At 46.5% G+C, this 59255-nt stretch overlaps 2 protein-coding genes across 7 annotated transcripts in view; both read right to left on the bottom strand.

Moving 5' to 3' along the window:
• LOC139159744 (major histocompatibility complex class I-related gene protein-like) overlaps nt 1-3023 on the bottom strand; it is an 11352-nt gene extending 8329 nt beyond the window's left edge. Inside the window, exons 1-2 of one of the 2 annotated variants that reach the window (XR_011557840.1) lie at nt 2896-2997; nt 597-872 (exon numbers count right to left, since the gene is read on the bottom strand). Coding sequence is in view for 1 of the 2 variants with exons in the window: in XM_070737117.1 (XP_070593218.1) it covers nt 597-872; nt 2896-2965 (346 nt within the window). In the remaining variant the exon portion in view is untranslated. Of the gene's footprint in view, nt 1-596; nt 873-2895 lie in introns of both variants that reach the window. The other variant, XM_070737117.1, reaches the window with a different exon arrangement.
• Nucleotides 3024-11731: 8708 nt separating this feature from the next.
• LOC139159724 (class I histocompatibility antigen, F10 alpha chain-like) lies at nt 11732-46665 on the bottom strand. 5 transcript variants are annotated; one of them, XR_011557825.1, is made up of 9 exons: nt 46556-46665; nt 35139-35414; nt 24992-25267; nt 16366-16647; nt 15526-15627; nt 14976-15008; nt 13670-13703; nt 13114-13264; nt 11732-12406 (listed from the first exon to the last, which is right to left on the bottom strand). XR_011557825.1 is itself a non-coding variant. In XM_070737080.1 (8 exons), exons 1-7 carry the CDS (start codon nt 46623-46625, stop codon nt 13684-13686), a joined length of 1059 nt encoding a protein of 352 aa, XP_070593181.1. In that variant the 5' UTR covers nt 46626-46665; the 3' UTR covers nt 11732-12406; nt 13670-13683. The 5 variants fall into 5 exon arrangements, 2 of the variants coding, with proteins under 2 accessions (XP_070593181.1, XP_070593179.1); XR_011557824.1 differs by having other exon boundaries at nt 12319-12406; nt 12976-13264; XR_011557826.1 differs by having other exon boundaries at nt 12356-12406; nt 12972-13264.
• Nucleotides 46666-59255: the final 12590 nt, after the last annotated feature.

Genomic DNA, 59255 nt, shown 5'->3' with positions numbered 1-59255 from the left:
ACGAAGGCTCTGAGAGGACTCTGGAAGGGCCCCAAATGGAGGATCCTTTCTTCTCTGTCTTTCCCTCTCAGGATTGGGGGGATCCTGGCCCTGTGACCCCCCCAAGAGCCCCCACCCCATTTGGGTCTTCCTGGCCCCTCCTTCCAACTGGAGGATGTACAGAAGCTCCCGGGATTTGGGGGCTTGCCCCAGAATTTAATTAGGATCCACTGCCTTTTTTCGGAGGGGGGGGACCTGTGATTCCCTTCCTCCCCCACAGCAGGAGGACCCACCAAGGTGAGACCCTCCAACTTTCATGGGGGGAGGGGAGATTTCAGTCTCTTTTTATCTCATTTTATATTAATATCAACATTCAGAAAGGAAGATGGATAAATTTAAACTAGTTTTCATTACCTGCAATAGGTAGAAAATGTCAGAAAATGGAGACAAGGACAATCTTATATGGATTTTTTTAAAAGAAATAAACATATTAAAAAAGACTGTTTAAAAGGTGTGGAAAGAAGCCTTTCCCTTTGAAGGGACCTCCCCCTTTCTCCCCCTCTGGTTCCTGGGGACGGGAATATGGGGCCGCAGGAGCCACCTGACCCATCACTCACCTTCGCTCTGATTGTAGCGATTCCTCAGAGTCTCCAGGTGATGTCTGTATGCCTCCTCAGTGGCACGAAAATTCTGGGTCTCTCTCTCCCAATATTTTGGATCCTCCTTCTCCACCTTCTCCATCCAGGAGACTCGAGGCTCCCCTTTCCTCCTGTTGCTGTCATAGTAGCTGAAGAGTTGATCATCCACATAACCCACACCGACAAAGTGGGGCAGCCCCTGACTGGGCTCCGAGATGGAGGTGTAGAAATACTTCATGGAGTGGGAGGAGGCGCCTGGAAGGGACCCAGAGGGGCAGAGTTATGGGGCTTCAGTCAAGGACCCTGATGCTCTATGGGGCACGGAAGGCCCCATTCCCAGGTCTGGAAAGAAGGAAGAAGAGAAAATGAAGGGGAGATGTTGGGAGAGAGAAATAAAACAGGGTGGAAAGAGGGAGTGACCGAGAGGCAAAGGAGAATCTTCTGGAGGGTTGGGGGAGAGAGAGGGGAAAGGAAAGGGAAGCAGAGACAGAGAGAGAGCAGGACCCCCAAACTTTTTGTGCTCCCCTCCAATTGTTTCCCCCCTTCCAGCAAGGCCTCCCTCCACCCCCTCCCCCTTCTGCATTGCTCAGTCTCTGCCCCATGGAGGGTGCAGGGGCCCCACAGGAAGAAGGGGGGCTCCATCCCCATCTGGTCCCCCCAAGAGGAAAAATAACCAATTTTGACTTCACTGAGGCCCAACATGGATTGTGAATAGGTGCAGATTTGAGGGGGGGATTTTATAAAATAGGGGGAGGGAGGGGGGAATTGGGGTGAGACCAGAGGCCGTGGGATCCTTACAGGAAACCCAAACTCTTTGCCTATGAGTTATGGGGAGGCAAAGGGGGGAGCGAAGGGAGCATTTTCCCCCTCACCCCCCCCCCCGACTGGGAAATTCCCCCCTCCCGTCCCAGAGTTCAGGCATCCGAACTGGACTTGTCTTTGAACCAGGGACTCAGTGGGGCTCAACCCCACACCTTGACCCATGGAGGCCCAGTGGTTAGAATGCAGCTTTGCAGGCTCATTCTGCCCACAGCCAGGAGTTCAATCCTGACCTGCTCAGGGTCGATTGTTAGACTGACATATTCAATTGCTTCGAGTGGGATTGAAAGCTCTGTGAAGTGGAATACAGGTAGTCCTCCACTTCCAATGGATCGTTTAGTGACTGTTCACATCATCACTGAAAAAAGTAACTGATGGCCATTTTTCACACTTAATGACCAGTGCAGTGTCCTGGTCATGTGATCCCCTGTTGCAACCTTCTGAGAAGCAAACAATGGGGAAGCAGATTCACTTAAAAAACATGTTACTAGTTTAACAACAGCAAGTGATTTGCTTAACAAATGTGGGAAGGAAAGTCATAAATTGAGGCCAAACTCACACATTTCTCACCCATAAATTATGTGCTCAATTGTGGTCACAAGTTAAGGACTAGCCTCCTCCTTCCTGCTCCTCCCCACAATCCCAGGGGCTGCTCAGAGCTTTTGGGGATCCCCAGATCCACTTCCTGCTCTGGGGAGATTTCAGAATCCAAATGGATCAGACTGGACCCTCCGTGATCCAGAACCCGCTTCTTTCCCTTGTGGGACTGAGCAATGAGCAAGGCTGAAGTCTGCCTGAGAGGAGAAACATGTGGATGTAACTCAGGTTGAATCCTCCTCAAGTCAGAAATGACACATGTGACTGTAACACAGGTTTGCATAGGTTTGGCATCCTCACAATTGTGAATGTGCCTCCGGTCAGGAACGGCTGGTGAGTCTGGGCCTGTCTGTGTCCAAGCAAGCGGCTCATTTCATGGTCCCCACCCAGAGGTTCTTCTCTCCTTTTACCTCCAAGCAGCTTATTTAATAGTTACATTTCTCTCAACCTTTTAAAATGTCTCTGCCTGTCCCATTGTCCCATAGTCCCATAGGCGGAGGGATCGGGCGAAGGCAGCCAGGAAGTTCTTGATCTGATCTGATCACCTGCAAACGTCACTTTCCGACAACCTCCACTTTGGGGGAGGGAAAGAACTGCTCTCGGGGCGCCCAGATGGACTTGACTGACCTCTGGAGGGGCCACTTTGTCCTGTTCCCAGAGGGGTCTCCTGGGGGCGGGGGGGCAGAGGGAACGGAATCCCCTCGAGGCCTCAACTCCTTGGGACCGAATCTCAAAGTGGACAGAGGGGGGGGAGGAGCGGACCAGAAAGAGGACCGAATCAGGATTTTATTTCTGGGAATCAACTTTTTTATGGGAGGAAGAAAAAGGGTCCGGAACCCCCGAAGGCCCCAGAGGGACTCACCATCGCAGCTGTCCCGGAGGGCGACCGCCAGCAGCACCAGAAACCAGAAGGGCGCATTGCGCAGAGCCATCCTGCCCCGATCCTGAACCCCCGCTCCGCCCTCCGGTAAAGTCGCAGGCAAACAGACTCGCCCCGTGTGACCAGCAACGCCACAATCCAGGAAAAGGCGGCGATTGAGCAAGCTCAGCCAGTAGGAAAAATGTCTCCCCATGTCGTCATTGTTGCTAGGCAGACGTCCAGGCGCAACCGGCCAGAGATGAAAGTGAAAGTTCTATCTGGAAATCCCCTTCCAGGGGTTCCGCCTCTTGGGGGGAGGGGCTGGGAAAAGCAAGCGGATTCTCTGGGCCTGGGGGGGGAGGGGCGCAGTCGAGGGGGAGGGGAGACCCTCGCAGTGGGGGATCAGGTGGAGCTGCCAAAAAGCAACGCAGTCTTGGTGTCAACAGAGGAGCAACAACATCAAAAGAAGCAGAGAAAGAATCATCCTGGTTTATCCTGCATTAGTGAGGCTCCTCTTTGCCTGCTGGTCCAGTTCTGGTCTCCACGATCCAAAAAAGATGCTGAGACCCTGGAAAGAGTGCAGAGAGGAGCCACAAAGATGATGAAGGAAGGTTGAATGGGATGGAAAACCATTGAGAGAACTAGGGAGGCCCAGCCTATCCAACAGAAGAATTTGGGGAAGAGGGTGTATGTGTCATAATAACTGTCTCCCAGCACTTGAGGGTCTTCCCCAGAGAAGAAGGGATCGACCTCTTCTCCAAAGCACAAGGCAGCAGGACACGAAGCAATGGGTGGAAGAATGTGAAAGAGAGATCCAACCCAGAAGGAAGGAGAAATTTCCTAACAGTGAGAACAATTAATCAGTGGAGTAACTGACACCCAGGAATTGTGAGAGCTCCCTCACTGGAAGTTTTCCAAAACAGATGGGAGAACTGTTAGACTGGGATGGTATTAGGTCTCCTGCCTGGATCTGAGGGTTGGACTAGATGACCTCTGAGGTCCTTTCCAGTTCTATTGAATCTGTGTTTTACCTCAGACAGCCCAAATGATCTTCTCTCTGGCTAAAAATGCTCAAAGGCTTTTTTGTGGCATCTTCAAAGAGAAAATATGTCTTTCTATGGGAATATGTCAGAGGTATCAAATACAGTGTATAAATTCCCTGTTTCCTTTTATTTTCTAGTGTAATGAATCTTTTGGAAGCTTCAAACTCTTCTCTTTTCCCACAATAAATGAAGATGGCTGCTCTCTCCTTTACCGGTTCTTCTGGAGACTCCTTGGACAATAATAATAATTATTTATTTATTTATTTATTTCCCCTCTCCATGGATTCCCTCTTCCGATTACACTTATTATTGTGATTACCAAATTCACTTGATTTTACATTTCCTATGCAGTCACCTTTCCACAAAGCATGTACAGAGTGGAAACTAGGTCCTCTCTGTGGAGAAGAAGGGGGGAGTATAGCTTGATAGCTGGAGAATATAAAATATAGAACATAAAAGAATATAAATCTTTGAAAATCTTTCAAAAGGTGGGAGAGTCTCAACAAGGCGCTCAGAATTTCCGGAAACTCAGATGAGCTGGAGAATGGCGCCCCTGCTGGTTTGCAGCTTCTCCTCTCACTTAGAATGCTGGAGGGAGGGGCTGTGGGGGAAGAGGAAAAACCATCCCACTAGTCTCAAATAATGTTGATGCACTGAGCCAGTGGTGGCTAACCTTTTTTTTCCCTTGGGTGCTGAAAGAGCATGTGTGCACGCTATCACACATGCATGAGTGCCCACACCCATAATTCAATGCCTGGGGAGGGCAAAACCAGCTTCCCCCGCCCCCTGTTGCTGATGCTGTTTTGGCCTTTAAAGCTTTTGGTGGAATGAGATCTCCTCTTCCGGATTCCATCCATCTCCCCATCAGCTCTAGCAGAAGAGGTATGGTGTGGCTACGTTAAGGACTCCCATGTAGTGAGATCCAGGAGATGGGCCTTTTCTAGCCACCTTTGATATCCTCCCAGAAGTCCTTTAAAATATGGTTGTGTGGATGAGCTTGAGGATTTCAAGGAATTGGTGAACTTGCAATTGGACAACATTACAGTGTCAAATGATTCCTTCTAGTTGATTAGTAATAAAATGCTTTGTTCAAAATTGCACATTTAAAAAAATATTAAAATAAGATTTATATTTTAATACAGAAGATTCTCAAAATAAATATAAAAAGTAAACCAGAGTATTTTCTTTTAGGAGTACTGGAGAAAGAACTTGAAAAGACAAATATAACTTCATTGTTATTATTGACAGTAGTGAGAGTAGCCAGATTAAGGGCTTTAATCAAAGAAAATGATACATCCAACTTTATTTCCGCTTGGAAACCACTTCCGGATTTTGTGCTGAAGCTAGAAAAATATGATACATTGACTTTGAATTTTGCTGATCAGAAATATTTCTTGTTATAGAAATGGCTAAGGCATATTAAGTTTGCAAAAGTAAAAGATTGAGGCTGTAAGGTTATTATTTGTATTCCACATTGTTGAAAAGAACAGACAATATTATTCCTTGGGAGGTGATAGACAAGTGGCATTTGCTTTCGTGGCCAATAAGGGATATTATCTCCCAACCCACATTTATTTTTTTCAGCCAAGGAGGCACCAAGTGCTGCCATCTTCCTTCCACCTTCCAAAGACCACCACTGATGAAGAAGGGATGTACAGTAGTCCCTCACCTATCGCTGGTGTTACGTTCCAGACCTGGCCGTGATAGGTGAAATCCGCGATGGGGAATTTATCGACTGATAGTACTTATTTAAGTATTTATATTGTAATTGTTTGGTAAGTTTTCATTGTTTTAAGTGTTTATAAACCCTTCCCACACAGTATTTATTTTAGATACAGTATTTAAATACAGTATTTACAATTTTAGATTTTTTTTTTTTAAAAAAACCTGCCGATTGAGTTCGGCGGGCTGTTTAAATCTGCCGATCGACTTCCTCAGAAACTCGCGATAAAGTGAAGCCGCAGTAGGTGAAGCGCAGTATAGCGAGGGACTACTGTAGTTGATTTTAATACTACATTTTTCCTTTTTCTGAGTTTTCACTTTGGAGGCAACGTAAATAGAGAACAATGGGAACACGACAGGACTCAACATGCTGGATAGTTTTTCTCCTTCCTTGAGCAGAGGAGCTGCTGAAGCTGCACAATGTTTTTACAAAATGCTGAACACAGGCTGCAAATGCATGCATGACTTTGTGACACTCCTGGAGGCATTGAGGGACTGGCATTTTGTCAGCTTCAGATGGGGGGAGAGAACCATGGGCCACGTTGCCTTGGATCCCATTGGCAGTCAGCCATTTTAAGTCGACTGTAGGGAGCCTTCCGCCATTTTAGGGACTGCAGGCAGCATTTGTAACTCTGCACAGTCTGTCAAGGAGAGATTCTTTAGACAGGCCCTGCGGTTGCGTCCAAACTCAGGCACCCGGACTTTGGCCTGGAGCGGATAAGAAATTGGGCCCTGAATTTGAGAGATGCTTTTCCCTTCACAAAGGGGCTTCTTTGCCCACCTGAAAATTGGAGGCTCCACGAAATTCATAGAAATCCAATCAATCAATCAATCAATTCAGGCAAAGCAAAGAGGGCTGAGAGATAGAGAGCAGTCTGCTCAGAAAGTTGCTACCAGTTGTATTGTTTTTGTCCTGTCTGTTCAAGGCCTCTCCTCGGGCACATCACAACAACATTGCCTGTTAGACTGACAATGGGATCTAAGGCAACATGGCACATGGTTCTCTCCCCCCCCCATCTGAAGTTGTGGTGTGAAACAACTGAGGGTGTGTATTTTTGTGTGAAAGTAATGCAGTTAGAAGGGGATTTTTTTCTCTAACATTATTTACAAGGAGTATTATAGGTAGGAGTAGCTGTGGAAAAGCATGAGTAGTAACAGCATTGAGTGGGTGTGGGTGTATCTGTGTGTTGTGTAGGGAAATATGTTGTTAGCTTTTACAGAATAACAGCATTGGAAGAGACCGTGGAGGTCTTCTAGTCCAACCCTTTGCTCAGGCACGAAACCTTATGCCATTTATCTTGTGTCTCCAGTCCACCAAACTGGGTAAATAGTTAAAAGAACCTGCAACAGGAGCCCAAATTTTTAAAAAACAATATTCAAACAACAATAAAATCTAAGTATTGCCCATAAGATCATATGCTGCAACGTCCTGCCTGTCGGCGACTACTTCAGCTTCAACCACAACAACACAAGAGCACACAACAGATTCAAGCTGCATATTAACCGCTCCAAACTTGACTGTAAAAAATATGACTTTAGTAATCGGGTTGTCAAAGTGTGGAACTCATTACCGAACTCTGTAGTACCATCCCCTAACCTCCAACATTTTACCCTTAGACTGTCCACGGTTGACCTCTCCAGATTCCTAAGAGGTCAGTAAGGGGTGTCCATAAGCGCACTAGAGTGCCTTCCGCCCCCTGTCCTATAGTCTCTCTTATATCTCGTATTTCTTCTCTACTATATCCTCTATAACCTTCATTGTGTATTGGACAAAATAAATAAATAAAATAAAAATAAAATGCATTAAATGTGAAGCTTGAACAATACAGAACAACGATTCTAGATGGCATTTCACAACTGCCAAACCATATGGGCCACGTATTCCCTTTTCCAGATAAATGTGTATCTTGCTTAATGCTTGCAAATGTATCCCAGGTCTTCCAGAAGACACTTTCTGTTGTGTAGCTGCTGAGGAAGAAAGTTCTCCCATAAAAAAAGAAAACAACCTTGACTAAGGAGAGAAAAACACACTTCCAGCCTCTCTTCTTAAAAACTCAAAATCCCCCTTTAAAATGCTACTCATGAAGCCCAGAATCCCAGGCAGCCCCGACTGCACTTAAATTGAAGTCCTGTAATATCAGATTTATTTTCTGGTCACAGAGTCAGCAATGTCCCCAAGAACATCAACCAAAATAAAACCTTGCCTTCAAAGTGTGTGTGCATGTGTGTTTTTTAAAGAAGAGCACACAAAAGAGTTGTTTATTTGCCCTAAAGCAGTCATGGGTTTCACTTTACCATTGGTTCGGAGGTTCACTCGGACCGAGGGGAACCGGTACCAACCCACCACCGGTCCAAGGTCGAAGAGCCAGTTCAAGGTTTTCAGCAGGTCCAAGAGTGAAACTCAGACACTCATGAGGTAAACTCTGTTTCCAGCAAAGAGAAGGAAGCCAGGCCAATCTCTTACACAGGCTGCAGCCAACTGTCAAGTCACCAGAATGTTTACTCTGTTGCTAGGCAACGACAAATAGGACCTCTCTTCTGCCCTCCTCCTTAATCGAGCTTTAAGATGTTTGAGAAACTGTCACCTAGGAGTAAGGAGGAATTTGTAGAGGAAGGATGAGGTTAGGTGCTGACTTCCCCCATCTGTTAAATGGGTACAATCATCACTCTTAAATTATACTTAATAGTGACATGAGAAGTCTGAGAACATAGTGTCCTTCTAGTGATGCTTAGCAGTGCTGATTATGCCCATTTTACAGATGAGACATCAGAGAACATGACCTCATTCTAAGTTATTCTTAATATCTAGTATAATATTTATGCTTCCATCTAAAAAGAGAAAGCAATCAGAATTGTTCAGGCTGTAATTAACTTATTTACTATTGTAATTAATTTGCGATTAATTTAATCAATTTGCAATTATTAAACCCACTGATTTGGCAGCAAACTCCACTGAACTACGGAAGGCTTAGTCGGAAGGAGGCGTGCACAGGTATTGCCTTGCAAAGGACAATTAAGGAAAAAAAGCAGCAGCGGTTGGAAGGGGAAAAGCCGCAGGAAACACTCAGAGCGGATGCAAGACTCTTAGTCTCGAGCGCGGGGACTCGGCAACTCCTCCCACAGAGAACACGTGATGCCCTGATGGGAGCCAATGGGATCCGCCGACCGACAGTTGCCTTTTCTGAGAAATCAAGTGGTAAAAAAGAAGCGCCGTTCTCGCAGTGGCCACGGGAGGCGCTGCCGCACTAGTAAAGTTTCCCACAGACAGGGCGAGGGTGGAGCGAAGGTTGAGTGACGGTTTGGCTGCTGAAAGGGTCGTTTGAGGCAGATTTCTCTCCCTTGTTTAGAGGCCAACGGTTAAGTCTCGGAATTCCTCAGCCGGGGGCTGTGCTAGCAGGTTGGGCTGGGAGAGAGACGAACGGGATCACAGTCTCCCTTCCGATAGTTTCCATGCCTAAAGGAGCCCGCTGAAGGCCGGGGGACAAATGGCGGCCTCTCTCTCCCTCTGACGCCGCCCGCCTTCCTCCCTTCCCAGGCACTCGGCGCTTCCTTCGCAACAAGGGAGGAACCGACGTCTTGGCGGCCTTCACGTCTTCGCTCTCGGGTGGGACCAGACAGGAGTAACGGCTGACAGGACGCGAGGGGGGGGGAGGAGAACAGATGGGCCGGAGAACGGGCAGGGGAGGGGGAGGGCGGAGGGGAAGGAAGGAAGGAGAACTAGAGAGGAAAAGGAGTGGAGAGCAAAGGAGGGGAGGGGAAGAAGAGGAGGAGAGAATTGGGGAGAGAAAAGGAATGAGGAGGGGAGGGGAAGGAAGGAGAGGAGAACTAGGGAGGAAGAGGGGGAGAGGCAGAGTGGAGACAAGGAGAAGTGGAGAGGAGGAGGGAGAGTAGAGAGGAGGAGGGGATGGAGGGGAGATTATTTAAGGGACCATCTTCTGCCTCACACAGAGTATGAATGATAAATGAATGAATGTTTTTTTAATATTGAGGTTTTAAACTTTGTACTTGGTTTTATTGTTGTATGCTGTCTTGAGTCCGTCAGAAGAGGGTGGCTTATAAATCAAAATAAATAAATAAACAAACAAATAAATGGAGGAGAAGATAGGGAGAGGAGAAGTGGAGAGAAGGAAGACTAGAGTGGAGGAGGAGAGGAGCAGGGGAGGAGGGGAGAGAAGAGGGGAAGGGGAGGAGGAGTGAAGAAAGCAAAGGGGAGGAGGGGAGAGGAGAAAGAAAATGGGGGGAGGAGAGGAGTAAGAGAAGAAGGAAAATGGATGGAGAGGAGGAGAGATGCAGGGAGGGGAGAGGAGAAGAGAAGGGGTTGAAGGGAGAGGGGAGAAGGAAGAGGTATGGAGAGGAGAGAGATGCAGGGAGTGGGGGAGAGGAGAAGAGAAGGGGAGGGAGGGGAGAGGAAAAGAGGAGGAGGACTAGAGAGGAAGAAAGGAGGGGGAAGGAGTGGAGAGCAAAGGACTGGGAGAAGAGGGGGAAGGAGAGAGGGGAGGAAGAGGAGGAGGGAGGGGAGGGGAGGAACAGAGAGAAGAGGAGGAGGGAAGAGAAGGAAGAAGGGAAGTGGAGAGGAGGAGGAAAAGAGAAGAGGGGAGAGGAGGGCCTGGAAGAGGGGAGAGCATAGCTATTGCAACAGAAAATAAAAAATTACAATGGGTTTTTAGGTCTCAATTTGGAGAAGGGAGCTAATCTGGTAGGGCAGAGTGACCAAAAGTGTGGCCCCCACACAGCCCATGGACTCATCCCTTATGGGCCCTAGAGAGACGGGGTGAGTTTTAGGAGGGGGGAGGGTTACAGGCCTTTTTAGAAGGAGAAGAGGGCTTGTCCAACTGCTTCCTGTTTTGGGAAATAACAAAGGATTTTACCCTCCTTGTTGCTCAGAGACTTCAATTTCTCTGAGAATCTCCAGGGACGTTTAAGAGGTGTGGACTTCAGCTCCCAAAATTCCCCACTAACCATCCAGTCACCAGCAACTCAAACTCTCCGTTAAATGGAGAGAACTGAGGCAATATTGATTGCTGCGGAGGAAGAGAAGTTCTTTCTCTCTCTCTCTCTCTCTTGCATTACTTTTATCTATAGATGATGAGGATGCCACGACGGTCGTAGTGTGAAAAAACAGTCACAAATCACTTTTTTCACTTTTGAACGGTCACTAAGTGAACTGTTGTAAGTCGAGGACTTTCTGTACAAGAAGAAACCGCTTCAAAACAAGAATGTGTGGCTGCCTTCGACACTTGTGCCTGCCACTGCCTTCCTCTTGAATACAGGTAGTCCTCGACTTACGGCCACCATTGAGCCCAAAATTTTCAGGTAGTCCTCGATTTACAACAGTTCATTTAGTGACCATGAAAAGCTACAACAGCACTGGAAAAAAAAACACATGACAATTTTTCACAATTATGACCCTTTCAGCTTCCTCATGCTCAGGTGATTTACATTTGGGTGCTTGGCAACTGACTCATATTTATGACCTTTGCAGAGTCTAGCGGTCAAGGGGTCTCTTTTGCAACCTTCTGACCAGAAACGTCAAGGGGAAAACCAGATTTAACAACTGCATTGAACCACTTAACAACTGTGGCATGAATGCTCGTAAAATGGGGCAAAACTCACTTAACACATTTTTCATTTAGCAACCTAAAATTGTGGTCGTAAGTTGAGGACTATCTGTAATATGGGGGACATCTTTCCCATCAATCAGGGGTCTCCCCACTCTTGGGCCACTGCATCAGATGGGGCAGCTGAGGAGCCCAGAGAGGATCTCTCAGAAGCAGGAGAAGCTGCTAATAAAGTCAATTTATAATGTTCCTTCCATATTTTTCCCAATCTTCTAATTGGATCGTGCAGCCAAAATTTTTCATCCAGGCGAACATATTTTCTTTTCCTGTTTCCTCAATGTTATCATAATATAAATGTTAATTATACATTTTTGTTATGAATTTAATATCTGGTCCAATCAATAGTTTATCTATTAAATTATATTTCTTAGCTATACCAAATTTTACCAGGTCTGATTTATATCTACTTTGTATTTGATAATATGTTATTATTATTATCTCACAAAATAATTTATCTTTTTTTCAAAGAGATGAAAAACACCTTTAATTTTCTTTTGAAAGGTAACAGAAACAGATAAGCAATAGCTTCCACAGGGAAATTGTCTCTTTTATCCCTGGGTTAGAAAAAAAAATGTGTGTGTGTGGGGGGGTTATTTTACCATAAAAAAATTAAGGGAGAAATATTGAGGGTCTTTTTAAAAAGTTAGAAAAGGCCATATTTATAGTATAATATTGTGCAAATTTAAATGTAACATCCCCCACAAATTCCTTACAGTTAAAAAGTTTAAAATTTTGAATATAATGGTAAACAACAACAGAGCAGAAAAATATCCTTTAAAAGTCAAATTAGGCACTATAAAAAAGTTTAAAAGTCAACTAGTCATGACTCCGGCGATTGAAAAGGTTCAAGGTGCAGTTAAAACCCAGATGTGCTTAAAAAAGCCGAGCAGCAGAAGGCAAAGGATGGCAAGAGGTTAGACCTTCTGATCACTCAATAATAAAAATTGCAGCCATCCAGCCCCCTCTCTTCTCTGTCTGTGCATGATTGTCCAAAGATCATCTTGGGTCGTTCTAGCCTCTTCTTTAAACAACAGAGAGCAAAACCACCAAATAATCAACTTCGGGGCAAAATCAGCTGATCTCTGTTCAGCAACTGATGATGCGAGAAGTTCGTGTTCCATTTTTTAAACTCTGAAAATACATAAATGGCACTTACACACAAAAAAATAAGAGACAGAAAAAAAACCCTCCCCTTTCAATCCAAGCAACTCTGATGAAGGTTAACATCTCATCACTCTCCCTTAAAGTAAAACCAGCTACTCTTCATCCTGTTCCTCACCCCAATTCACTATGAACCCTTCTCTAAAACCTGTCAATCAGCAGAAGCCCGTTACTGATCAGAAATTACAACACAAGTCTAGAAGCTATATTAAAAATGCTACTACGAGCCATGCAAAGCAGTTTGGGCCACTCTAGGAGGTCAGGCCAGAACTCAGGACCTTCTGTGGTCATGGCTTGGTGGGCGTAGAAAGGGAAGGATACTGCAAAATCTCCATTCTCACCTGACTGAGACCAGCCAGGGATGGTATTTGCCGGTTCTCCAAACTACTCAAAATTTCTGCTACCGGTTCTCCAGAACCCTTCAGAACCTGCTGAATTTCACCCCTGGCCCATAACTCTGGAAGCAAGCAGAGGTCCTCCCAGAGTCTGAGAACTTCCAGGCAGGAGTAAAGCCAGTGGAAGGAGGTGCCCTTACTCACTGAGGGGAGCAGTGGAGTCCTCCCCAACCCTTTCTGGTCCGAAAACAGCCAAGTGGGGCGGGAGTCTTGCTAGGAGACTCGTTTTACACCAGGACCCAGCAGAGCTGGATTGAATTTCTGCATGGGAAATGGGGAAACCTGGGATGCTGTAGCTGGAGGGTCAGGATGGGCTGCTCTGTGGAAGACTTGCTGGATGTCTGGGACGGAAGGAGACTGCCTGTCCAGGTGGGCATGAAGATTGTATGAAGAGTGGACTGTGCTGAAGAACGAAGCTGGAAAACCAACTAGGCTAAATAAAGGTATTTAAAAGAAAAGGGAAATATAAATATAAATAGGAACTCTGGGGGTTTTGTTTGTTTGTTTGTCTCTCTTCCTGTCACTTGTGAACCGAACCAGATGGATATTTCTCCCAACACCCTGAGGACACTCAAATCTCCTCTTTGCAGGTCTCTGAGACTCCTGATCCCAGACAGTCTGAGCCTGAGAGGAGCCCCAGTCTGGCCTTGCAGAATAAGAATTTGGGGGCAGGCAGGCCTCTCCCCAGAGCCCATTTGAATCTCCCTCAAATTCCTCACTTTCTAACGTCTGAGTAGATTTCCCAAAGTATTTTCACCATTAGTTGTTCCTGGGACCTCAAAGCCCTGAACCTCCATTCCTTCCCCAACTCCATACAGCCCCCATTGGGGTGACTCACCTGCGAGGGGGCTGCTAAATGGCCTGGTTCCTCCCTGCATTGGAGAGAGAGACACAGAGTGAGAGGACAGAAAGGGAATGGACACAGGAACAGGAATGCTTTGTCCTGATCCTCTTCTCTCTCTTCACCATTAAACCTCTGCAGCCTCATGAATCTCTCAGAGGAGACCAGCCTGTTCATTTATTTCATGATTTCACTTCTATGACATCCATCTCTCCAATGTGACTCCAGGAAGCTTGCAATAAAATTCAACAAATGCCACATAAAATATTTTAAACATTACATTATGACCTAGATTCCTCCACCAGATCACATTGCCATTGCTCCGACAACAAGATCATATCTGCTGTGTGACCACTGTCTTCAGTTGGGCCCAAGATGATCTAGAAAAGGCCCATGTCCACCATGGTGAACATGAACCTCTGGACCACGTCCGAGACCAAACCCAGAGATGGCAGATTGAAGACTCCTAGGACCAGAATCCTGGGGCAACTCCATGCCAACCCTGAGATGGTCACCAGCACTCAGGCAGGGAAGTGGCCATGCATCAAGGAGGCTGGTATAGTATTAACAAGCCCAACTGATCTCTTGAGCCCCGATTCAGAAACAGGGAATCACAACCAGAAACCTGGGGATCAAGGCCCTTAAAGGCCAAAAGAGACTCTCAGAGGACCACTGCCATCCCACCTGCCCTTGGCCCTGGAGACCGGCTGGTGCCAAAACCTCAACCCAGCTGGACGCATCTCTGAGAGGAGAATCTCCCCACTTCCAGAATCAGCCAGGTCTCAGCTATGCCACCTGAAGAGTCTCTATTGGGGATCACGGCATTGCCAGTGGTTTTCCTATTTCCCACCAAGGAATGAAGGGCTCTTTCCCTCAAAGGGGCCCAGGCTCCACCATGCAGACTGTGGGCTGCCTTCCCTGCCTGGATGAAAGGGCCTGGAAATCCAACAGGGAGAGTTCCCCTTCTCCTCCCCAGGAACAAACCAGTGCAAGGAAAGTGGATTCTGCAAGTTCCTCCTACTTGGAAACCAGAGCAGATTCTCACTCAGATCAAACTTTTCACCCAGATGGATCTTCTCATCCTCTGGGGGGTTTCTTGTCCTGGATCTTCACTCCCAATATCAGCCTGACCCTTATGGAAAGGGGGCCTCCTTCCCCAGCTTAGTTCTTAGGAGGAAATAGCACAACTATGCAGCTTCATGAGTGGCTTTTGTGTTTAAACACACACACAATCCTCAAGTGATGGTGCCTATGAGGCTTGTTCTAAGTTGGAGATTACATGGAAGGAGGACAAATCACTCACTTGGGACTGCATTGTAGTCTTCTTGACGTCTGTCTGCAAGGAGAAAAATCAATTAAAGGTAAAAAAAATCCACCAGAGATCGTTCAATCTCTCCCTCAGTAAGAGGAAGAACCCCAGGAGATATTTCACAGTCACTTTGTCCCATCAATAAAGATAGAAAAAGCTTCAAAATACAAATGTATCTCCTGATTTTCCCCAAGAGAGACCTGCTGCCTCCGAGATGGAGGGAGGGGAATTGGGGGAAGCAGCTGGGAGGGGAGGGAGGTTCCCATGGAAATCCTTCTCTGCTGCTCTTTGGTCAAAGCCTTTGAGGAGGACAGAGGAACTGGGATGCCTCTTCCCAACTCAGAAGAACCTCAGACTGCCTGAATCTCAGACTCAGCTGAACCGAGACTGGAGTCCCAGCAAGAGGCTGAGATCTCAGATGCTCCCCAAGAGGGCTGGGACAACAGGACAGAAGGAGGCCCAGAAGGAGCTCCCCAAAGGGAAAGACTTGGGGGAATCTCCCCATATTACTTCCATCACCCCACCCTCACCAAAAAATACTTACTGAAAAACACCACAATCCCAGCAATCCCACCCACAACGAACAGAGCAGCCACAACACAGCCGATAATGATGAGCCAAAGGTTGGATTTTGAATCGGTGGGTTCTGAATTGGGAGAAAGAGCAATTAAATTTGATTATTTCCTGTACCATGGTGACAATCATCAATGAAAAAATTGGATTTCAATTTGAATTTTGAAACTTTGGAAATCCGGTGTATGTTTGGGACACTTCTGAGCATATGCAGAGTTCTTTGAGAGGGGGATTTTTTCCTTGGGTTTTATGCTGAGCCTCAGAAATTCACATATCGTATCATAAAACAATGTGCAACTTCTTTCTTAGAGCAGCAACACAGAGTGACCTTTTGACCTTTAAAGCCGGAAACCCTGTCAGTCTCTGATGGGAAAAAGCTCAAGCTTGGGAGCCTGTTTTCTGACTCCTGATGTCCATCAGTCCAGCCAAAATCTGCCTTCAGAAAAGGGGCTACCAGACTCCTGATTCTTCCACTTTAGGAATTGTAAACAAAAGCAAATCTATTTCTGGTGCTCAGCGTAATTGCTGCTTTTCTGCTGGGAGGAAGAACCAGGGGAGGCCTAAGAGAGGATCTAAGGGCATTTCATCAGGGTCGGCCAAATATTGTGATGGGATTCTGTAGTTTCCTTTCTATCCCCTGAAGTCAGTTCTAGGGTCTGGTCCCTGCAGCTTCACCAACCTCAAACACTGGAAAACCAATGTATTAAAGCTCAGGTATGTTCACATCTGGACACACCTGGAGCCAGATTTAGCTCCCACCCCCGACCAGGCTGCCAAAGAGCCCAGCCTTTCCCTCCCTGCAGCCTCTCACCCTTCAGCTCCAAGTCCAGAGGATCCTGCAGGCCGTCGTGCTCCACGTGGCACCAATAGCGGCCCCTCTCTTTGGGGTCGATCTGGATGCTGATCCAGTAGTGGTAGGTCCCATCCGTGTTGGGGGCCAGAAACCCATGGAAGGTGTCCTGCAGCCAGACCTCCCCGTCCCTCGTCCAGGAGGCATCGATCTCCCTGGGGTAGAAGCCGTGGACCCGGCAGACGTGCGTCTCCATCCCATCCTCCACCTCCGTCCTGCTGCTCATCGTCACCACTGGAGGCTCTGCGGAAACACCGGAATGGACTCTGAGCCCCTCCAGAGACTGAAAGGTGGGTGAGAAAATCAGGGGCAGGAAACTCTCCCCCTATTTCCCCCTCCACACCTGAAGCATCTCAAGGGGTTTTGGGAAATGCTTCGAATCTGGAAAACGCTCAACCACAAGAACTCCTGGTTTTGAGTCCTTCCCAGGGACTCAGCCTGAAAAACCTCCGGCAGCAAATTGAGGGTCCAAGGAAATTCCTCTCTGTCTGCTTTGAACTCTGGCTGATCTTGGGCTGCTCCCTTCAGGGGAGGGAGAGTGGAGATGGTCTCTTAGGTTCCCTCTCAAAACAGCCACAACACAGAAGATTCTCTCTACTTTCTGCATCCTCTTCTGCTCCCCTGAATCTGAGGCTGCTCCAGGCCTTTTTCCAAGGGACACAACCCCAATTTTAAGGGGAAGAGAGATCAAAGGGAATCTCACACTGATCAATTTGGAAAAGAGATTTTGCCTCTGAAAAAGGGGGGTGGGCAGAGAGAGATTGATGTCAATGGGAAGAGAGAGAAGGTCCTGTTGGCAATCAGTGGGGGGGGGATTCCCCCATTGATTCTAATCTCATGAAGCTAACCCTGGAGGGGACTTCCAGTTTGAGGTCACGTCGTGGCGGAGCGGTCTTCGAGGGCTCTCGAGATCGATCTCCGCCTTTCTGCTCTTAGGCCCGCCATTTGAGGCAGTTGCAGCCTGGAGGGACGAGCAACTTTTAGGGGAACTCTCCGTGTACCCGTTGCGGTAAGGCAACCCTTGGGGGGGAGCGGAGAAACGCCCAGGCCGGGGCTGAAGAGATCAGCCTGTGCCGATCCGAAGACTTGGCTGCCCGACATCCTGTAGGAAGCTAGAAGAGCAGCTAAAAATAGACCGAGTATCGAGGTATTGAGTATCGTTTTGGATGGTATGATGGTCGGCGAGATTGAGAAGGGCTTTTACTGAACGGTGGCGAGCGACGGTGGGTGTGTTTCCCTGCTGCGAAGGAAGGAACCAACTCGGTGACTCAGCAAAATCACAAGGCGGCGGCCATTACCGAGTGGGGAAGAGAGGTCGGGGGATCGCATTGAGAGCATCAGTGTCGACGGTGGAATTTGGCTTGAACTTTCCCCTGTACCCGGCTTTTTGTGTTGGAGAGGATAATATCTGTTTGGATCGGCAGCAGGAGCTAAGTGGGTTAAGTGAATGTGATGGTGGTTTGTGGAGGTTGGTGAAAGTTCGTGGAAGTTTTTGGAAGTTGTGAGAAGGAGTGATACTTGGCTATTTGGAGTCCCTCAGAACGAGCTTTGAAAACCGGAAGCCGGCGCTGATGCAAGGGTATATATAAGTGTGAATACAGTATTTGATTCGTTGAAAATAACTGAACAGCTTTTGGAACTATAAATATAAGAGGGTACAAATAGTCCAAGGTTTGGCATCCGTTTGTGTATAAACTCTTTTGACTCTCTCTGCCTCTGACTATATCATAAATCTTGAAGATCTTCTACCATACTCCTGACTATTAGTTACCTATATTGGATTTAATTCATCTCCTCTTACTATGATAATCTTAGACTCTCTGAATAATTGACTATTATTAAACCGCTGACTGATATTTGAATAAGGAAATAAATTAATATTGAAGACGGAAGAAAGAAGAAAGAAGATAGAAGGAGAAAAAGAAATTATTTAAAATTGTCCCAAAACACCTTGTCTCTAATATAACCATAAATTCTATAATCCTTTATCTAGTATACTTTAGCTCTTTACTTCAACCCTTTCTTACTCTCTCTTATATTTTAGTAATATTAAAAACTTAGTAATATTAGTAATATCATATAGTAATAATAATAGAGTATAAGATTTCAATATTTACATACCTACATACTTACATATTTATATATTTATATATATTTAGGAATATTGATATTAGATAAATTGGATTTAAGCTTTGAGCCTCATGTGTAAAGGTTTGTTTATTAACTAAATAATTAATTAAGAACATTAAGCCAAATATTAGAGTACTATTTAATTAAAAATATCAAAAGCATTTTTGGAAATAAATTATTGTTAAAGATTGATAAAGATTTTATAAATTTAAGTTAATTGACATTTGTATAATTTTGTATAAATTTTTGATGAATTGAATTGATATTGATTGATATTTGAATCAACTAATTAGCTTAAATCAACTGATTAATTAATTAACTAACGCAATTGTTTAGCTATTTTTATTAATTATATTGAATATATGTAGAAATTGATTAACTGACAAATTCGATTATCTGCCCAATTATTTGGTGGGCAAACTGATAGTAAAACTTGCAACACTGTGGGTACTAAGTTAACTTAAAATGTCAAGACCTTTAGCAAACGTTTCCCAATTTAAAGGTGGAAATAAATCTGCAACATCCCAACCTACAACCCCTCAGAGTTCTAAAGGGGCAGAAAGTGTGACAGCTATGGCTTCCCAGTCCTCAACAATTACACTTGCATCATTGCAAGAGTCACTGCAAGAGTTAATACTAAAAATGTAAGAATCCCTAGATCAAAATTGTGAAAAATTGGCTGAGAACATACAGAATGTAAGAGGGGAAATTCAAAAAGATATACAGAGAGTGGAGGACAGAGTAGGTAAGATGGACGGGAAAATTGAGCTTATTCAAGGCGCACTTTCTGAAAATGCACAAAAGATACAGGAGATAGAGCAGAAAAATGAAAAGTTGGAAGTTAAATTGCAGGAAACAGAAGAAAATACAAGGTCAGCCATCCAAAATATGGAAGAGGCCCTGTTAAATATGGAGCTTGAAAAAGCCTCTTTTTTCTTAAGATTTCAAAACATACCAGAAAGCAAGGAAGAAAACATAGCAGACACAATGGCAGAGATAATAGCGGGCGTAACGGGATCAACAGCTAGGAGGGTACTGAAGGAAATAGATGAGATATATTGTGTGTACACTGGATATGCCCACAGGAATAAATTACCTCGAGAAGTTCATGTAAGGTTTGTTAAAAAAAACGGCAAGGGATGAGATATACCATTTGGCCAAAGATGACCCGATAATACATAAAGGAAAGGAGGTAATAGTTCTAAAGCAAATCCCTAGGCGAATTAGAGAAAAGAGAAGGCAATATCAAACTCTAACATCTAAACTGCACCGACATAAAATTTCCTTTAGGTGGCTTATCCCTGAAGGTCTTCTAGTCACCCTTCTAGGGAAAAAACATAGGGTTAACACAACAGAAGAGGCTCAAAACTTTTTAGAACAAAATATTAAGACAATTGAATTACAAGAACTAGGGGGGAGAGGGAGAAAGGAGGCGGAGAGTAGAGAGGAGTCAATATCGGATGAGAACATACAAGAACCGGAGATCAGATATAAACGACCAATCAATGGCAAAGAAGGGGCAACTACAAGGTCTAGAGCAGGAGGTAGAGAGCGGAACTAAGAAAATAACTACAGACGAAGAACTATCACTAATATCCATAAACATCAATGGTATAAATGCTTCAAAGAAAAGGAATAAAATATGACATAAATTGACTAAAAGCAACCCAGATATAACCTGTCTCCAGGAAGTACACATCAAGAAAGATCAGCACTCAGTCTTAGAATGTCCAAAACTAGGGAAACTTTTCGCTTCCCTAGCACCAGTCAAGAAACGTGGAACTGTAATTTATGTCAAACCACGACTAAATCCCAAATTACTATACTCTGATGAAGAAGGAAGGATCTTGGCAATACAGATAAATAAAGGGAACACCCCCACAGTAATAATCTCAATATACGCTCCAAATAAAAAACAGGCTGAATTCTATGCTAAATACACCAAATCTTATTAGACATTGATTCAAAAAAATTTGTAATAGTTGGCGATTACAACTCAATAGCGAATAGAAAAAAAGATTACAAAAGCAGTAATAAGAAAAAAGCTAGAAAAACTCTTCCACATACTTTCAAACATATGGTAGAAGAATTTTTATTGAAAGATACGTGGAGATCCTTATACCCAAATAATAGATACTATACATACTTTTCATTCCCACATAAGTCGTGGTCGAGAATAGGCATGGCATGGGCCAGCCAAGAATTTACTCAAAATATCATAGAATCAGAGATCCTCCCTAACACCTGGGCAGACCACAATCCAATTTGGCTAAAATGGAGGAGCAAGAAAGATCTATTAGGAAAAGGTGGTCGTTAAACCAATCTATTATTAAGGAAAAGGAATATATACTAAAAATGGAAAAGGAATTAAAATATTTTCTAGAAATAAACGATAATGGCAAACAAATAAAGCCAATTTATGGGACACTACGAAGGCCTATATCAGAGGCTTATCGATAGCATATCTAGCGGGTAAGAATAAGCAAAAGAAAAGTGAAATACACAAGTTGACTCAAAAAATCACCACTTTAGAAGAAGAACTTCATAAAAACCCATCTGACCCCAAAACACTAAAAGAACTGAATTTGATAAAACACAAGGTGAATTTACACTATCAGGAGGAATTGGCACAAAAAATTAGAAGCCAAAAACAAAATTTCTTCGAAAATGCCAACAAGCCTGGGAGATGGCTAGCGTGGAAACTAGCCTCTCAACAAGCAGATAGATACATTGAAGGTTTAATTGATTCACAGGGGGAAAGACAAACGCAGGAATCAAAAAAAAAATTATAGCTGAACAATTCTATTCCAATCTATACGATCAAGAACAGGTGGAGGAAAGTACCGTAAAATCAATGACTACCTAGGACAAATAGAATTACCAAAAATTTCCGAAGATCAAAAAACAAAACTAAATGACAAAATTACGATAATTGAACTTAGGCAAATTCTTGGTAAACAAAAAAACAATAAATCTCCCGGACCGGATGGGATACCTTTTGAGTTATACAAGACTTTACAAGGATTATTAGAGACATATATGTTAGAACTATTTAATGATATCCTATCGGGCGGGAATATACCAGAGTCATGGAAGCACGCATACATTACTTTAATTCCTAAAAGTGAATCTGAAAAATCCCTAATCCAAAACTATAGGCCGATTACCCTCCTCAACACTGACTACAAAATTTTAGCGGCAATAATCTCTGAAAGATTAAAACCAATCTTAAATCAAATTATCCACACTGACCAAAGCGGTTTTCTCCCGTACAGACAAATCAAAAATAATACTAGAATGATACTGAATGTAACTGAATATTACGATGTACAGATTGGAAGACAAGCTGCATTGGTCTTTGTGGACGCGGAAAAAGCATTCGATAAAATTAATTGGAGATATTTCATACTGCAGCTACAAAAAATGAATTTTGGAGATCAATTAGTGAGTCTAATACAATATATTCGCAGCAAAAAGCTAAAATAATAATCAATAAAGAAATGACTGAGGAAATACAAATTAGAAAAGGTGTAAGGCAAGGGTGCCCGCTGGCACCATTGATTTTTATAACAGCATTAGAAGCATTACTGATTAAGATACGAAACAACCCGAAAATAAAAGGATTAAAAACTAAAAATGAGGAATTTAAGTTACAAGCTTATGCGGATGATATGGTGTTCATTCTGGAAGACCCACTGATATCGGGTAAACATTTATTAAAAGAGATAGATGACTTTGGAGCAGTGGCAGGGTTAAAAATAAATAAAACTAAAACTAAGATAATAGTTAAAAATATGACTTTAAGTCAAAGACTAGACTTAGAAAATGAACTGGAAATCCAAATTGCTCCAAAGGTAAGATATTTGGGGATAATTTTTACAGCCAAATGTAGTACCATATACAAAGACAATTATGAAAAATTTCTGCAAATGACAAAAACAAATTTGGATAAATGGGCCAATCTCCAACTTTCATTTCTTGGAAAAATCGCAGTGATAAAAATGAATATACTCCCTAAGATTCTCTTTCTCTATCAGACAATACCTATAAAATTACCCAGGAAATTTTTTGATTCACTAAAGAAGTTCACCCATCAATTTATCTGGAGCAAAAAAAAAAAAGCCAGGCTAAAATACAAACACCTACAGGACCACAGGAGCAGAGGAGGGATGGGAGTGCCGGACTGGAAGCTATATTATAAAGCTGCATCATTGAATTGGATAAGAGAATGGATCATCTTAAGGGATAAAAGAACACTAGCCCTAGAAGGCTATAACCTGGAATTTGGTTGGCACTCATATTTAATAGGGAAAAAAGGTAAATTACTTACACACTTCAAACAGCATTTTATGAGAAAAAGTCTAATAGAAGCATGGCAATCAGTGCAAAAGTCCCAATATTTGCAAACACCAAGATGGCTATCTCCGAACGAGGCCATAACATATCCCAAGACAATGATCCTAAAGAATAAGATAACATATGACCAATTATTAAATGAAAATGATACATTAATTTCTAAATTGGACCTCCAGGACAAAGGAATTAAATTGGACTGGATTCAATATTACCAAATTAGATCCAAATATAAAGAGGACAGGGAAAGGCAAGGATTCCAAAAAATTGGCACATTTGATAAAATTCTATTGGGCGCAGATGACAAACAAATTTCCAAAATTTACAAATATTTGCTCTACCAAGAACTTGCCGAGGAGGAAGTTAAAGGTAGCATGATAGCCTGGGGGCAAAACTTCGGGTATACGATAAACTTACCAGAATGGGAAAAAATTTGGGTAAATAATTATAAAATAACACTTTCAATTCCATACAAAGAGAATATATACAAGATGTTCTACAGATGGCATCTACCCCCAGCCCGTCTTTCCAAAATGTACCCAAAACTGTCCCCCATCTGTTGGAAGTGCCGGGAAAAACCAGGCACTTACTATCATATGTGGTGGACATGTTCAGTAGTCAGACAATTTTGGGGGAAAATACAAAATATGATTGAAGAAATTATAAAAAAGGAAATAAAAATAAGACCAGAACTCTTCTTATTAGGAATATTCAGACAACACTTCTCAAAACATGATAGACATCTAATATTACATATCACAACAGCGGCTAGAATTATGTATGCCCAATCATGGAAAGAGGAGCTCCCTCCCACAATCTACAGTGTGATGAATAAAATCTACCAGGTGGTAGAAATGACAAAGCTGACCTATGAGTTACAAGATAGGGACATGGAAGACTTCCATAAAAGCTGGGACAGGTGGTATATCTGGGTTGCCCAAAAAATAATAAATTAGAACTAAATTATAACTTATGTAAATTACAATTAGGATCCTCAATACTAAATTTAAAAGTAACAAACTTAATTACAATTTATACACATTAAGATACAATAGCACCATTATACCATTGAAGGATATATATATGAATGATAAAATGTTATGAAGAATGTATATATGCAATTGATGTATAATAAAGTAATAAAAGGACTAGACTTAAGCTGCACATTAAATGTACTACTCTTAGAGTAGTTTAAATGTAAATAACGATATCAAAATGTAATTGATAAAGCAGAGTGCTTTATTTTTCTCTTTCTTGATTTCACACCTTTTTTTTCTTTTACTCTTTTTCCTTCTTCTATTTCAATTGTGTGTACGTTGTGTTGTATTATATGTAACATACTTGTGTGATTTTATTGTAAATATTTAATAAACTTTCTAAAAAAAAAAAGAAGAAGAAGCTAACCCTGGAGGGATTAAGGACCCCAGGGGGAAAGGAGAGACCAAGGGGTGTTCTAGATGGTAAATTAATAAAAAGTTCTTGGGAGAGATTATAATGTGAGTCTTCCTGTGGGGGGAGGGGGTGTTCCTAAAGGTGGGGAGCGGGTTGCTGCTCCCTTTGATCCCCCCCCCCAGAAAGAGAATAATCAAACATCCATGGCCCTTTTGCCCAAGTGGGGACACTGATAATGTCTTCTTAATGATAGAAATGGAGCCCCCTAGTGGTGGGGGTGGGGGATGCACCATCAGGTGCAAGGCAGGGAGGGAGCCCCCTATGGGAGGTGGGGAGACGCAGAGTTAATGGGAGGAAATGAAGAGTGCCCACCACTCTCAACTACAGTTTGGCTACTGGGGGTTTCACTGAATGGCCCCAAATGGTTCCCTCATTGTGGGCAGTGAACTGGACACCCTTAAGTGCTTTTCCTGCCTGATCCACCCAGACACCTGCCAGGCAGAGGCTGCATTTCCTGGTCCATTGAATGGCTGCCTGGTTGTGAGAACCAATCAGGGCTTCCCATGTCCTGGAAAGAGGTTGAAAAGGGGGGGGGGGAGAGGATTCCCACCAGGGAAAAAACAGGCTGTAGACCAGGGACTCAAAAGGGCTGAATGTGTCCAGGAGATCCGGCCATAAAGGAGGAAAGTCCAGTCTGCATTTAGATGCTCACCTGTCCTCAGAAGCGTCTCATTCCCATAGGACAGGTATTTCTGCAGCCACTCAATGCAGGTTTCTTCCAGGTAGGCCTTCCATCTCTGATTATATCCTGGTAAAGCGTCCAATTTCCTCTGGGTGATCTGGGCCTGGGGGTCGGGAGCCACCCAAGTGAGGGTCTCCTTGTCAAAGGTGAGGAAGGTCCTCCCGTCATAGCCATCCTGCTGAAACCCTCCTTTGCTCCCGTCTCTCCGGAGCTCACAGCCATACATCCACTGCCATGTGTGAAGGCCTGAAAGGCAAGAGAGGAGGATGGTTTCCGGAGTCCTGAAGATAGACAGAGCTGCCCCCCTTCCTGCAGGGACTTTGAGAGAGGCACTGACACCCCCATTTCCTCCCCAGAGTTCAAGGGAAAGGAAGCCCTTACTACCTGTGGCAAAAAAATCCACATTACCCAGGGTCATGTGACACCCCCCCCAGGGGGTCCACATCACTATTTGAGAAGCTCTGGGCTAACCAGAAACAAACCATGGTTTAGTGCAATGTGGGAATGAAGCCATGAAGGGCCACAAAGGAATATTTTCCTCAGCAACAGCAGCAAGTGGCCCAGTCTGATCTGGACACCCGAAGGGCTATTGGCCTTTGAAATGAGCTTGAAGTCCACAGTCTTTGCAAGGCCCTGGAGAAGATATTTAGACTTCAAGTGACCAGATTCTTGGATTTAAAAAAAAAATAATGTTTGAAAAAGCCAAAAGAAAATCCTGAAATGTTTCTACCCCTTTTGGGGCTTGAGAAAGAGGAAGGACGCCAAGAACACTTAAATCTAAGGGAAAACCACCTGGAAATAAAGTTGAACTAAACTGACCAGTGTTCCTTTCCACACCCAGGAATGTCAGGTGAGGGGATCCTTTCTCTGCATCTTCTGCTCAGCCAGAGATCTTCCCTTTGGAGGAAGAGGAAGATCCTTGTGATCTGCAGTCTGATCCTTCCCCCAAGAGGAGATTCCCTGATCTCTCCATGGGAAAAACAGTTCTGGATTCCTGTCCAAGGAGAATCTCTTGCCATTCAGTTTTCAACTTCAGAGATCAAGCTCTGTCTTATTCCAGAAGCATCAAAAGTTAAAACAGAAAATGTCTTATTTCAGTTGAAGGTGAAATGTGTTCTTATCTCAACTTTGGCACAGAAAGGAATATCTGTACAGCCATATTTTTTTTTAAAGCACAGGGATCTCATTGAAAAGGCAAGTTTTATTTTTTATTATTAGTATAAGAACTCTGTTAAAGGCTGTTTTAGAGGAGCTAAAATATAGTTAAGTTTATAATGGCTGTGGAAAATATCAAAAATCACTTCTTGATCTTTTTTCTTTATTTTCTTCAATTGATATGTGTGAGAGAAAGGAAAGACAATTGGACAGGGGAGGAAAGGCACACCAGTGCACTTATGTACGCCCCTTACTGGCCTCTAAGGAACCTGGAGAGGTCAATCATGGATAGTCTAAGGGAGAAATGTTGGGGGTTAGGGGTTGACACTATTGAGTCCGGTAATTGTTTTCTTATAATTTTTTAATTTTTCTTTGATTGGCTTCCATTTTCTCCTTCAATTTATGTTACTTTCTATTAGTTTTTATCTTTTGTTCAAAAGGTTTAATGCAAATTATATTTAAAAGTTTAAAAAGTTTAAAAAGCAAACATGATATCAGGGATCATTAATATTGTATTGAAAACACAAGAGAGGCTAATATCATGAAGCCATTACATGACTCAAGGGAGAGCAACCACATCTAAAATATTGGCAGCAGTTTCTACCGTGTTTCCCCGATAGTAAGGCAGTGTCTTACTTTATTTTTACCCCCAAAAGCCCCCCTATGTCTTACTTTCGGGGTATGTCTTATATTGGAAAAAATAAGACACACCCCGCCAACCCACCTACCCGAACCCGCAACACCCGTGTCCGGTAAAAAGTAGTAGCACCCTCCCCCCCCCACACACACAAACACACGGAGACACATCTGCATCCCCGCCTGCCCGCCCCATCCGGAGCTGCCGGAAAGGAGGCGGGCGAAGGAGGGCGCAGCTCCGGCTGCTCGCCTCGCCCGCCCACCCGGCGTCTCCGAAGCTTACCGGTCTCTGGCGGGCGCCTTTCGGCAGGAGAAGCCTTCGCCGGGCTGCTTCGCTGCTTGTTGCTGTTCCTGATGCTCCCGCCGTGTTGCCCGTCCCGGCCGGTAAGCTTCAGAGACGCCGGGTGGGCGGGCGAGGTGAGCAGCCGGAGCTGCGCCCTCCTTCGCCCGCCTCCTTTCCGGCAGTTCCCCGCGCGCCCTTCGCCTCGCCGCGGTGAGGCGAAGGGGATGGGCGCGTGGGGAGCTGCGAGAAAGGAGCCGGCCGAAGCGGCGGCCCTGGCCGAAGCGGCGGACCAGTTCGCGGCGCTGGCGAGGGAGCTGCGCGCCCAGGAGAATCTCCCTTACGCAGCCTGGTGCCAGCTGGCGGTGGCGTGCTGCGTAAGGGAGACTCTCCTGGGCGCGCAGCTCCCTCGCCAGCGCCGCGAACTGCTCCGCCACTTCGGCCAGAGCCGCCGCTTTGCCCGCCTCCTTTCTGGCAGCTCCCCACGCACCCATCCCCTTTGCCTCGCTGCGGCGAGGCGAAGGGCGCGCGGGGAGCTGCCGGAAAGGAGGCGGGCAAAGGAGGGCACAGCTCCAGCCGAACAAAGTGCAGCCGAGCAAAGTGCAGCAGGTCAAGCAGGCCACCAGGACAGGCCACTGCCGGCCGCTCGGAGCTCTCCACAAGGCTCGGCGTGCGCGCGGCTGCTCCTCCGAAGCCGGCTCGGGGGTTTCCATGAAGAGGCGGTGCCTGCGCCACGGAGGCAGCTGGGCTTGGGCCAAAGAGCCCGAGTGGCCGTCGGCCGCAGCGGCTTGAACTGAGGGGAAAAGTCTTGCGGCGGCCGCTGCGGCCCGAGTGGATGAACGCCGTGCGGGGAATGCATGCTGCTGCTGATGGGGACTGCATGGCTGTTGGCAACGTCTCCGCCCGGCGACCTGCCCTTCAGGCAGCGGCGCCCCCGGGAGGTGCCGCTCGACCTGTTCGAAAGAGCCTAGCGGTAGCCCTGCCCCTCTACGCTCAACCCACCCCGCTCCCTCCTGCGCGCATCCCGACAGAGCTTTCCCTCATTTGCTCCACCGCCAGCTTGGGCCACCCGGTGGGCCAGGCGGCGGCCCTGGCCGAAGCGGCGGAGCAGTTCGCGGCACTGGCGAGGGAGCTGCGCGCCCAGGAGAGTCTCCCTTACGCAGCGCGCCACCGCCAGCTGGCACCAGGCTGCCTAAGGGAGATTCTCCTGGGCGCGCAGCTCCCTCGCCAGCGCCGCGAACTCTTTGCAAAGCGAAGGACGGCGCTGGGGCCGAGGGAACCGCCACCAGGGCTGCTGCCGCGCTGCCTGGGTCTTCCCGAAGTCATCGGGCTCCCCCCCACAATACCCCCGTGTTTCCCCGAAAGTAAGACATATGTCTTACTTTCGGGGTATGGCTTATATTAGCCAACCCCCCTGAAAACCCCCATATGTCTTACAATCGGGGGGGTCTTACTATCGGGGAAACACGGTAGTAAAAAAAACATCCAAAAGGAGAGGAGGGAGCTGGAGAAGGTTCAGAGGAGGCAACTCAGGCGATGGGATGGAGGAAGCAGCCTCCCTTTTGTTCTGTCTGGGTTCCCCCAGACCTCAACACCAACTGGAAAAAACAGCCAGACACTCTGGTAAAAGCCAAAAGTATTTTATAACTGGAAAAAATAAGCACAGAGGAAAACCTGTTCTTCCCAACAGACAGGATATAATACAGTACAGCAGGGTCCTGATGTCCAGACAATACAGCAAGCTTCTTGCTGGCACACCCCCCCAAGGTTTCAATAGTCAAAGGCACAAACCAGGATTCCAAGATACCAAAGTTCACAGTCAGGTCCCACGACTCTCAAAGATAAAACTCCACAAGCCAGGAAGGGTGGGTCTGCCTTTTAGCCTTTCCCAAGAGCACCACACCCAAACCCAGCTGCTGCCACTTTAATGCTGAAAGTATTTAGCCAATTGACTCCGTCTCTGATTAGCTCTTCGTTGTCGCAGATCAATTATGGCTTGTGCACTTTCCTCTAAGGAATCCAGGCTGCTTGCTGAGGAGAGCTCCCCCTGGTGGGACTCTGGCTGTCCTCCCTCTTCTTCAGCCTGGGATTCCTCCTCGTCTGTCTGCACCTCCTGTTCCTCAGCCTCTCCCTCTGAGCTGGAAACCGACAGAAGGTCAGCCGTTCCCGGAGGGGCCTCAGACGGAACCACAACACCTTTGAGGAAAGGTTGGGACATTTGGGGCCATTCATTCATTCATTCATTCATTCATTGGATTTATATGCCGCCGCTTTCTTTTATAATAAATTTTATTTACAAGAATATATACAATAAACACAACAGTACAAATAACAATACAAATATTTAGAAGGAAAAAAAGAAAAAGAAAAAAATATGAAATAAAAAGATAAACATCAATGAAATTATACAATAAGCAATATACAGTAGCAACAAACAAAGAATAAAAATTGGGCGGGTGAACGGCAGATCTGTATCAAACGTTTGTGCTATAAATATTCTCTGTAGCCTGTTACATTATGACTAAAAATTACATTATAAGTAGATAAGAGGTAAAGTTGAGTATAACATAGCAAAGAAATTTAAGAAAGATAAGCTTAATTTTTACATATATCTTATTTCAATCCTTTACTGAAGTAGTTTAAACACCAGACTCTTATCTTTGTATATACAGTATACAATTTGGTATATAGTGAGTTTTTAGCAGTTATTGGTCGGATTGTTCTTTTTTTCTAACCAACGGTTAAAAAGGGTCCCAGCAGTTATAAAACGCAGATTCTACGTTGTTTCTAAGTCCCAGAGTTAATTTGGTCATTTCTGCACAGTTTCTAATTTTTTCTATTATTAATCCAAGGACTTGGGGCAGCTTACAACCTATAAAAAGAACAACAGAATGCAATAGCTAAATCCAATTAATTAAAACAAGCAAGCAATCTAAAATCTCCAGTTATGTTAAAAATCAATCATACCCATTCAGATGACCGTCATATAAACATTTGTCAGCAAGGGGGCTGAGATCTAATCGCCCCAAGCCTGGTGGCATAAATGAGTCTTAAGAGATTGATTGATTGATTGATTGATTGATTGATTGATTGATTGATTGATTGATTGGATTTTATGCTGCCCTTCTCCGAGGACTCTGGTCGGTTTTCAATATATAAAAACAAGGAGGGTGAGGGCAGAAGGCAAAGCGGGTGGGGGCAGTGCGAATCTCTCGGGGGAGCTAATTCCAGAGGGCCGGGAGCCCCACAGAGAAGGTTGTTCTCCTAGGACCCGCCAAGCAACATTGTCTAGTTGACAGGACCAGGAGAAAGCTGACTCTGTGAGACCTAACCAGTAGCTGGGACTCATACAGCAGAAGGTGGTCCCGCAAGTAATCTGGTCCGATGCCATGTAGAGCTTTATAGGTCATTGCCAACACTTTTAATTGTGTCCGGAAACCAATTGGCAGCCAATGCAGTCTGCAGAGTGTTGGAGAAACATGGGCCTACCCAGAGGTGGGCTGCTTAGATGGAATGGTGACGTATGCTCACCCCCGTGGCTCTGAGGGTTAGTTGGAGTCCAGCACAATTATACTACTGCACCTGGAGAGGCAGGTGCGCCCATGTTTTGGTGCAATTTTTTGCTTACATGCATGCAGAACCTTGAGGTGATAAGGGCATGAGTGACTGTGAGTAGAGACTCCCTGTCCAAATAGGGCAGCAACTGGTGCACCAGGCAAACCTGGGCAAATGCCTCCCTCCCTACAACTGAAAGATGATGGTCCAAAGTCAGCTGTGGATCGAGGAGGATGCCCAAAAGTCCCCCCTCCCAGAGTGATGGACGGATGGATGGAAGTGTCCTTGGGAGGCAGAACCCACAGCCACTCCACCTTATTGGGGGCGAGTACAAGTGCACTAGAGTGCCTTCCGTCCCCTGTCCTATTGCTCTCCTATATCTCCTATACCTTTCTTCTATTCCTATATCTCTTCTTCTATTCTTTCATTGATATGTTCTATTACTATATCTTCTTTTCTATTATTTCTTAGATATATTTTACTATGAGTATCTCCTCTATAACCTTCATCATGTATTTTACTATGTGTTTACAGTGGTCCCTCGACTTGCGCGTTCTCGATTAGCGCGAAACGCTGCAACGCGGTTTTTCAAAAAATATTATTTAAAAAATAAAATATTAAAATATTATTTTTAAAAAAAAATTTTTTTTTAAAAAAATTTTTTTTATTCTGTTCCCTGAATGGAGACCGCCGGCCGCTCAATCGGGCCGGCAGGGAACAGAATGGAGCCTTCCGCGGCGGGGCTGGTAAGGAGGGGAGCCGAGGGGGGAGCCGAGCCCAGCCCCGTGGCATTCGCTTTCCTCCCGCCGGCAGCCGACTGATCGTGGGCTCCTTCGCAACCTCGGAGAGCTTCCTGGTTTTCGTGAGCTTTCATGCCCCGGAAGCTCTCCGAGGTTGCGAAGGAGCCCACAATCAGTCTCGGCTGCGGGTGGGAGGAAGGCGAATCCCCCGTGGGCTCCGTTACATTTTCCGCTGCCAGCCAGGCCATGCTGGCGGCAGCGGAACAATCGCTGGGTGGAAGGCGTGCTCGGCTCTGCCGCTCCAGCCGCTTTCGGCTGAGCCTCCCCGGCCAAGCAGCCAGGGAAGTCGAGCCAGGCGTGGCGGCGGCAGCGCTGCTTCTCCGGTCGCCCGGTCCTCTCCTGCGCCGATGTTCCCCGCTGCGACGGAAGGCAGTCGCTTGGCTAGGGAGGCTCGGCCGAAAGCGGCTGGAGCGGCAGAGCCGAGCACGCCTTCCACCCAGGGAGTCCTGCCCTTTCATCCCCGCCGACCACAGGGGCGAGGGGTGGGGATGAAGGGGCAGGACTTCCCGGGCGGAAGGCGTGCTCGGCTCTGCCGCTCCAGCCGCTTTCGGCCGAGCCTCCCTAGCCAAGCGACTGCCTTCCGTCGCAGCGGGGAACATCGGCGCAGGAGGCAGGAGAGGACCGGGCGACCGGAGAAGCAGCGCTGCCGCCGCCACGCCTGGCTCGACTTCCCTGGCTGCTCGGCCGAAAGGGGCTGGAGCGGCAGAGCCGAGCATGCCTTCCGCCCGGGAAGTCCTGCCCCTTCATCCCCACCCCTCGCCCCTGTGGCCGGCTCATCCAGGGGGGCGTGTGTGGACTGGCAAGCGGCAAGCGGGAAGACCAAGGGAAGGTTCCTTCAGCCGCCCAACACCTGATCCGCTCCGCAGCGCGGCAGCAGCGAGGAGCCGAAGATGGGGTTTCCCCTTTGCCTTTACCCCATCTTCGGCTCCTCGCTGCTTCCGCGCTGCGGAGCAGATCAGCTGTTGGGCGGCTGAAGGAAACTTCCCTTGGTCTTCCCCGCCGCCCACACGCAAACTCCACCATCTGCGCATGTGCGGCCATGAAAAAAATGGCGCACATGCGCAGATGGTGGTTTTTACTTCCGCATCCGGTATAACGCGGAAATCGGTTAGCGCGGGAGGTCTTGGAACGTAACCCCCGCGCTAACCGAGGGATCACTGTATAGATATATACCCACTAAAACCCTCATTGTGTATTGGACAAAATAAATAAATAAATAAATAAATAAAGTTTGAGCCTGTTAACACCCATCCAATTAATTAATTAATTATAAGCTTGTTGAAACATTAGTAAAAAAAATTGAACTTAATAGAAAAAGTAAACTAGATTGTGAATTTTTTAATGATACAATGTAATATTCCTTTTTTTCCCTATTTGGATTTGATCTAACTCATAAATTAAGATCTTTTTTATATATTTTAATATACTATTAGATGTGTTTTTATGCAGTGAGTTGTAACAGATAATCTCATATATTCTCTGGATGGGTTTAAACAATAATAAGTTCTTTCTTTTTTCTGTACATTGAAGACTTCTATCTTGAGCGGAGCGACTGTAGCTCCATTTAATGTTATATGTTGTGTGTGTCATGTTTGTCTTTGAAAAATAATAAAAATACTTTTTTTTAAAAAAAAAACACTCATCCAGACCCCAACACCCTCCAGACCCCGACACATTACTTCCACTGCTTCACTGAGTGGGCACGGGATGGAAATATATAGCTGGGGATCATCAGCATACTGATGGTAACTCACCTCATGCCCCCGGATGATCTCACCCAGTGGTTTCATGTAGATATTAAACAGCAGGAGGGAAAAAGGACTGACCCCCTGAGGAACCCCACAAGGGAGGAACCTAGGAGTCGACCTCTGACCCCCTGCTAATACCAACCGTGACTGACCAGAGAGGTAGGAGGAGAACCACCATAAAACAGTGCCTCCCACTCCCAACCCCTCCAGCCGGTGCCGAAGGATACCATGGTGGCTGAGAGGTCAAGAAGCACCTTGATAGAGGATAAATCCCTATCCCGGGCCTCCAAGAGATCATCAGTGTGACCAAAGCAGTTTCCATGCTGTATCTGGGCCTGAATCCTGACCGTTGAGGGCCCAGAGGGCTTCGTCCAAGGCCCATTGGAGATGGAGCGACACCACCTTCTTGACAACCTTTAGCCTGGAAAGGAGGCTTCCCTCCACTCTGGCTGGTCTCCTTCCTTCTTTCTCCACCAGGGGGAGTCATCTGGGTCCAGCTCTGCTCCCCTGAGAGGCCAACAGGGGGTCTGAAGGGATCTGGGGAGATCCCAGAGCCGTGATGGCGAACCTACAGAACGCGTGCCACAGATGGCACACGGAACAATATCTGTTGGCACGTGAGCCGTTGCCCTAGCTCAGCTCCAGCGGGCATGTGTGTGCCCACCACCTGATTTTTGGCTTTGGTGGAGACTCTGGGAGGGAGATTTCGGCCTCCGGGATGATGTGGGGCAGCGTTTGCACCTTCCCCAAGCTCCAAGAAAGTCTCTGGAGCCTGGGGAAGGCGAAAAATGTGCCTACTGGGCCCACTGAAAGTAGGGAAGCAGCAAAGAGGGGGTACACATGCATGTGTAGGGGGGTGGACTTAGTGTGGGGGGTTGAAAATATGGGTGTGGGCACTCACCCGCTCGACACCTGAGGAAAAAAAGGTCCCTAGAAGGGATCAGGGGCAGGATTGGCAGAGCTCTGGATCTGTCCAGATGGGGGAGGGGCAAGGAAAGGGGGGAAGAAGGGGGTTGCATCTCCTTGGGATGAAAGGAGGGAAAATGTCTGATATTTGTGGAGAAGGTTTACCTCAGCCAAAAGCAGCTGATCTTTAGATACACATTTGCCTTCAGCCCCTCCCCCCAATAAGGTTCCTTGAAGGTGAATCTTGTCCCCCAAAGGTGGCAGAAGGGGGGGGCTGCTGAAGAAGGCCTCCCCCCCTCCAGGGCAGCCCCACCAAGAGGGCAGGGCAGGAGTTCAGCCTGAGGGACCAAGGATGGGAAGCCACGAAGGCTCTGAGAGACTCTGGAAGGGCCCCAAATGGAGGATCCTTTCTTCTCTGTCTTTCCCTCTCAGGATTGGGGGGATCCTGGCCCTGTGCCCCCCCCAAGAGCCCCCACCCCATTTGGGTCTTCCTGGCCCCTCCTTCCAACTGGAGGATGAACAGAAGCTCCCAGCATTTGGGGGCTCCTTGTCCCTCCAAAAAGGGGGTGAAGGAAAAAGATCTAGTCACCCCAGGTGGATCTGCACTTGATCCCTTATTTCTCTGGAATGGAAACAGAGAAGAGCAAGGGCCTGCTTCCCTCAGGATTTAATTAGAATCCATTGCCTTTTGGGGGGGGAGATTCCCTTCCTCCCCCACAGCAGGAGATTCCCCCAGGTCTGATCCTCCAACTTTAATGGGGGGGGAGATTTTGGTCTCTTTTTACCTCTGTTTATTTCAATATCAACATTCAGAAAGGAATATGGATAAATTTAAACATGTTTTCCACTAACTGCATTTGGCAGAAAATGTCAGAAAATAGAGACAAGGACAATCTTATATTGATTTTTTAAAAATAATAAACATATAAAAAGACCTTTTAAAAGGTGTGGAAGCAGCCTTTCCCTTTGAAGGGACCCCCTCTGGTTCCTGGGGAGGGGAATATGGGGCCAGAGGAGCCACCCTACCTATCACTCACCTTCGCTCTGATTGTAGCGAATCCTCGCCGTCTCCAGGTCTTCTCTGGACGTCTCCTCAGTGACATGAGTGCTCTTTGTGTTTCTGTCCCAGTATTGGGGATCCTCCTTCCCCACCTTCTCCATCCAGGAGACTCGAGGCTGCATCTTCCGGCTGTGGCTGTCGTAGTGAACAAAGGCCTGACCATCCACATAACCCACAGTGACAAAGTAGGGCAGCCCCTGACTGGACTCTGAGATGGAGGTGATGAAATACTTCAGGGAGTGGGAGGAGGCGCCTGGAAGGGACCCAGAGGGGCAGAATTAGGGGGCTTCAGTCAAAAATACAGAACATTATCTGTCAACAACAATCACTCTCTAAGTCATTCACCCCAGAAGATATATTAGAAGTTTCCAGAAATGGACCAGAGCACAAGTTCAGTGATAGCACAGCGGCACAACGATTCTGCAGAGTTGTCTGCAAAAATGAACCTGCAAAACAGCCTTTTATCAAAACCATTAACCACATAGCCAGAAACAACATCAGTTTCAACAAACTCAAATCCAGACCAGACCTTTCGCTACTTCAACGCATCCGCTCCCGTGAACTAAGGGCGGAACTAAAGAGACACCTTGACCTGGGTGAAGCTAACTTATACATCAACTATCGCACAGAATGCATCAAATCCAGGACCCACAATCCTCCCTACATCTTCCAGCCTAACATCTCTCATCAACCATCCTACTTCTTCCAACCGACCATCTCACCACAACAAATCGACACCTACCAACCAGAACTACAATAACAAAAATAAAATGTCATCCCTAACACCACAAACAAAGACTAGGAAAGTGCGCCCCTTACTACCTCTAACCAACCCAAAACCTGCTCCCAACACAAAACCAATCTCAAATGCAAATTATTAAATGCTAGAAGTATAGTCAATAAGATGTCAGAATTCCTCCTTCTTCTTGACTCCTCAGTCTTTGATATTATATTTGTCTGTGAAACATAGCTTAATGTTTGCATTATTACAACAAGGAACTATCTTGTCTCTCGTTATGACCGTGAATCCGCAGAGGAGGCGGGGTAGCTATATTTTAGAAAAAAATCTCTAAACATTAAAAACATCAAAGTTGTGCAAGATCTATGACTCCCTGAAACTATTGTCTGTGATCTATACCTAAATATCACATTTCGCTTCTTACTCTGCTACAGAGCTCCTGACTATGACATCTCACATGCAAACAAATTATCAGCACTACTAACGTGGGCTACCCACTGCCCACATCCCATCATCTTCCTTGGGGACCTCAACCTACCACACATTAACTGGACATTAAATGAATGTAGCACAGAACCTATCCACTCTACTATATATAATACAGTCACCAGTCTGGAACTTGACCAACTAGTAAGTGACAATAGGTATGCCCATGTTACACCAATACTCCGCAGTCTGCATTGGTTGCCGGTCACAATTCAAAGTGTTGGTTATGACCTATAAAGCCCTTCATGACATCGGACCAGAATATCTCCGGGACCGCCTTCTGTAGCACAGAACCTATCCACTCTACTATATATAACACAGTCACCAGTCTGGGACTTGACCAACTAGTAAGTGACAATACTACATTAGATAACTGTCTGGATCTCATCTTCTGCAACAGTACAATATATTGCTTACAAATAAAAGAACTTTTTTCCAACAGTGATCACAGCATGATAAACTTCAGTCTCAACCTAAGCCACACTAAGATCCACCCAAATAACGCGACTCCAAAATTCAACTTCAAAAAAGCGAACTACGAACTCATTGATGCCCATCTTTCAACATTCAACATCAGTATGCAGATGATACCCAGTTGTACATCTCCACCCCATGTCCAGTCAACAAAGCAGTGGATGTGATGTGCCGATGCCTGGAGGCTGTTGGGGTCTGGACGGGTGTCAACAGACTCAAACTCAACCCTGATAAGATGGAGTGGCTGTGGGTTTTGCCTCCCAGAGACAATCCCATCTGTCCGTCCATCACCCTGGGGGGGGGGGGAAATCACTGACCCCCTCAGAGAGGGTCCGCAACTTGGGCGTCCTCCTCAATCCACAGCTCACATTAGAGAAACATCTTTCAGCTGTGGCGAGGGGGGCGTTTGCCCAGGTCCGCCTGGTGCACCAGTTGCGGCCCTATCTGGACCGGGAGTCACTGCTCACAGTCACTCATGCTCTCATCACCTCGAGGCTCGACTACTGCAATGCTCTCTACATGGGGCTACCTTTGAAAGGTGTTCAGAAACTTCAGATCGTGCAGAATGCAGCTGCGAGAGCAGTCATGGGCTTACCCAGGTATGCCCATGTTACACCAACACTCCGCAGTCGGCATTGGTTGCCGATCAGTTTTCGGTCACTTTATAGGTTGTGACCTATAAAGCCCTTCATGACATTGGACCAGAATATCTCCGGGACCGCCTTCTGCTGCACGAATCCCAGCGACCGGTTAGGTCCCACAGAATTGTCTTTCTCCGGGTCCTGTCGACCAAACAATGTCGGTTGGCGGGACCCAAGGGAAGAGCCTTCTCTGTGGCGGCCCCGACCCTCTCGAACCAGCTCCCCCCAGAGATCAGAATTGCCCCCACCCTCCTCGTCTTTCGTAAACTCCTTAAAACCCACCTTTGTAGTCAGGCATGGAGGGATTGAGATGTTCCTTTCCCCCCCCCCCCAGGACTATACAATTTATGCATGGTATGTTTGTGTGTATGTTTGGCTTTTAATAAGGGTTTTTAGTCATTTTAAATATTAGATTTGTTTTATGTTGTTTTATTATTGTTGTTAGCCGCCCCGAGTCTACGGAGAGGGGCGGCATACAAATCTAATAAATAAATAAATAAATTAAACTGGCAAACTTTATTCTCTAACTGCAACTCTATGGATGACCTCTACAACACATCCTTGCTTGAGATGAAAATAATCATCAGACTTTATCTACCATTTGCATCTGCCTCAACCAAGAAAAATAACCTCCCTATCTCAATAAGAAAATTACAGTTAAAAAAAATCTCTCTGGCATAAAAACAAAAAAGTAGTAAACTTCAAAAGCATTTGCAAACAAATAAAAGCAGAATGTCTCAACTACCCCAGCATATAACAGGAAAACCTTCTACGCAACAAATCCAATCGTGCCTTCTACAACTTTGTCAACAACAAACTCAAGGACTCTAGACCTATCCCACCTCTCAAAGGACCCAATAACAAAGAATACCACGATGATTCATCCAAAGCTAACTTTCCCAATCCATTCTTTGGCTCTGATTTTGTCAACAGCAACGGCTTATCGCCCAAATTTATCACTCGCACCTCAAACTCTCTCAATGACCTAACCCAGATAGACTTCACTGAAGACCGAGTTGAAAAAGCAGTACCAGCACACTTCCTAAGATATGGTCAAAAGCAATGGTTATCCCCATCTTCAAAAAAGGAGACCCCTCTCTTGTCGATATCTACAGACCAATATCACTATGCTGCGTCCCATGTAAAGATATGGAATCAATTATAAACCAATCAATTACTCTCTACCTAGAAACTAATAATCTGCTCTCTAACAAACAATTTGAATTCAGAAAAAAACTATCCTGCAATCTACAGCTCCTTCACTGCAAAAACATATGGACAGCTCATCTTGATCAAAGAAAATCTCCGTAGACTCGTCCATCCACACCCATCCCTGTTAAAAGCGGAGTCCCCCAAGGTAGCGTACTGGGACCTACGCTCTTCATTCTCTACATCAACAACCTTTGCGATCTCATCACAAGCAACTGTGTTCTTTTTGCAGACAATGTAAAACTCTTCAACACCACTGATAACACAACTACTCTACAAAAAGACCTAGACTCAGTTTCTGACTGGTCTAACACATGGCAACTCCAAATCTCAACTAAATTTAAAAATTATTTCAGCCCATCTAACATTTAGGATTAATACTTATCTACATTTCTTACTTAATTATTAATCTTAAATTTCAGTCAATTTGAGAAAAGAAAAAAGGGAAAAATTCTAAATATTCTCTATTTTCAATCAAGTAAAAATCATTAATATCATTAATCTCCCCAACAATTCTAAATTCAATTCCATTTATGCATTAATCCAAATCAGTATCACCTACTACATATCTTATTATAATCAATACTTCTAAATCTATTAAAACAGATCAGCAATTCCTAAATTCATATATTTAAATAGAAAAAATAATTTTAAAAAGAGCAAACAAAACAATACTCCAATTGTAATCAACCCTTCTCAAACTCCAATTTCTTTAATCTGAGCAGAACTTTGAACGGAACCCTTTTCTTTTTTCTTTTTTTGTATCCCCTTTTCCATTTTATTCTTTCTATTCTTCCTTCTAGGAAGAAAGGACTTTGTTAGAAAAATAAAGGGGTTATTGGATCAAACTTTGGACACTTGACAACGTAGTTATGATGGTGGCCATGTCCCAGGGTTATGTGAACATCTTTTGGGATCTTCTGACAAGCAACTGCAGGGATTCACTTAACGACTGAGGCAAGAAAGGTGGTAAAGTGAGGCTGAACTGATTTAATAACCGTCTTACTCAGGAGATAGAAACGTTGGCCTCCATTGGGGTCAGAACAGAAGTCGAGAATTATCTGTCTGACCAGTGCACTCTTTTAGAAGCAGATCAGGAGTCAATTTTGAAGCTCCACAGAAAACATCTAGGGGGTGTTCTGTCTGGGTTTTCCCAGACCTCCACACCCACTGAAAAAACAGCCAGACACTCTGGTAAAATCCAAAAGTATTTTATAGCAGGAAAAAATAAGCACAAAGGAAAACCTGTCTTCACAGCAGACAGGTTACAATACGTTACAACAGGGTCCTGATGTCCAGTCAATTTCACAAGCTTCTTGCTGGCACACCCCCCCAAGGTTTCAATAGTCCAAGGCACAAACCAGGATTGTAGCCACCAAAGTTCACAGACAGGTCTCACGAATCTCCAAGATAAAACTCCACAAGCCAGGAAGGGTGGGGCCGCCTTTTATCCTTTCCCAAGCACCACACCCAAACCCAGCTGTGACCTCTAATGCTGGAAATACCTAGCCAATTGAGTTCGTCTCTGATTAGCTCTCCTTTGTCGCATATCTATGATGTCATGAGCATCTTCCCCCAGGGAATCCAGGCTGCTTGCTGGGGAGAGCTCCCCCTGGTGGAACTCTGGCTGTCCTTCTTCTTCAGCCTGGGATTCCGCTTCCTCGTCAGTCTGCACCTCCTGGTCCTCAGCCTCTCCCTCTGAGCTGGAAGCCGACAGCAAATCAGCCATTCCCGGAGGGGTCCCAGGCTGAACCACAACACCATCCCCCCGCGGAAGGCCCCTCCCCACCTGCCAGCGGAGAGGACGCGGTTTCTGAGGGAACTGGGCGTGAAAAGCCCGAAGAAGATCGGGAGCGTCCAACAACGCCGCTTCCACCCAGGAGCAATCATCTGGATCCCCCTCTACCCATTGCACCTTGTACTGGAAACACCCATCCACCCAACGGGAATCCACAACGTCATGTACCATAGCTTCAGGGAGGTGATCACGAACACACGGGGCAGGAAACACGGGAACATTGGGACGGAGCGGACAATCGGGAGGGACAGGGACTAGCAGCGAACGGTGAAACACAGGGTGAACCCGCAAGTTGTCCGGCAGGGTGAGCCGGTAAGCCACCGGATTAATCACCCGCTCAACGGGAAAAGGACCCAGGAACCGGGGATCTAGTTTGTGCCGGGGTAATTCAGAGGCTACATATTTCGTGGACAACCACACCTGATCCCCCACCACCAAGGGGGGCACATCCCGTCTGGAGCGATCAGCCACCCTCTTGTAGTCCTCCTTGGCTTTATTCAGGTATCTCTTCACCATCTCGTGAACCGCCTGCAGCTCTGAGAGAAAGTCCTCAGCAGCAGGCACCGGGGAATCTAGGAGGGTCAAGGGAAAGAAGCGAGGGTGAAATCCATAATTTGCGAAAAAGGGCGTGAGCCGGGTCGATGAGTGACGGGAATTGTTGAAAGCGAACTCCGCTACAGGGATAAACCGGGACCAATCCGTCTGACGATCCGCCACTACACACCGCAGGTATTGTTCCAATATCCCGATCACTTTTTCTGTACCGCCATCGGTCTGGGGGTGCTGCGTCGAGGCGAGGCACACGGACACATTCAGGGCCGACATCAATTCCCGCCAAAACCGGGCTGTGAATTGTGTGCCCCTATCAGAGACCACTCGATCCGGAAGCCCATGTAACCGAAACACGTGACTAATAAACATTTGAGCCGTGAGTTGGGCAGTGGGCACCCTAGTGCAAGGGACAAAATGCACCATCTTGGTGAGCATGTCCATCACCACCATGACTACCGTGAAATGAGCAGAGGAAGGCAAATGAGTGACAAAGTCAATGGACACGGCACCCCAGGGTCTCTCAGGCGTGGGCAAAGGTTGCAGTAATCCCGGTGGGGCTCCAGTCACCCCCTTGGCCGTATGACACTGGACACAGGTGGCCACATAGGAACGCACATCATCTTGGAGGCGTGGCCACCAGAATGTCCGAGAGACTAGCTCCAATGTTTTAAACAGACCAAAATGCCCCGCCACTGGACAGTCATGACACTGGGTCATAATCAACCCTCTCACTGGACCGGCGGGAACATACAGCTGCCCCCGGTACCGAAGCAGACCGTCTTGAAACGTCCATGGGGAATTGGGTGTTAACTCCCGCACTCTCTCTGCGCTACAAACCCATCCTCACGCTGCGCCTCCCGTAAACGGTGACGCAAGTCTACTGGGTCCTGAGTGGCAGCCAAAGCTGCAGGGGGTAACACTGTCTGCAGAGGGGCCAGCTCCTTCGGGTGCGTGTATTCTGGCTTGCGCGACAAGGCATCCGCTCGGGGGTTCTGGGCACTGGGAGTGTACCTGATGCGGAAATTGAACCGCGCGAAAAAGAAAGACCAGCGGATCTGTCTCTGGTTTAATTTCCGGGCCGTCTGCAAATACTCAAGGTTCCGGTGATCCGTCCGTACCTCGATTTGATGACGGGCCCCCTCCAGGTAATGCCGCCAATGCTCAAAGGCGGCCTTCACCGCTAAAAGTTCCTTCTCCCAAATAGTATAGTTCCTTTCCGAGGGAGACAGCTTCCGGGAGAAGTAGGCACACGGAAACAACATGTCACCGGGCCGATGGGCTTGGAGAAGCACTGCGCCAACCGCTACATCTGAAGCGTCGGTTTCTAACACAAACGGCTGAGCGGGATCAGGATGGCGCAGAAGCGGTTCCGCCATGAACGCCGCTTTCAGGGCATCAAAAGCCCGCTGTTCCGCCTCCCCCCAACCAAATGGGACTTGTTTTTGTAACAACCGAGTCAAGGGCGTGGTTAACGTGGCATACCCCGGAACAAAAGCCCGATAGTAGTTTGCAAACCCCAAAAGACGTTGTACGTCTTTCACCCATCGTGGAGGTTGCCAAGACTGAAGTGCGGCCACTTTGTTCGGGTCCATGGAAATGCCACCTGGAGATAAAATGTGCCCCAGGAATTCGACGGTAGTCTGGAAGAATTGGCACTTCTCCAGCTTGGCATACAACTGCTGCTCCCGCAACCGGAGCAGGACCCGGCGCAAATGGGTCAAATGCAAGGCATGGTTCGGGGAATACACTAAAATGTCATCAAGGTAAATCACCACAAAATGGTCCAACATGTCCCGGAACACGTCGTTCATCAGATGTTGAAACACGGCCGGGGCGTTGGTGAGGCCAAATGGCATCACTGTATATTCAAAGTGGCCGTAACGCATGCCAAACGCTGTCTTCCACTCATCCCCGGCCCGCATCCGGACCAAATTATACGCACTGCGCAAATCGATTTTGGTGAATACCGTTGCCGTCCGCAACCGGTCCATGAGTTCAGGGATCAAGGGCAAGGGGTACCTATTCCGCACTGTGATGGCGTTAAGGCGGCGATAGTCACAGCAGAGGCGAAGATCGCCTGTTTTCTTTTTCACGAACAAAACAGGGGCAGACAAAGGGGACTTGGATGGCCGAATAAATCCCTTGGCCAGATTCTTTTCCACAAACTCCTTGAGAGCCACAAGCTCCGGCTCGGACATGGAGTACAAACGACCAGCCGGGAGCTTGGCGTCAGGGAGCAGGTCAATGGCACAGTCATACGTCCGATGTGGTGGTAGCCGATCCGCCTCTTTTTCGTTGAACACATCGGCGAATTCCTCGAGGCAACGGGGTAATTGAATCGCGGGAACTACTGGGCCGTGGGCTGCGCACACATGTCAGTGATGGTCCACGCACTGCAAACTGGAGAAGGTGACCAAGTTCTGAGACCACACCACCTGTGGGTCATGTGCACGCAGCCATGACAACCCCAACACGAGGGGAAAATGAAGCCCCTTGGTAACATAAAACTGTAGGGCCTCCTCATGAGTTCCGATGCACATCCGCACCGGCAGGGTCTGGAAACGGATGGGACCAGCCAACAAAACCCGCCCATCGATAGTCTCCACAGTTAATGGCGGGGTAACAGGACAAAGGGGCAAGGAATGACGTTGGGCAAAGGCTTCGTCTAAGAAGTTCGTCGTCGCCCCCGAATCCACAAGGGCCAACGCGGGGTAAGTCCGAGTCCGTTGCGCGATATGCAAGGTCACTGCAAGCGTCAGGTGTCGAGACGGTCCAAATTCGGGAGTCGTGGAGTCAGACGAAAGTGGGATCCCCGCCCAACCTAGTGTTGCCACCAAGCCGGGCCCCCCTCGTTTCCCGATCGTTCCGGCGACGGAGGACATCCAGACGAAGGCCCCGCCATCGGAGAGTTCAGGGCAGGAACGGGGACACCAGGGGTTGTCTCCTGTAACTGCACAGGGGACGCCATGGGAAGCACGGGAGGGCTGTAAGGTACAGGAACGACGGCAGCCACGGTGCTCCGCCTCTTGTGGGGACAAACGACAGCAAAATGTCCCGGGGCCCCACAATAGAAGCACAACCCAGCTGCCCGCCGACGCCCTCGTTCCTCCGGGGTCTGTCGGGGTCGGGCGTAACTTACGTCCATCGGCTCCCCGGCAGCAACACGATCCATCAAGCGTGGAGGCAGCGCTGGTGAAAAACGTCGGGGCACAGGGACCGGAGCCGGGGTGCTTACGGTTGACAACCCCCGCCGCGAAACAGGTGTCGGCGGGACGCCTGATGCACGGGGGTTGGACCGTCCCGCTCGACGGACTTCCCTGGCCAACAGCCTGGCCTCTATTGCCAAGCAATGCCGCTCCAAACCGTCCAACGTGCCGGGCATCACCTCATGCACTAAGGCGTCCAACATCGTGTTGGATAGTCCATCTTGAAAGGCCTCGATCAGGGCAGCCTCATTCCACTGGACTTGCCCGGCCAGAGACCTAAAGTCAGCCATATAGTCCACCAGGGGGCGCGAACCCTGGCGTAATTGCTTCAGCGCCCGCGTGGCCGTTTGTTCCTGCACCGGGTCCGCAAATTGGTGACGCAGCAAGTCACAAAAAGCATTGTAGTCCTGGAGTAGCGGATCATCCCGGGCCAGGTAAGGTGCCACCCACGACGCTGCAGGGCCAGCCAATAAACTGCACAGAAACGCCACCTTGTGGTCATCCCCTGGGAAGTGCATCATCTGCGCGTTGATAAAAAGCTGCACCTGGCTCTGGAACGCAGAAAACAGCCGCCGGTCCCCCCAGAACTTTTCCGGCATCGCCACAAAACATTTCCTTCTGGGCAAAGGTGCTGGAGGTGGTACCACAGGTGCCGCCTGGGGTGGGGCCGCCTGGGACAAAACCTCCACTTGACGTTGTAATAACAAGACTGTCTGGGTCAAGTGAGCAATGTCCCCTCGCAACTCTGCAAAGACAGCCTGCATGTCAGCTGCAGAAACATCCATGGTGACAGGCAAAAACAGGAAGCCGACAAACAAAAGAAGTCCAACCAGGAACCAGCAGCAAAGAGCAAGGAACAAAACAACCAAACCACCCCTCCAAAATGAGCACCAGGTGTCTGGTGGTTGGTGGAGTTTTATTCTGTTCTGTCTGGGTTTTCCCAGACCTCCACACCCACTGAAAAAACAGCCAGACACTCTGGTAAAATCCAAAAGTATTTTATAGCAGGAAAAAATAAGCACAAAGGAAAACCTGTCTTCACAGCAGACAGGTTACAATACGTTACAACAGGGTCCTGATGTCCAGTCAATTTCACAAGCTTCTTGCTGGCACACCCCCCCAAGGTTTCAATAGTCCAAGGCACAAACCAGGATTGTAGCCACCAAAGTTCACAGACAGGTCTCACGAATCTCCAAGATAAAACTCCACAAGCCAGGAAGGGTGGGGCCGCCTTTTATCCTTTCCCAAGCACCACACCCAAACCCAGCTGTGACCTCTAATGCTGGAAATACCTAGCCAATTGAGTTCGTCTCTGATTAGCTCTCCTTTGTCGCATATCTATGATGTCATGAGCATCTTCCCCCAGGGAATCCAGGCTGCTTGCTGGGGAGAGCTCCCCCTGGTGGAACTCTGGCTGTCCTTCTTCTTCAGCCTGGGATTCCGCTTCCTCGTCAGTCTGCACCTCCTGGTCCTCAGCCTCTCCCTCTGAGCTGGAAGCCGACAGCAAATCAGCCATTCCCGGAGGGGTCCCAGGCTGAACCACAACAGGGGGGAAGGCAAGTTGTTCTCGATTCGACTTACAATGGTTCATTTACTGACCGTTCAAAGTTGCAACAGTCCTGAAAAAAGTGACTTATGCCCCCTTTTCACACTTAGGACCTTCGCAGCAGCCCGATGATCGCAGGATCAAAACTTGGCTGCCGTTTCATATTTATGACCTTTGCTGTGTGCCCTGAGGTCATGTGACTCCCTTTTGTTTCTAACAGATCCAGGCCCAGACATGAAAATGTGCTGCTCAGACATTATACTTTTCCACCCACACCGGAAAAAAATTAGAGCGAACATTGTCCGGGTCCCCCCAGCACCAGAAGCCCCAAAGAGCCACAAAGCCCCTGAAAAAGCAGGAAAGGGGATCCAGGCGGAGGGGTTGGTTGGAGGGAGCCAGGAAATTACTGTACTGATCTGATCACCTGCAAACGCCACTTTCCAACCTCCACTTTGGGGGAGAGAAAGAACTGCTCTTGGGGCGCCCAGATAGACTTGACTGACCTCTGGAGGGGTCACTGTGTCCTGTTCCCAGGGGGGCTCTCCTGGGGGCGGGTGGGGGCAGAGGCAACGGAATCCCCTCGAGGCCTCAACTCTTTGGGACCGAATCTCAAAGTGGCCAGAGTGGGGGAGGGGGAGCGGACTGGAAAGAGGACCGAATCAGGATTCTATTTCTGGGAATCAACTTTTGAGGGGGAGGAAGAAAAAGGGGCCGGATCCCCCGAAGGCCCCAGAGGGACTCACCATCGCAGCTGTCCCGGAGGGCGACCGCCAGCAGCACCAGAAGCCAGAAGGGCGCATTGCGCAGAGCCATCCTGCTCCGACCCTCAACCGCCACTCCGCTCTCCGGAAAAGTCGCAGGCAAACAAAGACTCGCCCCTTGTGACCAGCAACGAAACAATCCAGGAAACGGCGGCGATTGGGCAATCTCAGCCAGTAGAAAGAATGTATCCCGATGTCGTCATTGTTGCTAGGCAGACGTCCAGGCGCAACCGGCCAGAGAGGAAAGCGAAAGTTCTATCAGGAAATCCCCTTCCAGGGGTTCCGCCTCTTGGGGGGAGGGGCAGACCTGGAGGGGAGGGGCTGGGAAAAGCGAGTAGATTCTCTGGGCCTAGGGGGGAGGGGAGACCCTCGCAGTGGGGGATCAGGTGGAGCTACCAAAAAGCAACGCAGCCTTGGTGTCAACAGGAGCAGCAACATCAAGAGAACCCGAGAAAGGATCATCCTGGTTTATCCTGCACTAGTTAGTGAGGCTTCTCTGTGCCTGCTGGTCCAGTTCTGATCCAAAAAAGATGCTGAGACCCTGGAAAGAGTGCAGAGAGGACCCACAAGGATGATGAAGGAAGGTTGAATGGGATGGAGAACCCTTGAGAGAACTAGGTAGGCCCAGCCTGTCCAACAGAAGAATTTGGGGTGGTGGATGGGTGTGTCATAATAACTGTCTCCCAGCACTCAAGGGGCTTCCCCAGAGAAGAAGGGATCAACCTCTTCTCCAAAGCACAAGGCAGCAGGACAAGAAGCAACGGGTGGAAGCTTGTGAAAGAGAGATCCAACCTATATAGTAGATAATCAGAACAGGGGGGAACGAAAATAGAGCTCCACCCCAGAACACCCAATTTGCACTGAAAGATGTTGAAACAAAAGGCATAAGCCCCGCCCACAGTGTGGTAGTGAAAGTTTTGGTAGCCCCTCACTGTCTAGGGACCTGTGTTGTTGTGTCTTGAATAATTTGAGTTGTTATTCAAATTGAATAATATTAATAAACAGTGATGAGGGGGGGTCAAGTCTTTTTATAGGTGCGTGATGACAAACCTATAGATCGCGTGCCACAGGTCGCACGTGGAGCATTCTTTGCAGTCATGCAAACCATCGCACAGCTCGGATCCACCGTGCATGCAGGAATGCCTCCTGACAACCAGCTGATTTTTGGGTCCCTGTCACGCATGTGGGAAAAGCGTGCACATGTGGATGGGCAGTAGCAGGATCATGCACGTATGTGAGGGAGGTGGGGGTGTTGCATGTGCACTGGCAGGAGTGGGGATAGTGGCGGCCCCTCCATGGCCCGTTTTTGGTCCCAGGAGGCTTCAGGGAGGCCTGCTAGCACCAAAATGGGGCACCGGGGGCACATGCAGAGGGCAGGGGATCATGAGGGGTCTTGCATGCATGCATGGGGGCGGGGCCTGCGGGGGGCACTGCATTAAGGGTGTCGGCATGTGCATACACTTTTGTCATCCACGGGAGAAAAAGTTAGTCATTACTGTCACAGGTGATTTAGTGCGAATCTTGAATAACAGAGAACAATTATTTTAGACGGCGATCCACAAGTGGCAATCTTATATTCTTTTTTTTTTGCGGGTATAAATTTTTTATTTATTTTTCTTTCACAATACAATAAAACAACATAAGCAATAAAAAACACAGAATCAATGCTTAAAATAATAATTAATAATATTTCTTAGATATATTAAACAGTCGGTTAGAGAAAAAAGCGCTAATAATACTTTCAATATGTACTTTTTATTCTATTTATTTATTTATTTATTTACTTATTTACTTACTTATTTACTACTTAAGACCTATCTATACCGCCAGGCATGGGGGATTTGAGACACCTTTCCCCCAAGCTTATTATAATTTATGTTTGGTATGTATGTGCTGTTTGGTTTTTTAATTGATAGGGTTTTTTAGTTTTTTCTTAATATTAGATTTGTGCCTGTACAATATTGTTTTATCGCTTGTTGTGAGCCGCCCCGAGTCTTCGGAGAGGGGCGGCATACAAATCTAATAAAAAAAATAAAATAAAAAAAATTATTTATTTATTTATTGTTAGAGTTGAAAGGGACCATGAAGGCCATCAAGTTCAACCCCTGCCCAAGCAGGAACCTTATAGCACACCAGTCAAGTGGCAGTTCAATCTTCTCTTTAAAATGTCCAGAGTGTTGGAGTTCACAATGTCCGCTGGTAGGTTGTTCCATTGGTTGATCGCTCTGACTGTCAGGAATTTCCTCCTTATCTCCATATTGAATCTCTCCTTGGTCAGCTTCCAGCCGTTGTTCCTCGGCCGGCCCTCTGGTGCCCTGGAGAATAAAGTGATCCCCTCCTCTCTGTGACATCCCCTCGTATACTTGTAGACTGCTATCATGTCCGCTCTGGCCCTCCTTTTCTCTAGGCTATCCATGCCCTAACCACACATGAGATATATTTCATCTACAAATAACCTCGACCTACAGCTCACATTAGAGAAATATCTTTCAGCTGTGGCGAGGGGGGCGTTTGCCCAGGTTCGCCTTGTGCACCAGTTGCGACCCTACTTGGACCGGGAGTCACTGCTCACAGTCACTCATGCCCTCATCACCTCAAGGCTCGACTACTGTAACGCTCTCTACATGGGGCTACCTTTGAAAAATGTTCGGAAACTTCAGATCGTGCAGAATGCAGCTGCGAGAGCAATCATGGGCTTCCCTAGGTATGCCCATGTTACGCCAACACTCCGCAGTCTGCATTGGTTGCCAATCAGTTTCTGGTCACAATTCAAAGTGTTGGTTATGACCTATAAAGCCCTTCATGGCACCGGACCTGATTATCTCTGGGACCGCCTTCTGCCGCACGAATCCCAGCGACCGGTTAGGTCCCACAGAGTGGATCTTCTCCGGGTCCCGCCAACTAAAGAATGTCGCTTGGCGGGACCCAGGGGAAGAGCCTTCTCTGTGGTGGTCCCGGCCCTCTGGAACCAACTCCCCCCAAAGATTAGAATTGCCCCCACCCTCATTGCCTTTCGTAAGCTGCTTAAAACCCACCTCTGCCGTCAGGCATGGGGGAACTGAGACCCTCTTCCCCCTAGGCCTTTACAATTCTATGCATGGTATGTATGTATGTATGTTTGGTTTTTTTATATTAATGGGTTTTTAATTATTTCTAACATCAGACTACTATTGTACACTGCTTTATTGTTGCTGTTAGCCGCCCCGAGTCTCCGGAGAGGGGCGGCATACAAATCCAATAAATAAATAAATAAACAAACAATATTTGTATATTGTCCCTTATATTCCCTTTTTCTATTTATAATAAGACATAAACATCTTAACTCAACATCTAATTTGATCCTTTGATCTCTCTGTTATCCAATGCTGCCACCAGCCCTTATTTCGTCATCGGGGTCTTTAATAGATTAAAATTAAATCATCACATATTTCTTCAATCTTATATTCTATTTGCCAGGTAAATGTATTTCTTGGTTAATGTTACGTGCTGACACCCATTGATGCAATGCCCCACCACCACTTTCCGTGCATACATGTGCCCCCCCTTGTGCCCCTCCCACCCCCACGTGAAAGCACACGCGACCCCCGTGTCCAGTTCTGGGGCTAACAGGCCTCCCTGAAGCCTCCTGTAACCAAAAATGGGCTGGGGGGGAGGGGCAGAAGTCTATCCCAAAGTCCCCCAGAAGACATTTGTCTAGTTGCTGAAAAAGCAAGTTCTCCCATATCAAAAGAAACAGCCTTGGCTAAGGGGAGAAAAACACGCTTCCTTAAAGTTAAAAACAAACAAACAGAGAGATCCAGCATGCCATATTAAAAGTGCTAATATCCCCTTTTAAAATGCTAAAAATGCAGCCTAAAATATCAGGCAAAGCACTGTCTGTATTTAATTTTAGTCCCACGTGACTCCCCAAAACATGAACCTCAGACTGCCTACAGTCGACCTCTCCCCGTTTCTCAGAGGTCTGTGTAAGGGGCCTGCATAATACCATTTAATGCCACCGACAATACTGCTACCCTTCAAAAAGACCTTGACCACGTACCAGAATGGCCTAAAACCTGGCAACTTCAAATCTCCACCACTAAATGCTCTGTCTTACACATTGGTAAAAAGAATCAGAATACTAAATATAAACCTGGAGGAATTGAACTTATTGATAACCCTCAATCTGTCAAAGACCTTGGAGTACTCATATCCAATGACGTAAGTCCTAGAGCCCACTGCAACAACATTGCCAAAAAGGCTTTAAGAGTTGCTAACCTAATCCTTCACAGCTTCTTCTCTGGTAATTTTGAACTGCTAACAAGAGCTTACAAAACATTTGTCAGACCAATCCTAGAATACAGCTCGCCTGTATGGAACCCACATTGCATATCTGACATCAACACAATTGAGAGAGTCCAGAAATATTTCACAAGAAGAGTCCTTCACTCCTCTTCTCACAACAAAATACCTTACTCCGCCAGACTTGAAATTCTTGGTTTAGACAACTTACAACTCCGTTGTCTCCATTCCGACTTAATTATAGTTCATAAAATCATATACCAAAATGTCCTACCTGTTAACGACTACTTCACCTTCAACCGCAACAACACACGAGCACGAAATCGATTTAAACTAAATGTCAACCACTCCAAACCTGACTGCAAAAAATACGACTTCAGCAACAGAGTAAATCAACGCCTGGAATGCACTACCTGATTCTGTGGTTTCTACTCCCAATTCCAAAACCTCTAACCTTAGACTGTCTACAGTCGACCTCTCCCCATTTCTAAGAGGTATATAAGGGGCGTGCATAAGTGCACCACTGTGCCTACCATTCCTGTCCTATTGTCTTCTTTTGTTATTTTTTATCATTACTTATCTAATGTTTTATTTGTACAAATTATCACCCTATACAAAATAAATAAATAAAATAAATAAATAAAATAAGCACACCCTTGTCCCTACCATCCCTGTCCTACTATCCTATTGTCCTCTTTTTATCATTACTTTTTACTTATGTTTATACAAATTACTTCTACCCTATAAATGTTTGAAAAATAAAGAAAGAAAAAATAAAATAAATATCACTTTTCATTATCAGGTAACAGAAATGTCTCCAGGAAGCTCAACCAAAGCAAAGTCTTGCCTGCAAATCATGTTTTTCCAAGGGGAGCTTCCAAAAATCATCTCAAGTTGGTCCAAGGTCCAGTTCAAGGTGGTCAGCAGGGCTAAAGGGCCGAGTCTCCAGAGTGAAATTCAGACACAACTGAGTTAAGTGTTGCTTCCACCAGAGAGAAGGAAGTCAGCCCAACCTTTTATATAGGCTGAATCCAACTGTCACTCATCGGAATGTTTACTCTGTTGCTAGGCAATGACCAATAGGATCTCTGGTCTGTGTCCTTTGAATAGTAGTTTAGTTTCTTTTTTTCTTCTTTGCCCAATTTCTGTGTGAAACATTTTCCAAGTGGGTTTGTAAATTAAACATTTCTTTTGTTTGCATAATTCATCTTTATTTCCATTATTCTTAACTGATAACACCTCATTTGTTAGTTAGCTATTTATTTATTTTTATTGATTGATTGATTTTGTCCAATACCCTGAGGGTTTTAGTGGGTATACACATAGTAAAATACATGAGGAAGGTTATAGAAGATATACTCATAGTAAAATGTATCAATGAAAGAATAGAAGAAGAGATATAGGAATAGAAGAAAGGTATAGGAGATATAGGAGAGCAATAGGACAGGGGACGGAAGGCACTCTAGCGCACTTGTACTCGCCCGTTATTTATTTATTATTTATTTATTTTCATAGATAATTCCTTCAGTGGAAGCTTAATTTGGGGGGGGGGTGTAATAGTTGTCCTGTTTGGAAACTTTTTAAAACTCTTCCCCCCCCCCCCTTACCTCATCCAAAATCCCTTGTGATTTCGCTTGGCTTTTCTCCTTAGAGTAATGCTTCCTCTCATAAAAGCTTTGCTTGCATCCCAAACTGTTCCTGCACATAGTCCTCAATGCATGACAATAGAGACTGTAAAATTTGCCATTCAGCAGTGTGGTCATTAAGTGAGACTTCATGTGGACACATGAGGTGAATCCCTGGTTGTTAAGCAAGACATCACACAACGGCCACTTTCCCTGCCATATTCCCCATTGAATTTGCTTAGGGAAAGCTGGTAAGGAAAGTCACAAATGGCAGCCACGTGACAGCTGGACGACCATTATAAGTCCATGACAGTTGTCAAGCACCTGGATCACAATGATGTGACAGCGGGGACACTGTGATGGTTGTAAGGGCGAGGACCACTCTCTGTTTTCAGTGCTGCCATAATCTGGAACGAGCGATGGTAAATTGAACATGGCCTGAATTTCCCTCCCTTTACAAGGAATCCTTGAATTAAGGACCGTTTTAAGCGGCAACACTGCTGAAAAAAGTGACTGGTCCTTGCACTTATGACCTTTGGCGCATCCCTGAGGCCAACTCGGAAGGACGGACAACTGAGTCAGCTTTGAGCCTGATGAGATTTGAACTGGTGAATTGCAGCCAGCAGTCAGCAGAAGCAGCTTGCAAGTACTGCACTCTAACCACTGCGCAACCAAGGCTCAGCTACAATGCTGGTAGCCAGTGGCCAAGTGTCCAGATTTTGATCACATGACCACAGGAATGATGCAAAGTGGGCACAAGTGTGAATAACAGTCATAGGTCACTTTTTTCAACCCCATTGTAACTTCAAACAGTCACTAAGCGAACTGTGATAAGTCAAGGACTCCCCATAGACTAAATTGATGAATTGGTGGCTGGCTGGTTTATTCTTGGTGCTCATTTTTCTTCTTTCCTGCAATTACATTTACTGTCTTTTATTCTTGATTGATAACTTTATTGTGTTGCCTGACCAGAGCCGATTATGTGAGCTGGGCAATTATATTCTAATTCATAAATAATTTTCTCAAAGTTCTGAATCATGCTGAATTATGCATTGAGTTCTTGCAAAATGCTTTCAAGTTTACTTTTTAAGCTTTTGAAGATGGCTAGTCCATAGGGAGGACAGACCCCACCCTCTTCACTCCTCCGTGCCGCCAAAGCAGCCACTATAGAAACATAGAAACATAGAAGATTGACAGCAAAAAAAGACCTCATGGTCCATCTAGTCTGCCCTTATACTATTTCCTGTATTTTATCTTAGGATGGATATATGTTTATCCCAGGCATGTTTAAATTCAGTTACTGTGGATTTACCAACAATGTCTGCTGGAAGTTTGTTCCAAGGATCTACTACTCTTTCAGTAAAATAATATTTTCTCATGTTGCTTTTGATCTTTCACCCCAACTAACTTCAGATTGTGTCCCCTTGTTCTTATGTTCACTTTCCTATTAAAAACACTTCCCTCCTGGACCTTATTTAACCCTTTAACATTTTTAAATGTTTCGATCATGTCCCCCTTTTCCTTCTCTCCTCCAGACTATGCAGATTGAGTTCATTAAGTCTTTCCTGATAGGTTTTATGCTTAAGACCTTCCACCTGTCTTCTAGCACTTGAGGGGCTTCCCCAGAGAAGAAGGGATGGACCTCTTCTCCAAAGCACAAGGCAGCAGGACACGAAGCAACGGGTGGAAGCTTGTGAAAGAGAGATCCAACCCAGAAGGAAAGAGAAATTTTCTAACAGTGAGAACAATTAATCAGTGAAGTAACTGACATACAGGAATTGTGAGAGCTCCATCAAAAACAGGCTGGAGATCTGTTAGACTGGGATGGTATTCGGTCTCCTGCCTGGATCTGAGGGTTGGACTAGCTGATCTCTGAGGTCCTTTACAGTCCTTGTGTCTGTGTTTTACCTCAAACAGCCCCACAGTCACACGATCATTATTCAAAAATCCCTCATGTCAACTCTGGGCTACAATATGAAATGAATAGAAACAGAGAACAGGCCCCACTTCGTACTAGCACTGATGATGTTGCCTAGTTGAGTAATGAAACGTCTGTGTGAAAAAAACCCAATGTGGAGTCCTCCCAGAGGGCTGGTGGGGCAGGATGAGGCTCCCCCTGAATGGAAGATGCAGAGGGGGAGTGGGGGCAGAGACTGAGTTTGGGGAAGCAATACAATGTCGCTTGGTGGGACCCAGGGGAAGAGCCTTCTCTGTGGCGGCCCCGGCCCTCTGGAACCAACTCCCCCCAGAGATTAGAACTGCCCTCACCCTCCTTGCCTTTCGTAAGCTACTTAAAACCCACCTCTGCCGTCAGGCATGGGGGAATTGAGATCCTCTTTCCCCTTAGGCCTTTACAATTCTATGCATGGTATGTATGTATCCATGTTTGGTTTTTATATTAATGGGTTTTTAATCATTTTTAGTGTTAGATTACTATTGTACACTGTTTTATTGTTGCTGTTAGCCGCCCCGAGTCTCCGGAGAGGGGCGGCATACAAATCCAATAAAATAAATAAATAAATAAATAAATAAAATAAATAAATACAGGAATGAGCAGGTGAGTGAAAGCTCCAGATGCCCCGACAATCTCTAGGACAGTGTTTCCCAACCTTGGCAATTTGAAGATATTTGGACTTCAACTCCTAGAATTCCCCAGCCATCATTTGCTGGCTTGGGAATTCTGGGAGTTGAAGTCCAAATATCTTCAAGTTGCCAAGGTTGGGAAATACTACTTTAGAAAGCTCCTGTGCAGAGACAGGATCCCAAGCAGGCATTGTGTGTTGCCTGGGAGCTGTGTCCTGTCTGTTCAGGTGGCATGACGGTGGGACGGGCCGACATATCACCCTGGTGTGGTTCTGCTGTAGTTTATCCGTGATTCTCTGCAGGGCCCGTTTGCCCTCCTCCTGTTGGATCCTCCTTTCAGCTTCCGGCCACTGGACTGGCTGCTCTCACCAGAGATCAAAGTCCCATGCAGCCAATCTGCCCCCCACCCCAGCTCCCAAGGGGAAGAGCATCCGACACTTGGGACCCTCCGGGGCAGCATCCTGAGATGCCCAAAGGTTCCTCCCATCCCATGTGCACTAATCCTCCGATTTCTGACGTCTTTCCATTTGTTTCCTGATGACTCAAACTAATGGAATTAAGGGAAGGGACCTTAGAGGTCTTCTAGTCCAATCCTGTGGCTGGAGGAGAAAACCCTTTCAGACAAATGGCTCGGAATTACTCGAAAGTAATGACTGGAAGTAAGAGTCCGCTTTGGACGACACTCACATGAAACTGAGGAGCGCATGAGGATTATTACAATGTTTGCTGGCTCCTCTGGATTAATAAAAATAAACTAAATTGGTGGGGGATGGATTTTTAATCGAACTTTAAGATGTTTGAGCAACTGTCTCCTAGGAGTAAGGAGGAAAGTGTAGAGAAAGGATTAGATTAGAGGCTCTAACTTCCCCCATCTGTAAAATGGGCATAATCATCACTCTTAAATTATACTGTACTTAATAGTGACATGAGAAGTCTGAGAACAGTGCTGATTATGCCCATTTTACAGGTGAAACGTCAAAGAACAAGATCTCATTCTAAGTGATGCTTAATATCTAGTATAATATTTATGTTTCCATCTAAAAAGAGAAAGCAATCAGAATTGTTCATGCTGCAATTAATTTACAATTGTAATTAATTTGCAATTAATTGATTCAATCAATTTGCGATTAATTAATTTAATCAATTTGTAATTATTAAACACACTGATTTAGCAGCAAACTCCACCGAACTACGGAAGGCTTAGTCGGAAGGAGGCGTGCACAGGTATTGCCTTGCAAAGGACAATTAGAAAAAACAAAAGCAGCAGCGGTTGGAGCGGAAAAAGCCGCAGTTAACACACAGCGGATGCAAGACTCTTGGTCTCGAGCGCGGGGACTCGGCAACTCCTCCCACAGAGAGCACGTGATGCCCCGATGGGAGCCAATGGGATCCGCCGACCGACAGTTGCCTTTTCTGAGAAATCAAGTGGTAAAAAAGAAGCGCCGTTCTCGCAGTGGCCACGGGAGGCGCTGCCGCACTAGTCAAGCTTCCCACAGACAGGGCAGGGGTGGAGCGAAGGTTGAGTGACGGTTTGTCTGCTGAAAGGGTCGTTTGAGGCAGATTTCTTTCCCTTGTTTAGAGGCCAAGTGTTAAGTGTCGGAATTCCTCAGCCGGGAGCTGTGCTGGCAGGTTGGGCTGAGAGAGAGATGAACGGGATCAAAGTCTCCCGATATTTTCCATGCCTAAAGGAGCCCGCTGAAGGCCCGGGGACAAATGGCGGCCTCTCTCTCCCTCTGACGCCGCCCGCCTTCCTCCCTTCCCAGGCACTCGGCGCTTCCTTCGCAACAAGGGAGGAACCGACGTCTTCGCTCTCGGGTGGGACCAGACAGGAGTAACGGCTGGCAGGACGCAAGGGGGGGGGGGAGAACAGATGGGCCGGAGAACGAGCAGGGGAGGGGGAGGGAGAGGGCGGAGGGGAAGGAAGGAGAGGAGAACTAGGGAGGAGAAGGAGTGGAGAGCAAGAGAGGGGAGGGGAGGGGAGGAGGGAATTGGGGAGAGAAAAGGATGGGGAGGGGAGAACTAGGGAGGAGGATGGGGAGAGGAAGAGTGGAGGCAAAAGGAGAAGGGGAGGGGATGGAGGTGGAGATTATTACAGGACCATCTTTTTATTTATTTATTTATTTATTGGATTTCATTTTTAATATATTATTATTATTATTTATTAGATTTGTATGCCGCCCCTCTCCGGAGACTCGGAGCGGCTAACAGCAACAGTAAAACAGTGTATAAATAATCTAATATTAAAAACGATTAAAAACCCATTAATATAAAAACCAAACATACATACATACCTACCATGCATAGAATTGTAAAGGCCTAGAGAGAAAGAGGATCTCAATTCCCCCATGCCTGACGGCAGAGGTGGGTTTTAAGTAGCTTTCGAAAGGCAAGGAGGGTGGGGGCAACTCTGATATCTGGGGGGAGCTGGTTCCAGAGGGCCGGGGCTCTTCCCTTGGGTCCTGCCATCTTCTCCCTCACACATCCCAGCGACTGATTAGATTGCACAGAGTTGGCCTTCTCCAGGTCCCACCAGCTGAGCAATGTCCACTGGCGGGACTGCTGGGAAGGGCCTTCTCTGTGGCCGCCCTGGTCCTCTGGAATCCACTCTCCCCAGAGATTTGCACTGTCCCCATCCTCCTGGCCTTCCAAAAGGCTTTAAAAACTTGGCTTTGCCCCTTGAGCAGCAACACTGTGCAGGAGTATGAATGATAAATGGATGAATGTTTTTTCTTAATATTGAGGTTTAAAATTTTGTACCAACTTAGTTTTATTGTTGAGAAGGCGGCTTATAAATCTAAATAAACAAATGAATGGAGGAGGAAATAAGGAGAGGAGATGAGAAGTGGAGAGCAGGAGGGAGACTATAGAGGAGGAGGAGAGGAGCAGAGACGAGGGGGAGGAGAGGGAGGGGAGGAGGAAGAGGGGAGAAGGAAAATGGATGGAGAAATGCAGGGAGGGGAGAGGAGGAGGAGGGGTGAGGAAAAGAGGAGGAGGACTAGAGAGGAAGAAAGGGAAGGAGTGGAGAGGAGTAGAGTGGACAGCAAAGGAGTGGGAGAAGAGGGGGAAGGAGAGGGGAGGAAGAGGAGGGAGGGAAGGGGAGAAGCAGAGAGAAGAGAAGGAAGAAGGGAAGTGGAGAGGAGGAGGAAAAGAGGGGAGAGGAGGACCTGGAGGAGGGGAGAGCATAGCTATTGCAGCAGAAAATAAAAAATTAGAATGGGTTTTTAGGCCTCAGTTTGGGAGTTAATCTGGTATGGCAGAGTGACCAAAAGTGTGGCCCCCACACAGCCCATGGACTCATCCCTTATGGACCCTAGAGAGACGGGGTGAGTTTTAGGAGGGGGGAGGGGTTACAGGACTTTTTAGAAGGAGAAGAGGGCTTGTCCAACTGCTTCCTGTTTTGGGTGATTGGAAATAACAAAGAGATTTTATCTTGTTGCTCAGACGCTCCAATTTCTCTAAAAATCTCCAGGGACATTTAAGAGATGTGGACTTCAGCTCCCAGAATTCCCCACTAACCATCCAGTCACCAGCAACTCAAACTCTCCGTTAAATGGAGGGAGCGGAGGTAATATTGACTGTTGCGGAGAACGAGAAGTTCTTTCTCTCTTTTGCATTACTTTTATCGATAGATGCTGGGGATGCCACAACGAGTCTGCGGAGAGGGGCGGCATACAAATCTAATTAATAATAATAATAATAATAATAATAATAATAATAATAATAATAATAATAATGGTCGCAGTGTGAAAAAACGGTCACAAGTCACCTTTTTCAGTGCCGTTTTATCTTTGAACGGTCGCTAAGTGAACTGTTGTAAGTCGAGGACTTCCTGTACAAGAAGAAACCACTTCAAAACACAACTGCCTTTGACACTTGTGCCTGCCAGTGCCTTCCTCTTGAATAAAGGCAGTCCTCGACTTACGGCCACCATTGAGCCCAAAATTTCCACTGCTAAGCGAGACATTTGTTAAGAGAATTTTGCCCCATTTTATGACCTTTCTGGGCACCATTGTTCAGTGAATCACTCCAACAATTAAATTAGTAGCATGGTCGTTAAGCGAATTTGGCTTCCCCATTGACTGCATGTCAGAAGGTCGCAAGAGGGAACCACGTGATCCCAGGATTCTACAAGTGTCATAAATATAAACCAGTTGCCAAGCAAGTCTGAACTTTGCTTGTGCGTCCATGCGGAT

This window comes from Erythrolamprus reginae, chromosome 2 (genome assembly GCF_031021105.1).
Source record: "Erythrolamprus reginae isolate rEryReg1 chromosome 2, rEryReg1.hap1, whole genome shotgun sequence".
NCBI classification, from domain to species: domain Eukaryota; kingdom Metazoa; phylum Chordata; class Lepidosauria; order Squamata; family Dipsadidae; genus Erythrolamprus; species Erythrolamprus reginae.
Note: the sequence above shows the minus strand (reverse complement) of the source record. Positions and strands in the feature narration are given on the sequence as shown.

Coding starts and splice junctions, on each gene's coding strand:
- LOC139159724 (XM_070737078.1), bottom strand. CDS start 46,625: ATGGCTCTGCGCAATGCGCCCTTCTGGCTTCTGGTGCTGCTGGCGGTC. Junction 25,268..35,138: donor TCGCTACAATCAGAGCGAAG/GTGAGTGATAGG, acceptor CTTGCCTTTCAG/GCCTTCACACATGGCAGTGG. Junction 12,407..14,975: donor AGACTACAATGCAGTCCCAA/GTGAGTGATTTG, acceptor ATGTATTTTCAG/AGTTTAAAAAATGGAACACG.